General features: G+C 37.7%; 2 long non-coding RNA genes across 2 annotated transcripts; one reads left to right on the forward strand and one right to left on the reverse strand.

Moving 5' to 3' along the window:
• Positions 1-1,985: 1,985 nt before the first annotated feature.
• On the reverse strand, positions 1,986-55,057 carry LOC118519615 (uncharacterized). The gene is made up of 7 exons (XR_013441220.1): positions 54,971-55,057; positions 36,188-36,226; positions 34,936-34,967; positions 33,751-33,832; positions 33,608-33,668; positions 32,320-32,425; positions 1,986-3,151 (listed from the first exon to the last, which is right to left on the reverse strand). It is a non-coding gene; the product is annotated as an uncharacterized LOC118519615 (long non-coding RNA).
• On the forward strand, positions 53,732-57,414 carry LOC118519616 (uncharacterized). Its single transcript, XR_004909259.2, has 2 exons — positions 53,732-53,826; positions 57,024-57,414. It is a non-coding gene; the product is annotated as an uncharacterized LOC118519616 (long non-coding RNA).
• Positions 57,415-72,089: the final 14,675 nt, after the last annotated feature.

Below are 72,089 nucleotides of genomic sequence, written 5' to 3' on the forward strand. Positions count from 1 at the left end.
TACTCTTTAATTATTGTGTTAGATTAAAATTATCTTTGGAATTATAATCTTTCAACTATGAAATGCACATCTGGAGAATTTGATTTTGAAACATTTATTCTTTTTCATATACTTTCAGTAGCTTTCATGGCCATGTCAGATATATAGTTTTCTTTTTCTAATTTTCATTCTACTCTCCTACCGCAGTAAATCTGTATTTTGCTTAAAATAAGTTCTGACAGTCAGACATTGAATAAGAAATTAGGAAATTTGCACACTGTTTGTTCATGGGAAGAAAAATCTTCAGCTGTATTGTGAACCAATCATCTAACCTTTCTACACTTTAGCTTTAGTGGTTGGGCTGATTGTCTCGATTTCTTGTAACTTGTTCCTGAATCTCTGAGTAGTTAAAAAATTATCCTGAATTATTAGAAATTCCAAAAATGTAAGGCTAATTTTTAATAGCATAAATTCAATTTGTCAAAATGCGGTTTACTGAAATATAATTTTTTTTGTATAGAAAAGAATCTTTTCAGGTTGTTGGTACAAATTCAATGTGTGTGATATGCTAATAGCTAATTAAAACCAGCTTTAAAAACACTTTCAGTTTCCCACCTGAGATAACCCCAGGAGTGGTACTAGGAGAAGTTATGGTTATGTTTAGGGTTAGAAAACAAGCTCCTAGGGGCTGATGAGCAGTCCCATCCCCTGAATCTTGGATGTGGTAGCTCACTTTTCCTGAAGGAAATATAAAAATCCTAGGGGTGACTGATACTTAGCACTACTAATTATTTTTAAGTTAGGGAAGAATAGGGGAATACCTGTAAAGACAGAAAGATTTTTTCTTATGAAGAATGGTTAATCTGTATCTTAAATTAAGATAGTACATGAGGGCCACAGTGCGTAAATGCTCGCTCCACTGCCCCTCTTTTGCATCCTCTTCTGAAAGAGGTCTTTATGATTCGGCTCATGGCCCATCTTCTGCTGTCCTGGGCTTTTCAAGCTGAAGCCACATTGCCTTTCAGTTCTGCAAACAACCTTGCTCTAATCCTTTGCATTCTGAGCCTTTGCCTTAGCTATTCCCTCTGCATAGATGGAATACTCTTATCTGACCCAGCTCTACCCCGAAACACATACAGCCATGCACACATGTACGCATGTACACTCATACTTTAGGTATCATACTTTATGTCATTTCTTCAGGGGAAGTCTTACTCCTTTCTCTTCAGGCTATGGGCTCCTTCTTTCTCCTGAGCTAGGAATCACAAGAAGCAGTTCATCATGTGAAACTCTGGTGGGGGGAGGTATTTCAAGCAGAGGGAACAGCAGGTGCAGAGGAGCAGAGGTTGGATCAGGCAAAAATTATAAAGTATTCTGGTTCAGAGTGAGCAAGATAGGGTCAGAGAAGTAAACAAGGGATGGGCATTGTAGGGCCTTATGGGTCACAGTGATGAGTTTGAATTTTACTGATAAGCATCACATTTTAGTACTTGTTATTGTGAAACGTTCTTTGAATTTTGGATTCAGTTTAATTAAATGATAGGACCTCAGTCATAGTGACTGCCCCTACCAGAATGTGGCTAATAGTTTTTTAAAGATGAGTAACAGCTCACTTCAATAAATATTGAATGCCTACTTGCATAAACAATAGTTGACTGTTAGGGGCTAAATGATACAAAGTTGAAAAAGACTTGATCCCTGTGATTGCTAATAAGGGTGGGATGAGATAATGCCATGTGGACCAGAAACCCAGGATTACCGAAATTCTACCCTTCCTGAAAAGATCTCAGGAAATACATGCTAAGGAAAGAAAAGGCAAACAGTAATATCACTAAGTAGAGCACCCTCTTCAGCCCCAGTAGGGAATACTAATGAAGCAGGCTGCACTAAGGAATCGTTTATTTCACATTCCTTTAGCTTATAGCCCCCATATTGGGCAGTTCTATTTATGAGAGATCTTGAAGAAGAGAGTGTGTCTGAGAAGGTGAAAGAGAAAAACAGGGACCTATCCCAGAGCATACCTTAACACTTATTCTTGGGAGGAAGAACAGCCACGAGAAAGTTTGTCCAAATGGGATAAAGCTAAGCACATGCCTTCATGAACCTTCAGCTCATCCCCCAAAAATGTCAGCAACATCCCCCACCACAGCAACAGCCCTCCTCTTTGTGTATGTATCTGAGGCAGGAGCAGGGGAGGAAGAGGGAAGGGGGCATGAAAGGGTGCTAATATGTACCCATACTCTCCCTAGATGCCAATAGTTGCCCTCAAACAATTCTTGTTTAGGTGGAGTTGGCGAATTATATGTGAAATAAGTAATAGTGGTGCATCGTGTCCTAAGTAGTGGTAATAATAGTGAAGTACTGGCTGATTCTAGATGTTCTAGATGATTTGTATTAACTCACAGTTTTGTTCTAGATGCTTTGTGTTAACTCACAGTTTAATCCTCACAATAGCCCTGTGAAACGGGTGCTATCATAATTTTACAGATAAAAAAACAAGCACAGAAAGGCTAAATGACTGGCTCAAGGTCACTCAGTAAGTGGCAGAGAACCTAAAATAAAAAATAAGAGATGCTGAAGGATTGTGGAAAGCATTTGAGCTATACTTTCCTCAAGCTGAGGACATGAAGTGTGGGGTGTGTTTGGAGAGAAATGTTTGAATGCGGGGAGTGTGCATGCCAGAAAGGTGCCTGGACTGGCCAGATTGCTGCCCCATTGGCCCCTGAACAGGTCATAGGGAACCTGGAAGCCATGCAGTCAGAAATTGTGCTGGAATATTGCGAAGGTTTGGAATATGTGGCACAAAAATATCTCTTTAAGCTTATGGCAAGCTACACTTTTAAATAGTGTTGAATTATAGGATAAAGTTATTATGCAGAAATGTTTTGTTTCCCTTGAAAGCTAGAAAACAAGGAATGGCTCTCCCTGCATCTGTAAATAGGCTGCTGTTTTTCTTTCTTTTTGTAGTTGTAAAGAATCATTCATGCCAACGTAGTTAATGAGCTTCCGCAGCTGTTAAATGAAATTATATATTCTGTTCAACTAGGGCCTTCTAATGCTTCCATTGTCTCCTGGCCGTCTTGGTGTCTTCCCTAGCACCAGGATACTTCCAAATCACAATGGCGTGAGTTGTTCTTAGTCCAGGAGATTCTGAGGTCTGGGTCAGATAAGCCTGCAGAAAGAGAGGTTATTTTAGTAAAGGTAGCCATAATGGGATGTTATTTTTCTATATCACAGCTGCCCTCTTCAGCAAGCACTGTGAAGAATGCTAGAGGGGAGCTATTTCACAATTGTCTAAAGAGATTTTTAAAGCAAAATTATTATCCGTCAAATTATACACAGACACTAACTTTCAATCTTCCAAGTAGGGCAGTTAAACCGACTACATAGACAGCTGTGGCTGAGGGACTCGACTCCGACTTGCTTCTCTTCCTTCATGATGGTTCTTTGTTCCACACCTGTCCGAACTGGGGCTTTCTGGTCAGATCTTTTAGTATATGTTTGAAGATTTTCCAATCTCCCAGTCTATTATTGCTCTAAATTCATATTTTCACACCTAGTCTTCCTCAACTGTTTCTCTGAAATGCTCACTTTCCTCTTGTGCACTCAAAAAAAAAAAAAAAAAAAAGTCGCTTCCCCATGGGCTACCAGGAAGTCATTTCTCATTCTGGTGCCACCAGGCTCCACTCTGGGTCTCTGATATGCAGGCTGCCGACCTTTCTCCCACACTGTGCTCTTGGTGGGGGTCTGCCCCCTGCTGTGGTAGTGGCACTGGTTACACCAGCCACTTTTTGGTAGAAAGGAAAGTCCAGATTGGGACTAACTCTGCAAGTCATTGCACAGGAGTTACAAAACTCTGTTGCTTCTTCATATATGCCCCTTTTGCCAAACACCTAATTCTCTCTCCTCCTCCATTGAAAGAATATTTAGATTTCTTTCCACAAACATTTCTATCATATATTTACCATAGGAAAAAATTATTTGCGAGGCAGTATGTGATAATCTGCTACATGAAAGACCAAGTCTACGGCCTCTGGGTTACCAAGAGTTAATCTTGGTGAAGTATTAATTTAACCAATTAAATGATATTTAAGAGTCAAAAGAACCAGTGAATAAGCATAGGAAACAAAGATATTTGTATGAGTAGATGTATGCAGACATGTGGTAGCTACATATATTTTCCATTTCTTTGCATTCCTGACTCCCATGTGTCCCTTCCATAGGTGGCCAGTTGTTTGTTATTTATACATTTGGGCTGTTTGCATAATGGGTGTCGTTAATCTAATTGTGTTAGGCTGATCATCAGTTACATCTTTCTGTTCTTATTACTATAGCAATATATACATTCTCTTATAAGCTCTTCACTTTTGCATCTCTTCACCTTTGAAGAGGAAATTAATTTCAATTAAAAGTGATGCAGAAAATATTTTTGAAGAGGAAAACCATTGCTAAATAGAGAAGAGAAAACCAAGAGAGCTTTTCATGTCTTGGTCTCTGTTTATATTACTAAGGAGATGTTAAAAATATGGTCTGGAGCCTATCATATATTCTGTTACTAGAGCATGGCTATCTGCTGCCACATAGGCCACTTCTGAAATATTGCTTAATAACACATTTTCAAATAATCTGATGCCATCTCTGCCAAATTAATCTCTGAACTAATGAGAGTCCTTTCTGGGCTTTACAGATCTGCTCAGAGATGTGTAATAAAAGCTTTATATTCAAGGACTACTGCAGTGATGGTATTTATGCAGCTTGGCTAGAAATACTCGCTCTCTCAACATGGTGGGTGTTTAAGATGAAGACTGTCCCCAGCATTGTGCAGCACAGTAGGAACGTTGGCCTGCTGACTAAACAAATATGATTGCCAAAGTGAATTATTAAATTCCAACTGTCCTCACTTGCTAGAGAATTTCACTCCTTTCTCTCCCACACAGCTTCTTACTTTTTATTAGATGAATAGTTTTCAGCCCTTGCAAATAATTGCTTTATTTTGCTAGTCATTACTACAGCAGTTTCCCACTGTTTATATTTTGAAACTAGCACTTGGAAGAGTCCCGTTGAAGCAGAACAAATAAATATGTGTGTGCATCTGTGCAAATATTTATCTAAAATTTCATTATTAAAAGTCCCAGTGAACTTTCCGTCTAACCGCTGTGCCTTGTATCACTTCTGAAACAATCACATCATCAGGCTACTGTTACTTTACTAAACATGGGTGACTTCATTCCAGTGTTTCCTTTAGAGGACTATTTGGGAGACTCCCTTCCAATAGAGGAAGTGGGTTGATGAGGGCCAGTGTTCTCATTCCAGATCCTTCACATCTCTGAAAAGCTGCATCCTTTGTAGAAAATAGATCTGTATGTGTGCCAAAGTGTAACCCTGATGTTCATCAGGGGAGGGAGAGGAGGTCACATATTCCTTGTCTGTTTCAGCAGTAATCCTCCCATTTGGCAGGAGTTTGAGAGGAAGTATTTAACAATGGGATTTTATAAAATTCAATGTAGTAAAGAATGTTTTTATATTTGAATGGATCTAAGGAAGTTTTCTTTTTCTCCCCCCTGATAAGTGGAGGGTATTTAAGGGTAATGGTATCTGTGGATTTGTTGGGAGGATTTGGCTCTTTTATTGAACTTTGTGGAATAATTATTTTTCCATTTTATCATTTCCATGAAAGGTAATCCTCAGAATAAAAAGCTGTAGCCTCTTCATACTGATCTTAAATATTTTGCTTAAGGGGAATTAGTGAGGAAATAACAGTCTCTCAGGAAGGTTTAAAACTGTGATTTTATTCAGCAACCAGAGCTCTTTTAATGTCTCCAACCATGCCAGAAACCATGAAGTTATTTTCTTTTGCATACTCACCATAAGACCGGGTATTTTAAAAAGCTTTAAACCCAAGTAGCTTTATTGTTAAAAAATTTTTTTGAATGCATGAAGCAGAGGAAAAGATGTTCTTGTCATCATCCCCTGTTTGCTTCCAACCATGTGAGGTCTCCAAGGGCTAAAGACAAGTTTTCTAGGTCTAGGGTACCTATCGGATAGGGTCAAGTGGCTAGTTAGCAGTTATAGTAGAAAGAGGTCTTCTGCTGAGGAACAAAGATAGATCCCTTTCCTCTAGGACCTGCTGGGTTTACAAGTCTAGGATACAAAAATGGTTTAGGTCTTCATTAGCCAGTAACCCATGCCACCATAACAGAGCAGTAGTTACCCAAAAGTGTTTCAGTCAGTGTCTGCTACCAACAAAAAAAAAAAAGAAGGGCAAAATAATCACTGATGTACCTTTCAATTCATTGTACAGTCTATTTAGACTTTGTTAATATCTAGTCTTTTTTTAAAAAGTAACTTTAAGTAGATTTACTTGGTACAGAATCGTCAGAACATCATAAACTCTTCCTCTCATCAGGGATATTAAGTCACTTGGCCCACATCCCTGTCAAATGGCAGCCCCACCAGTTGGTCATCCAGACAGTATTTCGTTATCTCCTGATCTCCAGCATCACATTTTGCACATACAAAATTCATCCATTCATTTGATAGGTGTTTATTGACCCCTTCACACAGAGATTGGCAAAAAACAGTGCTGCCTCATTTCAAGGAGTTGGCAACTTAAAAGTTGATAAAAACATGAGAATCATTGATTGCATGAGAGAACCCATGGTAGAAGTCCTGTTGAGAGTTTTAGGAGAAGGGGTGTACAGAGAAGAATCAGGAAACAGTTCAAAAAACTTTTTGAACATATTGAGGGACAAGCAGACCCTGAGCAATTGGATCAGTTGAGCAGATACACTGGAAAGATAAAGAGCATGTACAGAGGATGGAGGTGTGCAGAGCAGAGCATCCTCAGGAAGAGCAACTGGTGGGTTATACTGCCCAAGTAAATGTGAGAGGAGGGCCGTGAACCTAACTGAGGAACATGACATTGAAAACTGAGCAGAGGAAGATGCCAGAAAAGGAGCCAGGAGAGGAGGAGGGAAATGAGGCTACAAGTGTAAAGGGAGTAGAGAATTCAAGGAAGGAGAAGTCAACAGTATCAACAGCTCCACAGAGATGAAGGAATTTTAGTCTTAAACAGGAGAGGCATCTTCCTGTGAATAAGAAATGATAGATGGACATAGAACAGATTTGAGCTGGGACACAGTAATGTACTTTATGACAGAATGGTACCACATGAAATAGGGAATGAGTTAGGTAGGTCACACCTGAGAGGGATGAAAATAGGGAAGAGGAGGAGGTTGGAGAAGCTGCTGTGAGCATAGAAAAGAAAGCTGTCTGTGAAAGCTATTCTGTTTCCCTGAGAGCCAGCTGAGATTAGAGGCCATACATGTAGAGGCATGTATCCACTTGCTGGTGGCACTTTTTTCCAGCCTTAAATTCAAAGTCCAAATATAGGCACAAAGGAGGGAGGGCCTTGTGCCCTGGAAATCCCACCTGAGAAGGAAATGTGCCATGGGTTTGGTGTGTAGTGTACCATCACTGTAAAGAGAACATGATGTTGTGTGCAACTTTTGGCTATTTTGGTAAATTATATGTTGGACTTATGTGGAAGCAGCTGTTTTTCCCCCCGTCCTCTTGTCAGCACCCAGAGTCTCTGGTTGTGCCACAACCTCAAACTGCTGAGAGCCCACAGATCTGGCTCGGCTCAATAGAGTTTGGGGTGGAATGCTTCATTTCTGTGACTTCTCATGCTTATTTCCCTCTTTTCTCAAGCATTACAGATCGACCTGTATACTTCAGTGCTTCACTGTGTGCAGTAGTACCTGATTTATTGACCCCATTCAGGAATGAGCTGATCCTCATAACTGAATTTTCTAGATAAGTGAATTTATCCCATTTAAAACTAAAACAACTAAACAAACAAAAAAGGCAGTTTCTAAGATGTATTTCTATCAGTCTCTATACAGAGAGTAATGGACCTTATGTATAGCAGGTTCTTGATGACATTGGGCCATGGTTATAAATATCAATTAATGGACTATGTATGCCTGTCAAGTGTATTCAAGTCTCTGGGCTTTTTTTGTTTTCAGTTTTGGTTTTGGGTGTTTAGGAGTTTTGAGGGGTCATTTCCTTGATAATTAGTCTCTCATATCACATTATCTTACATTGTTTTCTGACTGCCAATCTTTTGACTAGAATGTGCCTTAAGAGCAAGGATTTCATGCCTGATACTTCTCTATCCCACATAGCACCTAGGACAATGCAAATAGAAGCTCCATAAATACTTGGTTGATTTCTAAAGATAGCACAATTCTCTTAATGTTGGCTAAAATCACATTAGCTTTTTGGGGGGCAGTCATCAGTATTATTACCAAGTTGAGCTTAATGTCAGTTAAAACTCATTCCTTTTTCACATGAATTGCTCTTTTGCCCCAGTTGGTACTTGTTTGGCTCATTACCTGAATTTAAAATAGGTGTTTACATTTATCCATAAGACATCCCAAGAGCTGCAGTTACATCACCTTCACTCCATAAGAAATTTCTTAGAAATGCTTCCTAATTGTTAGTTAGAATCAGCCCATTGCACGAATCTGTCAAAGTCCTTTTGGATCCTGACTTAGTTATCTAACAAAATTTTACGTCAGAAAGCCTTTATTATCTAGTTTAGCTGAAGATAATCGATAAAGATTAAAATCGTTGCATAGGAAATGTCCAGGCAAAGACAGCACTATAACCCTGGCTCTCAGTGCTCTCCTCCAGGTTGATCTCTATCCAATCCTCAGTTCCTCTGGGGCACCGTTGTTCAGCAGTTGTGAATCTTCCTGATTATATTAGGATCCAGACTACATTTCTCCACAAGGACATGAGAGACTTGGTCAAATACACTTTGCCCAATACATTTTCTCCGTATGCCTGTTCAGTAATCCTATCGAAAGGGGAGGAACTAAAAATCAACAACCATATTGTACTAATAATACCTGCCCGCCTTCTCTCCCAGGTCCTTCTCAGAAAAGATAAAAGATCATCGTGGATCTCAGACAGAGGACTGCAGATATTGGTTTATTCATTTAATAAATATTTATTAAGGAGCTATTCTAAACTGGACCCTGTGCTAAGAGTTTAGGATACAGCTGTGAACGAGTCAGACATGGTCCCTGCCCTCCCCAGAAATGTCCGTTACTGCCTGGCTGCTCTGAGAGAGGCTGAAGGGTGGGGCTTGAGTGTAAAGCAGCTGTTCTAAGTAGGAGACAGACCAAAGCTGGGACATAGCATGAGCAGAGGCAGAAGCTTTTCTAGTTACTGAAATTATAACAAAATATGGTGTCAAGGTCTAGAGAGATTGGGAACCTGGCTGAACTATGTAACAAACCCTAAAAAGTTGAAATTAGGAGCAGCTTGTTTTCTAAAACATTTCATGTTAATAGAGTTCACTCCAGTAATTCAAGTGCATACTAGCGATAACTTTTCACACACACTGGTTAACATGCTATAAAAATGGCACTGTCATCTGAAGTCAATGTCTTTGAACTTAGAACTACCATGTAAGAATTTCGATTCTTTTGCCACAGGGAGAAATAAGACCTAGCAGAACAATGAATCAATTTTTTACTACATTGCCTAAGTCTAATGTTCTTCGGAGAGTTTTCAGAGAATTGCTTACGCAACATCCATCTCTCCCACTATTTCTCCAAAGGGCTGTATTAATCATTTTCTGAAAGTCCTTCTTTGTTTAGGTGTGGGTTACACCTGGACTGACACTTTTTTTTTTTTAATGTTTTATTTATTTATTCATGAGAGTCAGAGAGAAAGAGAGAGAGAGAGGCAGAGGCAGAGGGAGAAGCAGGCTCCCCGCCTAGCAGGGAGCCCGATGCGGGACTTGATCCCAGGACCCTGGGATCATGACCTGAGCTGAAGGCAGACGCTTAACCATCTGAGCCACCCAGGCGCACCACACCTGGACTGACTCTTATACAGAGTTCAAAGTTAATCATACCCTTTGCACAGATCTCAAAAAGACCGTAGGTGTAGGTGGAGAAACATAAGATAATCGGCCTAAGACCCCTTGTTTTACCCTAGCTCTGTTCCTTTTCCCATGTGCCAGTGCAGCTTATTCCTGGGTCTAAAGTTTAGTAGACCCACTAGAAAAGACTGTATAAAAGTGATACTCACTCTTCCTTTGGAGCCTTTCAGGAACCTAGGTGTCTAGATTTCCTTCACCTCTTTAGATATCCTATAAGCCAGGGTGTTTGTGCTCAAACCAAGAAGCTACATGTCAGACAGAGGGGAAAGTGATGTTTTCTTTACTCCCTATTGCTGTTTTCTTCCCCTCTTCCTTTATATATGTTCCTGCCAGTCTGTACTTCCCAAGCCTTTCAAATCCCTGTTTCTCTATGTAGTAGCTTCTGGTACAAATGTGTGTAACACTCAGTTATTACACATGAAATTCAACAGACATGTGATGCCAGATATACACATGACCCACTCCCTTGCTTCATTTAGGCTTGCTTCATTTAGTTTCAGTAAGAAAGGCCTGACCCCCACCTTCATTTAAATCGCACTCCCTGCCAACTGATCACTTAACCAGCCATACTTTCCCTTGAAGTGTTTATCACACCTGTCAGATTGTATGTTAATTTCTTAATTGATTTTGTCTCTTCATGGGTACCATGAGATGAGGGACTTACAGCTAGCTACATCCCTAGAGTCTAGAACAGTGCCTGGTACACAGCCCTTAAATTTTTTTAAAGGAAGAAGTCCCTATTAAATTTTGACAATTAAGAACCTTGAGGTTCATCTTAATGAGGAAGTCGCTGTTATCATCAAGTTTTAAAGCTTATTATATTGAAGTTAAGAGCTTGCCCAAGGTCACAGAAGTGGTAAGTGGAACCAACATCCAAGCTCAGACCTGCGGACTCTGTGTATTCATATGACTCTATAAAATGTCTCAAGTAGAGATAATTTTATAAATATTTATTGGTATGTCTTTATACAAAAAACATAGTGAACATAAGGGCAGTGCATTAAACTTTATCACAAGCAACTGCTTTTCATACGTCAACTTCTTATCAGAATGAATAAGGCCAGAATATCAATTATAATTAACCTGAAGGTTGCATATCAATCAAGTGCTCCAGTTTTTCTCCAGGAACTCTTAACATGGAATATTTATGAAAAAAAATTGCCAATTCAATTTTATTTTTCATTCCTTTTGTCTAATTCTAAGGTAACTTTTCATTCAACGTTTAACTCGTGTTGTTATTTTCCTCCCCTTTGGAGACAGGGGTGAGATAGTGGGGAAATACATTTTTCATGTTTATAAATTATTCTCCTTCCAAACCCACAGATGTCTCTTGCTTCCCTAGAGACACTTGGGCACTGGTGGTTAAGCAACTGGATTTGGAACCAGTCAGATTTTTTTTTTTTTTAAAGCATCTGAACTTTTTCTTGCTTCCCTTGCAAACTCCCCAGCCTTTAGATGAGTTGGAAAGGTTATGTATAGTTCTCAGATGAATTTTCAGATGATAGAATTTCATTTCTTTTTCAAAGATTTTCTCAGTGGGGAGGAGACAGAGTGGACTGGGCCAAAAGTTTTGATTTTGCAAAGGTAACAAGATTACATATTCCTTTATTGTAAGATTTTTTTTTTTTTTTACTGAATTACAACTGACATACAATATTATATTAGTTTCAGGGGTACAAGATAGTGATATGATATTTTTATGCATTATGAAATGATCACCATGATAGGTCTAGTTACCATCTGTCACCATACAAAGTTATTATAATATTATTAACTATATTCCCTATATTGTACATTACACCCCCATGACTTTCATAAGACTTTTTATCATATTTTTTTCTGAAACATACTTTTAATTTTAATATAATGGAAAAGATGGATATCTGTGATTAATCTGTCTGTATAAACCTAATTAGAAAGACATGGAGATTAAGTACTACCGTAACAAAGTCCCGAAATATTTTACTACAGTTTGCTTTTAAAAATTCAGCACATTTTCTACTTTGCTTGAGTCTGCTGGGTTCTGTTTTGTATCACAAGAAAACATTCTGTCATGTCAATATACAATAGCAGCAAAAAACTGCGCAAGAATACCACCCTCAGTGCTGCTGAAAAGAAATCATTTTCAAAAGTTTTCTTAAAATATATGGAGTCACCTATTCAGGTTTCACTAAATATAATCAGCCACCTGAGAACTTTTTTCATATTTTTGCTACTATTTTAAAAGCACAGTCAGTCAATTGCTGTGTGGTGAGCAAACATCTTTTATTTGAACGACCTAAAAAGAACATTACATCATTTGTCTAAATTTCATCATTGTGAGGCTAGGTGCTCTCATGTCTTTCTTTGTCTTCTTAAAAATTGTTGAAACATTGAGAAAATAGTAACCAAAAAGTTCCCAAAGAAAAATGATTCATTTCATAATCTTATTATTCACACCCAAATACTTTAGTTTTTGCCTGTTAATGTACATTGTCTCCCGTTTTTAAAAAGTTTTTAATTTAAATTCAAATTAGTTAACATATAGTGTATTATTAGTTTCAGGGGTAGAATTTAGTGATTCACCAGTTGCATAAAACACCCAGTGCTCATTACATCAAGTGCCCTCCTTAATGCCTGTCACACAGTTACCCCATCCCCCCACCTACCTCCCCTCCAGCAACCCTCAGTTTGTTTCCATGAGAGTCTCTTATGGTTTGCTTCCCTCTTAGTTTTTATCTTATCTTATTTTTCTTTCCATTCGCCTATGTTCATCTGTTTTGTTTCTTAAATTCCACATATGAGTGAAATCATATGGTATTTGTCTTTCTCTGACTGACTTATTTCACTTAGCATAATACCTTCTAGTTTCATCCACATCATTGCAAATGGCAAGATTTCATTCTTTTGATGGCTGAGTAATATTCCTGTGTGTGTGTGTGTGTGTGTGTGTGTGTGTGTGTGTGTGTATACCACATCTTTATCCATTCACCTCTCGATGGACATCTGGGCTCTTTCCATATTTTGGCTATTGTGGAGTGTCTCCCATTTTTGTACTGATGCAGTCAGGTGGTACATTGAAAGTAGTGGTATGCCTTTTAAAAATATTACATTATACTTAAATATATTAATCACTTAAATGACTATATCATGTTGATATACCACATTGTACCAAATTACTGTACTGTTAAAATTGTTTTCATTTTGATGACAAATATTTCCATCTATTTTTTTATTCTATCCCTTTATTTTATAACTAAATTAAGCAATATCACCAAGTCAGAAGCAGATTTTTTAGCTACACATAAATGTAACAGATTTGCTGCAGCCATGCCCATGCAGTGTGTATGTTTGAATGTTGCTAATTTAGTAGTTGCAACATGCTGATGCCAAAAATTCATTTATTTGAATTTTTTAATTACAAAAAAAAAAATTAGTGATCTCTATATGTTAATATGTGTATTTATTCTCTTGGGAGTTACATACTCATATCTGTGGAAGCAAGCATTTCTTGACTTCATTATTGCATATCAAAACATTGATAGTCAAGGAAAAATACAGATATTGCATGATCCCCAGAGAATTAACTTGAAATTGTAAACAGTACCTCATGAAGTTATATAAGAGCCTATAAAGTGTCCAGATACATCTGATCCTCTTGTACTTTTCTAGTATCAATAGATCTTGATACAAAGCTTTTAGAACCAGAATATACTTCCATTCTTTCATACTTTTCTCTGTATAGGGTGTGTATGTTTACATTGATGCTGAGAGAAGTAAACCTGAGTTTAGATATTAACTCTTCTGCGATTTTGAGCAAGTTTAAGCCTCAATTCCCTCATTCGGGTGGGTTTATTTACAACACTATGGTAATTAGCATTTGGCATGGGGCTTGGAACATGAAAAGCATTCAAAAACGTTAGCTATTATTATTAAAGTCTGATCAGTCATAATAACCCAGAACTGTTAAGTGCTTTATTCAGGTAATTCAGTGGAATTAATTTTAATCAATGCATTTTCTTTTTCTGTTTGGGGAATTTATAATATTCAATGTTAACAGTAATTGATGGCATTAGAGTTTCAAACATACTGTACCAGATGTGTTTCCTGAAGCAAAATGAAAGCATGCTCTCATCATCGTGAAGTGCATCTAATGCCTCTGCCTATCCACATGGAGGGATTGTGCAGCAGTTAGTATAAGGTAGTAAACATGAGGGTTGCCCATTATGACTTTATAACCTAAAAGGCAACACCATGACAGAAATAGAGACAGTTGCTTTGTCTTTCATAAGTTGACAATAAACAAATCGTAACAGATTTCATTTAATAAGAAACAAACTATTATAATGGGAAATAAGTTGAAGAGATTAAAGTTTAAACCAAAGGAAATATAGGAGCCATAGTGGACCACAAGACAGCAGCAATCAAGAATTCAGGCATCCTGCTGTATAGTAGGAGTATGAGCTGTAACATCAGGCAGACCTAAATCTGAACTTGTCCATCATTTACTAGCCCTGTGACTCTGGATAACCTCACTGAATCTCAGAAGTAGAAGGAAAAAAAGCTTTTTCATTTAAGTACACCATTTGTTGCCCAGTAGGCACATAGTAAATATCTCTTTGCTTCTTATCTTCCTCTATTATTCACAGAGGTAATATGAAATACATCCCAACCAAAAAATTTTTGAAAACTGGCAGAGACTCCTTCAACATCTTCATCTAGCAGAATATAAGAGAACTGGAGTTATTAAATTTGGAAGCCCAGTTAAGAGAAATGAATTTTCTTCTTTTCTAATATAGATATTTCTAATATAAGCATATACATTTCCTTCTAAGTATGTCTTAACTGCATCCCATAAATTTTGATGTTGTGTTTTCATTTTCATTCAGTTCAAAATACTTTATTTCCCTTGTAATTTCTTTTATGACTCATGGATTATTCACACATATGTTATTTAATGTCCAAATATTTGGGGATTATATAGCCATCTTTTTATTATTTTAACTTATTTGTAGTCAGAGAACATCTTCTGTATAAATGCAGTCCTTTTAACTGTATTGAGATTTGTTTTATGGTTCAACACATAGTCTATTTTGATTAATGTTCTGTGTGAACTTGAACAGAATATGTGTTCTGCTGTTGTTTGGTGGAGTGCTCTATAAATATCAATGCAGCCAATCTGTTTCATAGTGTTGTATAGCTCTGTCATTACTGATTTTCTGTCTATGTGTTCTACCCATTACTGAAAGAAACATATTTAAGTCATCAACTTAACTATAATAGTAACTGTTTATTTCTCCTTTGAAGTCTGATAGGTTTTTTTGCTTTATGTATTTTTGAGCTCTATTATTGGATACATATATACTTATAATTTTTATAAATCCCTGCTGTATTGACTCTTTTATCAATATGAAATGTCTTTGACTCTCATAATATTTCTTGAAGTCTATTTTACATGTTTCTGATATAGCCACTGAAGTTTACTTATGCATACTGTATATCTTCCCAAATTTTTACTTTCAACCTATTTGTTTTTTATATTTAAAGTGTATCTCTTACAGATAGCATATAGTTGAGTCTGGCTTTTTTTACAGCTTGGCCCAATAATGTATACCTTTGATTAGATATTTAGTCCATTTACATTTAATGTAACTAGTGATATAGTTGAATTTAGGTCTACCCCTTTGCTATTTGTTTTCCATTTGTGTCATGTATTTCTTGTTCCTTTCCTGCCTTCTTTCATGTTAAACAAACATTTTCTAGTGTATCTTTTTAATTCTGTTGACTTGTATAGCTATAGTTCTTTGCATTATTCTTCTAATGGTTACTTATAGGGATTACAATATGCTTCTTTATCATGATCAACTTAAAATTATTATTGAATTAACTTTGGAGATATATACATATATATCTCCTACAACTGTATAGTTTCATTTACCTCCCCTCCATCCTTTGTGCTATTATTGCCATATATATTACATCTATATATTTTAAAACCCAAAATATAGTGTTATACATTATGCTTTAAGCAGTCCTATATCTTCAAGAAATTAAGGGCTGGAAAGAATAAAAGTGATGTTAAAATCCCCGGGGAGTTATTAAAATGAATTATGTCTCTAAAATAAATCTTACAACTCATTATCATTTATGAGAATTTCCAACTGTTATTTTTTGTTACTTTAAGATGTATACCAAATATCCAGTAAAGAACAAGAAAAGTGCTGAGCAGTCAACTAGACTCACTTGTTATCTCATAAAATCTTAGTTAAATGATACATCATTATTATCATGGACTTCAAGTTTGCCTCCTAAAAGACAAAACTGAAAATATGAAATCCTTGATCTCCAGAAATCTACTTACTGCATTTTAAATCGTTTAGCATTCATTGTCATTAATTATAAGTTTTTTCTTAAAATGAAGGCTGTGGTGATCCATCTATTTAGAATTTAGTAACTATAGTTTAGTAACTGTGATAATATAAATTAACGACATGGAAAGCCTTGTAAGATAATATTTGTTTGCTTGTAATGTACATTTCTTTCTAGCTGAATAGAGGAACAGCCAACGTTGCTTTAGGTTACAGTGACACCTGGTGGTACTGTTTTTTAAGAATATTTTCTGATTTGATCTGTTCTGTCTGGAATTTTTTTAAAGTAATCATTTTATCAGCTAAGATGTGCCTAAGAGGGCTCTGCCGTCCCAGCCCTACATTATTTTCTGTGGCAGGAATACTTGAGCCAGAAGCCCTACTGACAAGAGCAGCCAGTATCCCTTACATTTCCACCTTGGGCTGAAGAAAGAGATCCATGCCCTTATACAGGAGAAAACTAACTAAGGCAGAAAGAATAGACATTGTTACATGCTAAACATGAAGTATTAAGACTAATATTAAGACTAACAACATGTTATGAAGTGTTTCTACAGATAATGTATTTATTGAGAGTGAACTTGGCATACCCTATGAGATACATCTGTATTACTTTATCATTTTATAGATGGAAAAGCTGAGGCTCAGAGAGAGTTCTAGAGAGTACCCAAAGTCGCAGTTAACCAATTTGATTAAATCTGTAAAGAGGCCAGAACCCAGTTGAACCCTATGTCTAATTTTGTTAGAGAATTTTCACTTTAATTTAAAATTAAATCTGTATATATACATGTTTATACAGATAGATACAGATATAATTTCATATATGTGTATAACATATATTATTTAGATAGAAGTATGAGTACATTCTCTTTTTTAAAAAAAAATTTATTGCCAATAAAGTTGAAATTTTCTTTGACACCCATCCCTAGTTCCCTCCTCCTTTCCCCAGAGGTCATTGCTGCTGTCGTTTTGTGTGTAGCTTTCCAGAAACACCCCACACACACATACATACATGCACTTTGTTTTAAAAATAAGGATGGGTTGTGTGTTGTTTACATAAAAGATAGTATCTGGCCAAAGTAACTTTATGTTGGTAAAACCTCTTCAGTGGAGAGATTAACCTCATCAAAATATGAACTCGTGCCACTAAGTAATATAATATTTTGATACTCCATAGCACTGACAGTTATTTCTAAAGTTAATTCAGATGTCTGTAGTAAATACTTAAGATTTAACTAAAATATTGGCAGGCCCACCATGTGAGTTTCCTAATGAACGTTAGTGTGGCAACACTGCCAGATTACCTTCTCTTTTGTCAGTGTGACACTCCCCTCACTATGGGTGGTGCCAAAATTAGCAGACTGTTAAACACAGGAGCCATAATTATTTATTAACATGGCCGAAGTTGTCAGAATAACATGTAGTTTATAACATTGCTCACAGAATATATGGGGAGAGGACTCCCAAAATTGCCTTTTAAAAAATGTTTTGAACCCAGTTTTTCTACCACTTTCATTGAAAATCCATATATGTTTTCATTTAAAACTTTAGCCCCCATAATATTAAAAAAAAAACCTTGAAATTGCATACTTAATAGGAAACTATATTGATAGGCAGTAAAAAATATTAATTCATCCACATTTTCTTTTCTGGGTACAGTAAATGAAATGGTAAGTGTAAAGGAAAAAATAACCAGAGAAATTAAGAGCCCAAAGAATTTTTAAGGAAGGTGTAATTGAATAGGTTACATCACACTGACTGTGAATCTACTCACAGCATTCTACACAAAGATTACATGAACTTTTGGCTCTTCCCTCACAACTATAGAATTTTTTAGATTTTAGATTTAAGCCACAGTGAGAACTTGAGAACAGAATCACTTCAGGCACAGATTCAAAGGACAGCACTTTGGGGATCGGGGAGAAGAGCTTTTTTCTCTAGGATAAACATGAAAGGTTAATTAAAGAAGGAGTGGACTTTCTCAGAGCAAATGATTTGGAAATAAAACCATGGAATTTTTGAGTTGGATAAATCTCTTAATTTTATGAAGATATTCTGCACTTCTATTTTAAAGTCACCTTATCATTGATTATTCATGTATTATGACATAGTGATAGTGATGCAGTCAATACTTGCAGTTTTCCTTTAGGATCTCAGATAAATACAAACTCCAGAGTAAGTTAGAGTAAAGTTACTATACATGAAGGAGGCTCAAAATAGAGTGCATGTCACCACATTTTAATTGTGATTTTCTCATAGTTTCCTGGAAATTTCTATATAGTCCATTATTCATTGAGAATATGTTTGTCACACTTGGATTTAGTTTCCAACTGAAAGGGATGATGGTTTCCTATTAAATTTTCATCTCACAAAATGGGCAAAATGAAAGTGGCATGGGAGGTGAAATGGCAAGTGTATGGCCTGGGCGAGAGAAGAGAGCAGGTGGCAAAGTGGCTTATGGAGATATGCCCATAGAATAAGATGCAAGCAGGCATCCTCACCAGGGAATGTGCAACAGCTTAAAATGCAACAATGGTAGGAGACCTGGTGCCTAAGAATTAGTAACACCCATGATAGGGCAAGGCATGAGCAGCAGGAAAATCCTGAGTACACAAGATACATCAAGCTTCAAAAGTGGTAACAGTGGTTTTTCTCCAGTCATTCATGGTACTGTGAAGCTGCTACATTTCAACCTAAAAGCTGAGATATGGAGAAGGCTACTGTGTATCCTGAGAGCTGATGGGTACTAGTGCAGAATATTTTTAAATCAGATAATAGATAAAAAGATTTTTTAATACAAAATGTACCAAATGTAATCATATATAATATACACTTGAAATAAATATCTCTTTATTTAGCCCTCAAAATGACCAAATTACTGGTTTATCAGAGATTGGTTTTATGTAACTAAAATGCCTATGAAATCTCAGAAGCCCTACTTGAAAAGAGTAGATTTCTTGTTACAACAGGAACTTCTCTGATTTGTCTTAGAGTGGTTAAAATAATCATTTTATGTAACTAAAATTATTTTAATGACTGTATTTAGTTAGGGTGTGGTTCTTCCCAGTGAGAACATTTTAAACTCTTAAATGATTATTCAATAGTCAGAACCAACTATTAGGGTCATTTCCTTTCTTTCTTGTCCATTTATAAACTGTTTACATGCACTTCTCCTCTGCACTGTTTGTACCCTGATTTTTCTTCATTTGGAGTCCATCACAAAAAAATTAAAACAAACTGCCGTCATGCAAAGTTAACTTTCCAAAAGGTTTTGCTGTCATTTAAGGAAAGATTGCTTATGATGCAGTAATTTATCTTCTTAGCCACAAGTTCCTTGGAAAAGTAAAGCAGCCTAACGTTGAATTATTTGGAATTTTAAAAACACATGTTCAGGAACTGGTTAAATACTCATTATTTAAATATTTAAAACGCAAATAATCATCTTCAAAGTGTTAACAAATTGCCAGGTGGCACATGGCATCATACATTTACTCATCATTCATTCATCAAACATTTACTGGGAACCTCCTGTAGTGCTAAACAAACTTGGCTACAGGTTGTAAAAATGTTGTAATTAAATGAAATGAAGGAAAATGAAACATGGTGTTTTATAGATAGGTAAGCAGCAAATTGCAATAAAGTGTAAGTGCTGTGATAGAGGAATATGCAGAGCACCCTGATGGTCAAAGTGGGGAATGAACAGTTCCTCCCCAGGCTGGGGGAAGGGCACCGATATAGGGATGGAGATGGCCAGAGGAGGCTTCCGAAGACAAAATACTGGATTTGGGGTTTGAAGAATGTGTGGGCATTTACCACCAGGAGGGCGGGGGGGGCGGGGGGGGGGAGACAAGTGGAGGTACAGAAGCAGAATAAAGAACAGGCTTATCTGATTTAGTCCTCCAGAATGTCTTCATCCCTTCAGTTATGACAGAATTAAATATGCCTTGAATGTGAATTCGTAAACTTTCCAGCCCAGATCCACTAAGTATTGTTGGTATTCTGAGCTCTTTCCTTCACCACCCCTCTCCATATTAATTCTCTCCTATGTGAAAGGCCTTGTCACCCCAGCAAGACTTAGGAATTATCCAGACTTCTCCATCCCCTCAAGCAGTCACTCACTGAGTTCTGTTCTTTTTCTAATTTCTCATATTTATTTTCTGTGGGTCCTTACTGCTACTTCCCTAATTAAGACTCTCATGTTCTCCTCTGTACCATTAATCCTTTTCTTATTTTCCTTACCTGCAGCCTTACGTGTGGAGTAAACTCTAAAGGACACTCATGGTCATGCCACTTGCCTGCTTATAATCCTTCACTGGCCTACATGGTTTGGAGATAATGCCCAAATTTCTTAGGCTGGCATATAAGGACACTCATCATCTCCCACTCTGATCTACCCCTAACCTCACCTCCCCTACACCCACATGCATCTTTGGCTCTAACTCTACTGAACTTTTGAAGATCTCAGCATACATTATCTTTGTCTTCCTTTCTCCAACTTTGTGACTTTTCTTTCTGGTACATCTAAAACTACACTATCCCCTTTCCTGCCCACCCCTTCCAAACCCATATTAGCACCATCTCGACTTAGTCAACCTTATTCAACCTTCAAGACTCAGCCTAGGTTATCAGCCAATTCAGAAGTGTCCTTTTGACCCACCACAGCACTTGTCACTCTTATAACAATGGCTTATGTGTCTGTCTGAAAGATTAGGCCATGTTTTTCTTCAGGGAAAGGATGATACCATCCATTTCTCATCACTCAGAATTTAACACATGGTTGATATATGACAGGCACTAACAAATGTTTGATGAATGAATGAACAATGTACAGTAATAGTTTGAAATTAGGTGCCACTTTGGTTTACAATGTGGCATGGAAGGTGGTTTTGTGATATACAGTATTGATATTTTTCATTTTCACCCAAGTTAGTTTAGTGCATCACAGATCAGTAATAACAAATGAAGTCCAGGAACCACTGAATAAATCATTTTTGGAAAAGAACTTTAGGTTTGACTAACTCCATTCATGTATATGCCTCTAATTACAGATTTACTTCCTTCCAAATATATTTGATCTTTTAGAATTTTAGCATTTTGTTAGCAATTTACAATACACCATTTTATGCATACAACCTGTGTCCTAGCATATTTACATTTTCACATTAGATCGAGCTTATGACTGTGTAACCCGTAATTAAAATAACTTTCAGTAATTACACTGATGGATGGTCTTCTTGTCTGCAAGCACAGTTCAGCCATTGTTCTCAGTTACATGCAGCAGTGAGCTGGAACAAAGTTGTATAACTCGGAGAGTGAGAGAGGCTGGATTTCACATCTTCCCACATACGGAAACGAAAGGGGTGCCATTTAAGAGGTGGGTGAATCTTTTGAGACCATTTTGGGAAATTATAAAATATTGAAAATCCAACATTAACAGAATCTGTGAGTGTGCAAGGCCAAAGTTGTAGACCCCAGGAAAATCCTAGAATGTGCAGAGCAGGAAGACAAAAACTTAGCAGGCGGCAAGAAATTAGTGTCATGTGGCCTCCTCACCCACCCTTCTAGCCCCAGTCCTAAAAGAGCCATAATTTACTTCCAAGTATACTTTTCGGATCTTTTCCTGTAACACATTATGGTATCTTGAAATGATGCTGGGTTTCCTGAGGCTTGTGCTGCTGACCGCCAACCCCACCCTGAGCGACAGATACTGTAAACATCCTACACTCTCAGCTGTGGAAAGTAAGAAAGCTGGGAGAAGGCTGTTTACTCTCTCTGCCTTGGAAATCAACTACAGAGAAACGGATTTGGAGTATTTTTGTATGTGTCTTGTAATTAATCCTATCCAGTATTTATTCATGAGGTCAACTCTAGAAGGAAAAAATAAATTGACTGAGTCATACTAACAAATATAAAATAATTTGTACGATCAGTTATCCTTGATCTGTCCAACACCGTTTAGAAAAAAAAGTTTTACCAACTACCCAAGAGATGAAAGTTCTGGGAACCTGTACAAGGCTGAGGCTACATTTTGTGAGTTGCTCTAGCTGGGTCTGTAAAAGCAACAATCCATTAAGTGCCTGCACATTAAGCTGAACAATTCTTCACTAACCTGCATAGCATTTCTACCCTGAGTTTAGCTTTTTATGAAGCAGAAGTTCTGGCGTCCTGGGACTTACTATTTTGTCAAGGATCAGATGCAGGCTAGAGACCCAGGCTTGGAGTGGTAATGATGAGCAATATGAATAACGCCCGCTATTTAAAGCCAGAATTTGGTTAGTTACACATCTTGAGAAAAGATAGGATTGTGGGGGAGATGCAAAAGAATGTTAAGAAAAATCCACACAGACCTTAGGTTAAGCCTTAACCAGAAAAACCATAACTCTTCATTTTTTTCTTCTATGTAAATAATTTAAATCAGAGATTTATTGGACTCGACTTAATTATTGAACTTGACAAAATCTGTTGGTTTTTTTCTAATCTATATTAAGTGAGTCTTCTTTTCATAGAACATATTTATATAATAAGGTATATTCTAATATAGCAAGCACTTAAAAAGGTTAAAAAACTAACTTAATGCTTGTTTTGAATATTAAACGAATCTGGACACAATTACTTGAATATATTGTCTTGGTAGATCAACATAGCCAGTCATTCAAACCAAAAGACACTCTACTGCTTTAAAAGTATTAGAGGAACTTTTAATTTCTTCTCCTTGCCAAGTGCAGGATCTAAGACAATAGAAGCAATTGTTTCTTGTGAGTCTAACAAAAAAAAAAATGTGTATAAATACAATCACCTTAGCATGTGATTTCAAGGAAGTATTTGCACAAGCTGGCCTTCTGCAGTGGCAGACACTGCTGAAGGGCTTGCTGAGCAACTCCAGCTTGGCTGAGTCATTAACCTTTTTAGATTTTGCCTGCAGGCTTGAGGAGGACCTCTTTGAGACAATGCTCTACAGTCATCTCAAAGAAATTGTTACTGTGGATGTTTAGAATTGTACTTTTGCTAGGAGGTGCAGATTATATGGGTAAATGCAAAGGCAGCTCAGAGTAGGAGAGGAATGACCCATGTAATTTTTCATAGCATTTTAGTTATTTTGCCTAAATGAAAAGTGGAAGCATTCACATATTCAGATGTAAGTTGATTTTGTCTTTTAGTCATGAATGTAGCTGTTTCAAGTTTATCGACATTTGTGCTGATAGTCATTCCATCAGCCAACACATATTCATTGATCACTTACTGTGTGCCAGTTTTAGCCATTGGGGATATAGCAGTGAACAGAAACAAAATCCTTGCTCTCATGAACCTACAGATAAATACATAAGGTGTCAGGATATAAACATCTTCTATATTCTATGTCTCTAAAATACCCAGTTTTATTCAATGGTATTGTCTTTTTCAGTCTTTCAAAACTAAATGAATTTAAGTATTCTGGAAAATTTATTTCATTGTCTACGAAAAACCTCTAGATATAAATCTTATATAATATTGTTAGCCTTTATACTTAGCATTATTCTTCCAAATACGTTCTCATTGTTACTAAGCTGTTTTGTGACATAGGTAAGTAGTATTAATAAACATGCTTGAGAGATCACTGTTATTTATATACGTTTACTGAGAAGATATTGCTAGCAATTATATAATAGAAGGTAATATAAGGGTTAAATGTATATGTGTTCTACGTGTGTGTGTGTATGTATATATCTATACAGAGTAAGGTCCAAGTTAATAAAATTTACTTGTCCTATAGATGGTGATAATTTGAATATATAGATATGTATATACAAATATTCCAATATAATGCAACATATTATATATTTTCAAATTATGGTATATTGTACAAGTGATTTTCTCAACTTAGACCTTACTTTGGTCAAATGTATAGTTCTCCAGATACTGATAAGGATGATTTATCTTTCCACTGTATTTGTATATTTGTTGTTCGCTAAGCAAATGCTGTAAATACTTTAAAAGAGCAAACTTACTTTAAATGTAAACTTCCATTTATATTTAAAAAACCCTAAGCTTTAACTGACAATTCTTTGCAAGCCTCATTGTGTCATTAAAAACTCAACAGAAATAAGTCTAATATATACTGTATTGGATTATGAATTCAGTCTCCTTGTCCTTGTTTGTTTAAATTAGTAAGTCTTTATAATATAAATATTTTTATGCCTAGTGGTGATCTATTTCTATAAAATTCTCTTGCTTAGATTTCTCTGGATCTAAATAAAGTTCCTTTCTCCCTTTTAAAACTGCTGAGAGCAAGTTATCAATCACAACAGTGGTTCTTGGGTGTTATTTTTGTTAACTCTATCATTGAAAAGTTATGTGGATAATATACAAAAATCAGTTTTATTTCTTAAATCAGCAACAGACAAATAAAAGTGAAATCTTAAAAATACTTTTTATAGTAGCAACAAAAACTCAAATACCCCAAGGGTAAATCTAACAAAAGACATGTAAGATCTCTACATTGGAAATTAAATAATAGTGGAAGAAATTAAAGAAGACTTGAGTAAAATGGAATGATATAACATGGCCATGGAGAACAGGACTCAAATTGTTAAGTGGCTAATTCTTTCCAGGTTGATCAAGTACATTCAATAAGGTCCCAAACAAAATTTGAGCAGGTGTGTGTGTGTGTGTGTGTGTGTGTGTGTGTTTGGAAATTGAGAAACTCGAAAACTTACAATTTAAATGGCAAAAGAGTAACTAAGGCAGTCTTGAAGAAAATGGAGAAATTACCCGACTGCATATCAAGATCTATTATAAAGTCATAGTAACTATAATAGTGCACTATTTGTGTAGCAACAAACATACAGACAATGAATGGAAAAACAGAATAGCGACACTATTATGAGAAAGATGATACTGAGTACATTAGGGAAAGGATGGTCTTTTCAATAAGCAGTGCTGGGTTAATTTAATACCCTTATTAAAAACAATTTTTAGCCTCTACCTCACACCATGCACACAAAAAAATTCCAGACGGATTGTAGATCTCAATATGAAAGGTAAAACAATTAAGCTTCTAAGAAAAAAAAGAACAGGGGCGCCTGGGTGGCTCAGTCATTGAGCGTCTGCCTTCAGCTCAGGTCGTGATCCCAGAGTGCTGGGATCGAGCCCCGCATCGGGCTCCCTGCTCGGCGGGAAGCCTGCTTCTCCCTCTCCCACTCCCCCTGCTTGTGTTCCCTCTCTCGCTGTGTCTCTCTCGTCAAATAAATAAATAAAATCTTAAAAAAAAAATAAAAAAAAAAAGAACATATTTATGACCTTGGAGTGGGCAAAATTCTTTTTAAAAAATCACAAGACAACACTAGTGGAAAGAAAAAAATACGACAATTTGGAAAATAATACCAAGAATTTCTCTTCATCGGGACATCTGGGTGGCTCAGTCGGTTAAGCGTCTGCCTTCAGCTCAGGCCATGATCCCAGGGTCCTGGGATCAAGTACCGCATCGGGTTCCTTGCACAGCTGGGAGTCTGCTTTTCCCTTTGCCTGCTGCTCCCCCAGCTTGTGTGTGCTCTCTCACTCTTTCTCTCTCAGTCTGACAAATAAATAAATCTTTAAAAAAAGAATTTCTCTTCATCAAAAATCATTAAGAAAATGGAAAGATAATATGAGAATATATTTACAACAAATATACTGAACAACTTGTACCGAGAATAAAGAATTCCTGCAAATTAATAAGACAGACAACCTACTAGAAAAATGAGCTAAGACTTGAACAAAAAGAGGATACGCAAATGACCAATTAACATAAAAAGTTGCTCAGCCTCATTAGTTACAAGTAAATGCAAATTGAAATCACAGCTCAGTGCCAAGTTGCAACTACTAAAATGGATAAAATTAAAAAGAAAAAAAAATGGCAAGGATATGGAGCAACACTGCAGATGGAAGCATTTGTTGGGACAACCACTTTAGAAAACTGTTTAGTGGTATCTACTAAAGCTGAATATATCCATATTCTATGTCCTAGCTCTTGTTTTCTACCCCACAGAAATTTGTAGAATGTTCTCCAAAAGAAATGACTAAGAATGTTCATAGCAGTATTATCTGTAACAGCCCCAGCTTGGGAACTACACAAATGCCCATTAAGAGTAGGATTTATAAGTTGTGGTATATTCATACAACTGAATACCACAGCACTGAGCATGAACAATTTACAGCTCACATGAAATTATCAGTGAATTTCACAAACATAAAGTTGAATGAAATAAGCCAGACACAAAAGAGGACATTTGTATTTCTGTTTATAATAATTTCAAACACAGGCAAATCTGATCTATATGTATGGTGATAGAAGTCAGAATATGGTTACCTTGCGGGGTGGGAAAACAATGACTGTCAGTGGGCATGAGGGACAGGACATCTGGGATGCTGGTATTATGTTGGTCTGAGTACGGGTTACGCAAGTGTGTCACTTCATGAAATGTCTTCAAGCCGAAATTTATTTTTGCACTTTTCTGATTGTGTATTATACTTTAATAAAAAGTTTTTTAAAATTAAATTTAAAAAATGAAATCATCTGATCTTGAATTAGACCAGTAGAACTCTTAATTCAAGCAGTCACTAAGAGAAATTCTTTCTCCCAGAGAATCTTTCTCTCAAAACATAGTAACAGCACACATCTTGAGGAACATTGTCTGAAACTGGCAAACTCTTCAACCATCCAGAGGTTCATGTAGCAAATGACTTTTAAGCAAACATCCTCTTTCCTTCAAGATACTGTCCTATTTCACAGAACCCCATTCTTCTCAAAATGTCACTGTACCAGTTCCAGCAAGTCACCAAATTACTGAAAGATCAGAGTGAAACAGCCGATGATGAGAGGCTTTCAGCCATTGCCATGCCGCTACACTGCTTCAGTTCCACGTTTCGGGGAAGGTCAAGGCATCAAAAGGTTAACTGACTTACACAGGATTACATAGGTGTCAGTAGCCACTCGAGAACTGAAAGAGACGCTACTAGCTTGACTCTGTGATGCCTTAAAGTATTTCCATAGCCAGGTAATCCAGGATTGGGTTAGAAACATACAAGCCCTCTACCAGTCAGGGTCAAATATACAAATAGACTGTAAATTTAGCATTCTTATTTTCAGCTTTAGAATGATTATTGTGATTGAATTTTTGTCTTTCTTTGAACAAAAGATTGTGGTTGTTAAAATTGTCTTTTAAAGTTTATTTTTTAAGAAAAGACTTCAACTTCAAACGCTAGTTTGAGGATACTTTTATATTCAGCCAAAACTAGGAAACCTTGACTCTTTCACACAGCAAGTCACATGTGCTAATGAGCTCCATTTAATGATTCTCATCTGGGAACAGGGCAGCCCCACGAGGGTGTTTGGAAATGGGTGTCGGCATTTTTGGTTGTCACAATAACTGGGAAAATGACAGTCTTATGAGGCTTGGAACAGCCCCAAACAAAAACTAATGTTGACTAAAGTAATAGTATGCCCATCCATCCAAAATAAATGTACACATTCTTAAAGATAATTTACTTTTGAATGTTAGGTTTGAATGATACACACTTTAGAGTCTTAGGTTTAACACACCTCTGTAGTGGACTACCTGGGAGCCTGCCGATCTGAAAGAGAGAAATATGATGATCTGAATCGTCTTAAAAATAATCATAATTAAAGCATAAAAATTGCCTCCAGACTGGCCAGAAAAATACCCTATGATCTTAGAGTGACTGCCAAACATTCTGTAATGTTGAGTTCATCAAAAGCTTTGCCACCAAAAAGCCAAGTATGGCCTTAAAGTGCTTCTTTTTTGACTCAAAGAGAAAAATGCATCCTGTTTTAACCTCCAAGTTTCATAGGGCAAAACAGTTATTTCTGAAGTTTGGTAATGCCCATTACTTGAGAATCTGCCAACTTCCAGGACTTCACTGTATAATTCAGTCACTTGGAAAGCTTTGAATTTCTAGATGAACTAAAATGCTTTAAACACCTGGACTTAGACATTCCAAAAAAAAAAAAAAAGGCAACATGTCTTAAAACTACCTTTGAATTTTAAAATAGTCTGGTTTTAGTGTTGCTGCTAGCCCAGTCATGTGAGTGTGCTAGAGGCCAAGTCTCCACCTTCCTTCCTGTGCGCTCTGATTAGACATTGTTAGTACAGTGCAGTCACTGCAGTTCAGCTGGGCCATTTCCATCTCATCCGACTCCACAAATATTCACTCATCTCCAGAATAAGCCAGCGCAGTGATGGCCCTGGACAACAGTGGCAAACAACTTAAGATGTCTCCACTAGGTTTGTGGGGACTGCACCTGCTGCCCTTGCTACAGATTAATGCTTCAGTGAAACCTTTTAAGTTCTATATAATCCACTCCAGTTCAGTCAGTGGAATCTGATTAGATTTTTACTGACTTTTTTTATTTCACAAGTATCAGTAAGACCGTGCTGGGCAAGAGCAAGCGTGGCTTCAGTTCAGGTAATAATAATCATCATGATAACTACCAATCATCACTAAAGATTGTCTGTGTTCCAGAAGCCATGTTAGGGGCCAAAAGTAAATACCTAGTGTCATTATGCACCAGGCACTGTTTTAAACATTTTGCTTATATTAACTGATTTAATCCTCATAATAAAATAATAAGCAAGAATATTATTTTTCAAATGAGGACTCTGAAGTGACAGAAATTAAGAAAAGTATACCCAAAGTTGTGCTAACAAGCCTTAGAGCTGAGATTCCAACCTGGGCCGTGTGGCACCAGAGATCTGTTCCTACGTATTACATGATATGCACAAGTACCTTCTAAGTTAGATATTACTGTCTCAATTTTTCCAGGGGATGAAGCTGAAGTTGATTGATAAGAAGATGTGGGGTTGTTTACAAATTTTCAGCTCTCTCCTTCTGGTACCTGAGAAGTTTGCACTTCTCCGTATCTTCTGAGCTTAGGTGTGACTTGCTTTGGTCAGTGAAATGGGAACAGAAGCACCAGGGAAGCATTAAGGGCCTCTATACAATTTGCCATGTTTCTTTCCCCCGTATTGGTGAAACACTTGTCAAATGGAGCCTTTGTCACCTGGATCCTTGAGTGACTACGCTAGACAGTGGCCCTCTGCTGGACCAGTGTTGGACATAAAAAGGAAATTTTTCTTCTGGTAAGCTCCTGAGATTCAGGTTGAGGATGGAAAAGGAGATTATTTGTAACCATAACATAATCTAGCCTAAACTTAATAATTTGCCTAAATAACTTTCTCAAACTCCTATAGCCTGCTAGATATATGTCTCAAATCCAGGACTCTCTGACCCAATAGGTCATTTATTTTCATTTATTATCTCTCTTGATATTGCATGACCTGCAGGAAACTAAACTTAGTTTCTTTGTTTGCCTTTTAGTTTTATGATAGTAATAAAAGTGCGTAAAATGTACAATCTATGTTTATGGTTAACCCAAGATTAATAGTATGTAGAAGAAAAGTTCCTGTCATTCTCTGGTCCATGTGTTTCGTCTGGAACTTAAATATCATGATCTGGTGGCCTCTTTTCTGCCTTCCTTAATTCTAAGATTCACACTGTGGCAACGGACTGTTAACAATAATGTTAGATAAAGAAGGTTAATTTGTCCTGAGTCTTACCCAAATTCCTGACAGTGCTTATAGTTTTTATGGTGCAAGTCAGTATATGACTTCACCTTTTTTTTAGGTAAATTGTCCCTAAGACACTATGACTCTGTAAAGTCACCCCATCATCCATGTATACATTGCTTTCTCTGTGTATGCAATCACCAAATTATCCAGGTTCTCATGTTTAAATTCAGTTGTGGAGATTTCCAAATCCACCTGCTGAATACACTAAACAACTTGGCTGTGTAGCACTGACTACCGTGACAAAGAATATGAGAGGTTCTGAACCTCTTTCCTGAGGATTATGCTCCTGCAACCTAAGTAAACAGAAGACCCTAAGGACCCTACCTTTTGCATTTTTTGAATTATTGAATGACTAATGCCATGCTGGTAGTAGGTGTTCGTGCAGGATGAAAAAGACAAAGAGGAAGCTTTATCCTCTAAACTAGCAGTTACCTTTTTAAAGACTTGTGGTTTTCTCTATTACTTGCTGAAAATTGACCATTAGGCTACTTCAGCTCTGTAAGTTTACTTTATTCATTTAATCACAAAATTCCTAACCCTTCATTCAATAACTTTTTTGAACTATTTTAAGTTTGTTTATAATCCTGCCTCCATACAGAAAAGATTAGAGGCAATTACTGTGTGTATGTTTCACCTCGGTGAATAGCTGTTGAGTGATACTGAGCTAACTTGTAGAATGAGCTATATGATGGATAGATTGTATAGTTCTCTAACTTTTTATTTTGAAATAATTGTAGATTTTTAGGAAGCTACAAAAATAATATGATGGAGTGAGCCTATATACTTTTCACCCAATTTCCCCCAATAGTTAGATCTTACAAAGTTATGATACCCTATCAAAGCTAGAAAACAATGTGTGTAGTTCTCTACCATTTTATTACACGTATAAATTCATATCGCCACCACTACAGTTAATACATTGACTATTCCATCACTACAAAGATCTCAACTCTTTCCTCCACCATCCCTAATTCCTGACAAACACTAATTTGTTCATCCTTATAATTTTGTCATTTCAAAAACATTCTGTAAAGTATTTTTTAAAGACATGGACATTTTTAAAGTTATTTCTCATATGTTAACTAAAGCATTCAAAATCTGGAAGATCTCAAACATACCAAGATTTTTGTTCATATTAAACGATGGGTTAGTATACAGATTTGTTTTGGGATACCGTTTTCAATCATTTTTTATGTAATCTACTGATATATTAATTTTAATGTATTTTAGAGGATTAAGACTTTCTTGATAACTTGAACAGCATCAGCATTTTCTGTTGGTAATAGCAACTGGCAAATAAAGAGTAGATGAAATGACACTGCTGTGCAAAGTGTGGCTCTTCCAGTAGGCCCTGGGTTTTGTCTAACACCTATTTAATTATGGTAAGCCTTTGGGTTGTTTCATTCTGGAAGTGGGGATTTGATATAAATCCAAATGTGACAAACTTTCATTACAAAAAATTTTGACTTTCCATTTAGAACAACATGGTCATTCACTGTATTAAGTTTACATGGATGTGTACTATGTAGGAGAATTTTACAGAAGATAAATTCCTGTAAGATATATTCATTGCTGAATAGACATTTTTCCAAAGAAGACATACAGATGGCCAAAAGACACATGAAAAGATGCTCATCACTCTCCATCAAGGAAATGCAAATTAAAGCCACAATAAGATACCACTTTACACCTGTCAGAATGGCTAAAAAAAAAACACACACACAAGAAATGACAAGTGTTGGCAAGGGTGTGGAGAAAAAGGAACACTCATGCACTGTTGGTGGGAATGCAAACTGCTTCAGCCACTGTGGAAAACAGTATGGAGGTTCCTCAAAGAATTAAAAATAGTATTACTGTATGATCCAGTAATTCCACTACTGAGTATTTATACCCAGAGACAATGAAAACACTAATTCAAAAAGATAAATACACCCTTTTATTTATTGCAGCATTATTTACAATAACCAAATTATGGAAGCAACCCAAGTGTCCATCCATAGATGGGTGGATAAAAGAGATGTGGGATATATATACAATGGAATATTAGTCATAAATAAAGAATGAAATCTTGTCAATGGATGGACCTAGAGGGTATAATATTAAGTGAAATAAGGCAATCAGAAAAAGACAAATACCATATTATTTCACTCATGTGGAATTTAAGAAACAAAACAGATAAACAAATGAACAGACTTTTAAATTCAGAGAACAAACTGGTGGTTGCTAGAGGGAAGATAGGAGGAGGGGGATGGGTAAAATAAATAAAAAGGGATTAAGAGTATACTTACCTTGATGAGTGCTGAAAAATGTATAGAATTATTAAATCATTATATTGTAGACCTGAAACTAATATAACCCTATCTGTTGATTATACTTCGATAAAATATATATTCATTGCTATCTTAATTAGAAATAATCTTTTTATGCTTACCATATATAATAATTCCTCCATGTTCATTGAATAAACCTGTGATTAGGTCACAATCTATTGTAAGGAGCATAGAGGCAACCAGTTGGCCAACAGAATGCCATCCAGCCTAAAGAGGAGGAAAAAAACAGGTAAAATAAAAATGCCAATACATGCTGAGAAAGAGTTACTAGAAAGTGTGTAATGTTATCCACACTGGTGATACTAAAATGAAATAATGGTAACTATTAAAAAGAACATGTATAAATTTTGTTCTTTGATAACTACACTAGGGTAGGGGGTAGAAAGACAGCAAAAGAATGAAGACAACCTACTGAAAAAAATTATTTGACCCATTTATCTGAAGTCAAAATTAAAAATCCTAAGTTTTACAAGGTCTTCAAATGTTTAGCTACATTTTCAGGTAGGTGTGCATTAATATTAAACAGCTAAAGAAGATGGGTTATATTCTACCCATAACTTGTTACATATCTTAAAACATACCACCTTAAGAATCATTAATTTAGAGGTAAGATTTGAATGGCAACAGGACTCTGCTCCAGTCCTGCCCTACACCACATTTTTAAGTTTACTAAGACAAAGACATTGTTGGATTTATGATTAATTTTTTTAAAGAAAGCAAGAAGACAGTGTTAGAATAGATGAATCAAGCCCCCGGTAAAATCTCAGCAAGCCAAAAGGAAGGATAGGCTAGGTTGGAAATAATGAAACTGAATTGGTATAAATGTAGAAGTTCAGCCTTGGGGGTCAGACAGCTACATGTACAAGGACTGCATGGGAACATGTGACTTGTCATCAGCAAATGTGGAAAAAGACTTAGGGCTTGTCCTAACCACTACCTTTGCAACTCATAGAGTGACATGATGGTAAAACAAAACAAAACAAAAAAACACTATATATATAATGACATTTTATCAATATATGATATAATGTCCAGACTAGGAGAACAAATTGTCCTACTCTATTTTATGTTGGTCAGATTCCAAGTAGTTTTGTGTTCATTTCTGTAGAGGTATAAGTAAAGTAGGACATGTCCAAAACAATGTGGCCATTTGGTAAAGGAGACTCAAAAATGTATTGTTGAAGACCAGGATGCATTTCTGACTTCCAACAATAAAGCACTAGGACAAGGATAGAGGTATAGATTTGAACTTTGTTGACCCCAACCACAAAGTTGGCATAACCTGAACCAAAGTCAAAGACACACAGAAGTAGAATTCAACAGAACATAAGAAAAGGCTTTTTAGGCATTTTAGAGAATCCAAAGATTTGGAGGCAATGAGTTCCTTACCACTGGAGATATTCAGGCAGAAATTTCAGTAGCCACAGTGGGTGTGTGTTATAGCAGTGATCTAAGGAACAGAAATGTTACAGTCTCTTCAACCCTGAGAGTTTATTAAATGTGTATCAACAATTCCCAAGTGTCCCACTTACCAACTTCTTGGGTATCACTTAACTTTTCTGGGCCTCAGTTTCCTCCTATTCAAAGGACTGAGAGGTGATAGTACTCACGAAGCTGTTAGAGAGATTAAATGAGGTTGAAGAACAATAGCAGTAGCTTGATTCCAAATCTCCCCCATGACATTCCCAAAATAACCATACAATTATCAAGGAGAACAAATAAAACTACATGGGACCTCTGACTTAAACATTGTTAGGGTACAGAAAACACTGCAACTTTCAAGTCACTTATGAGGGCAAAAAAGAAAAGAAATTCTAACAAAGCTTCTAATACCTGCAAACCATCCCAGGAAACCTCTTGCATAGAGAGGTAGGGTTAGGGGCCAAGAGGAAGAGGTGAGACATACCAAAAAATGTCAAACATACATTGGGATTTGGTAATTCAGAGCCTTAGCTACAGGGAAGGGCCTTGAAAGAGTTCAGGGCTTGAAGTAGCAGCCTTAGAGATAGTGCTTCTGGGGGAAGATTATAGAGAGAAAAGAGATTGTACTCCTTGGATATGAGGTGGTGGAGCAGGGGAGGTGGGGGGGGGAGGAAAATATTAAAGATCTTGCTGAATAAGATTGGTTGATTGTATTAATGTCAATATTATGATTGTGATAATTGTGCTATAGGTTTCCAAGATGCTACCACTAAGGAAAACTGCAAAAAGAGTACATGGGATCTCTTTGGACTATCTTTTACAATTTCATGGTACTCTTCAATTATCTCAAAATTAAAAGTTTTATTTTAAAACTCATTTTATTTTCATAAGGTAAAAAAATGGGCAAGATGAAACTATATTGTTTAGAAATTTATATTTGGGTGGTAAAACTAAAGAAAAGAAACTAATTGTCATAAATGTCAGTAGACTGCTTTCCTCTACAATGGGAAGAAGAGGTTGTCACTGGAAAAAAGTGAGATAGATGTATCTCCTAACTTCATGATTGTTACACTCTGTGTATACTTTAAAAGAATTCATTAAGTTCTCCATTTATGTTTTTTAAAAAATTTACAAGGAAAGGTACAGACCCTCCAGGCCATAGTTTATAAACCACTGTTCTAAGATACAAAGAGAACTTTGATAGTTACCATAAAATGCGGTACTAAAACTGATCTGACCACAATGCCATAAAACTGGAAAATAAAAATAGAATCCAAAAATAAAAGGCATCTCACCTGGCAATTAAAAGATCTTGCATGAAATCATTCTTGGATGAAAAGAGAATAAAACAAAATTAATGTATTTATGAAAAAGTAACAATAGTAAAAACATTCTATACCAGAAATTTTGGAATACACTTAAAGCAATGTAAAGAATAATTTGTAACCCTATATATCAAGATCAATAAAAATGAAAGAATAAAAATAAGTGAATTAAATTTCCAACTCAAAACACTAAACAAAGAACAAAATAAGTAAGTCAAATGAAAGTAGAAGGAATTATTCAAGTTAAAATCAGAAATGAATGAAGTAGAGAAGAGAAAAACAGTAGGTCAAATTAATCACAATCCTATTTCCTTAGAAAAATAAACAAAATAGACAAACCACTAGCTAATTAAAAAAGGAGGAGAAATCACAAATATACAAAAGTAGAAATTACAATTTGGAAATAATTATGATCCAAAAGAAAAATTTTTTAAGTCATTAACATCTACTTTTGCATGCCCTTATGCAAATACAGTTGAAAACCTAGAAGAAATGGATAATTTCTTAAGCAAGTATACTATACCAAAACTGATCCCAGTAGAGATAGAAAACTTAGACCAATTTTTACAAAAATGGGAAAAAATTTCTACCTATCCCACATGATAGCACCAGGCCCAGATGATCATACAGGAGAATTCTACCAAAACTTTCGAGACCAGACAATCCTAATGATACATAGATTACCTTAGACAATAAGAAGTCAAGAAGTCTTTTTATGAAGCCAAGTATAACATTGATATCTAAACCTGATAAAGATAGTACAAAAATTTGTAGACCAATATCATCTATGAGATTGATATAAAAATTTTTAATAAGTGAAATACTACTGAACTGACTGATAGCACATTAAAAAATTAACACACCCCATAATCAAATAAGGTTTATACTAAATGTAAAAATGCTTAATATTAGATAACAAATTAATATAATTCACCATTTTAATGTCTATGGGTAAAAATGATAAGAATTTATATGTGTTGAAGATTGACTTTGGCAAAATTAAACACCCATTCCTCATAAAAACTTTCAGGAAAATAGTAATGAATGGCTATTTCCTTACTTAATAGGGAAACACTAGAGGGATTCTTACTAAGGTCAGTAACAAAGTTAGCAAGCCCACTATCTCCACTGGTATCTAGCACTGTCTAAAAGCAATAGTCAATACAATTAGACTAGAGAAAACAACCAGAGGTACAGGAGTTATAATAAGAAATAAATCTACCTCTATTGGCAGATGATCTGATAGAATCCATGGAATAGCCTAGAGAATCAAAGATAAAATGAATTCAAACAATAAAATATTAAGTAAGGTAGCAGGATATAAAGCTAACATGTAAAAATTGGTAACATTCATATACACAAATCGTAACCAGCTAGAAAATATAATGAATGCACAAAACCATTTACAATGGTAACAAAAAATATAAAATATATTGGAGCAAATTTCACAAGAAATGCTCAAAATCTACATGAAGAAAACTATAAAATGCTTCTGTAAGACACAAAAATAGGCTTGAAAAAATGGAAAGACATCTCTTATTCTTTATTAGCACATCTCAACATCATCAAGATGTCAATTCTTTCTAAGTTAAATTACAAGTGTAATCTGATCCCAATAAAAATTCCAATGGGCTTTTTTATAGAGCTAGATAATTTTTATGAAATCAGAGCAGAGAACCAGCCAAGCCAACCCAACATCTCATCTATAGAAACATGCAAATACTATACACAGATTGAAATGCAGCAAACAACTAAGTCTGTCAGTGAACATGAAATGAATAAATGTGGTATGTTCTGGACAAAAAAAGAATTATTACATTATATGAAAGTTCATCTATTTTTAAAACAGGTGAGAATAGTCAAGAAAATTTTGAAATAGTATACTGGGAGAGACTTGCTTTGCCCAGATATTAAAATTGTTTCAAAGGTACAATACTTAAAATGGAATAGTACTGTCTCAGGAATAGACAAATACATTAATAAAGCAGAAAAGTACTAGGACAATTGGTTATCAGGAAAAAGAGATCTTCACCTCATATTGCATGACAAAATAAATTGCAACTGGATTAAAAATTAAACATTTTGGGGGGGCACCTGGGTGGCTCAGTAGGTTGAGTATCTGCCTTCAGCTCAGGTCATGATCCGAGGGTCATGAGATTGAGCCCCAGGTCTGGCTCTGCATTCAGTGGGGAGTCTGCATGAGATTCTCTCTCTCTCCCCTTGTCCCTCCACACCCCTGCTGCACTCTCTCTCTCAAATAAATAAATAAATCTTTTTTTTTAAGTTACTTTTTAAAAGTTGAATAGGTGAATATTTATATGATCTGAAGATGGCAGAAAATCTTCCAAGCATTACAGGAATTTTCAAAAATCCACAATACAAAGGACCAGTATAAATAAAGATAATTAAAACCTTATGTACGAAAATATGCCAAACCAAATATGAAAACAACAATTTGGGGGAAATATCTGCAAAACTTATGAGAGTGAGAGGATTAATAGACATAATATTCGAGAGACTCTTAAATAATTAAGACAGAGAATTTAATAGAAAAAAATGGGAAAACACATCAAATGATCATTCACAAAAGACACTAAGCTGACTGATAAAAATGCTTAAAAGTCTCAATAGCAAGAATAATCACAAAGTTTTCTAAAATGAAAGTTCTCTAACCTTGAAGGCAATCTCTTCTGATTGAAAAGTTAAGCCTTCGTGAAATGGTCCATTGGCTTATCACTGGCACGTAAAATTGAGTACCTAAGTTGGTGTGACACATCTTTTGAGCTGCTTTTTCATTTTTTTATTTTTATTTTCTTAATTTTTTTATTAAGTTCAGTTAGCCAACATATAGTACATCATTAGTTTTTGATGTATTGTTCAATGATTCATTAGTTGCATATAATACCCAGTGCTCATCAGATCACGTGCCCTCCTTAAAGCCCATCACCGAGTTACCCCATCCCCCCACCTACCTCCCTTTTGCAACCTTCAGTTTGTTTCCCGGAGTCCAGAGTCTCCCTGATTTGTCTCCTTCTCTGATTTTGAGCTGTATTTTTTAAAAACCTTGGACTATCTCAATGGATTATAATAGTCTATTGATCAACTATGATATGTGGTTTGAACTTGAGATTCCAAATTTTTTCCAGAATTAACGGGAAGAATGGCTGTTTTTGATGAAACTTGATGGGGAATACAATTTTTTCAAATACTATTTTATGCCAAAAAACAAAAGAAAATGTACTATGACAATAAACGTAAGTTCCATGGAATCCGAATTTTTAAGACATAATAGATCTCCGTGGACCCCTGCAGTCAGCAGATATGATTTCTTGAATCAAGATTTGAAGCAGGTGAAATTGACTGTAGTTTTGCTTACTCTAATTTAAACTAGTATGTTTTACCATGATGGAATCAGGGCTAGTTTGATCTTCTCTGGCTTCTGTAGGAGCACATCAGTATAGACACAATCCCAAAGCAGAAGGAGTGGACTACAATCATCTCGAGTTAGTTTTAGGAACATAAATACATACAATGGAGGGTTCTATTAATTCAAAGAGTGATGAGATAAAAGATTGTTTTCAACTGTAAATTCCAGAAGGAGGAGCTACCAGAACATGGTGATAGCATGGTTTTCTTTCCCCCTTGGTGGGATGGGTTATTGGTGACATATAAAAAGTAAGAAGAACGAGAAGATATTAGGAATAAGGCAATAACATTAATTTTTTTTCAAGGTTGTATTGAACTGAAATAATTTTCTTCTATACTCAACTCGAAAAGAGAAGGAATAAGTATTTTTCACAGTCAGGAATAAAATGCCTATCATTCTTCTCTGTTTACAAAAGCAGTTCCCATAATCCAGGTTTAGTATGATTTATTAATAATGATACAGTGAAAGCCACCTTTGTGTTGATTAAAATTTTAGTTTTATTAAAAACTAAAAATGAAAAAAAACACAAGGATAGCTAGGAAATTACTGAATATGAAGATCTGTAGGGTGATGGGTGGTGGTGGGGCTTGGGGGACAAGAGGAAGAACTGTTATCAGGTATAAAAATGTGCTACCTTTTTCATTAAACAGTATAGTATCGGCACAAGAAGGAGCCGTAAGACCGATGGAATGAGTAAACCTCCTGAAATAGATCCAAATACATATACAAATCTAGTTTATGATAAAAGAGGTATCTCGAATCACTGGGGCAAAGATGCTCTGTTCAACATATAGCATAGGGATGACTGGATAGCCACTTGGAAAAAGGTAAAAGTGGATCCATTCTTTTCATCACACCCAAGAATAAACTTCAGATGGATCAGAGATCTAAATATAAAAAGTAAAACTATACAAGCACCAGAAGAAAACATAAGCGAATTCTTCTAAAACCCATGTATAAGATGAGGCTTTCTAGCTATGATCTAAAGTCCCAGATACAAATAAAAGAAAAGGTTAGTAAATATGACTATTTACTAATAAAAAACTAATAAAATATTGTGCCTGGCAAAAGCATTAACAAAGTCAAAGACATCTGACAAACTAGGAAAAAATATTCACAGCATGTGTCACAGATAAAGGGTTAAATCCCCAATTGATTAATAATGCTTTTGAATTGAGGAAAAATTCCTGTGTAAATCTATTTTCACCAGACAGAATGACAAAACTGAAAAACTTAACAATATACTCTGTTGATGAGATGGTGGAAAAACAGGCACTGATCAGCACTGATATTCCTGATCAATATGAAAAACGGTGTGACTCCTAAGAAGGGGAATTTAACAATATCTAACCAACTATATATAACCGAACCAAACTGCAACACAGAATTCCCTCTATGAACGTATCCTGACCATCTATCTCCAACAATATGAAAACACAAATGCACAAAGTTATTTACAGAGTATTACTTGTCATTGTCAAGCATAAGAGATTGGTTGAATAGATGATGGTACATACACACAATGGAGTACTATGCAGCTGTGAAACATAATCAGGAGGAGTGCTATGTGCTGATATGGAATGATTTCCAGGAAATATTATTAGTGAAAAAAGCAAAATACAAAAAAAAAAGTGTTTAGTGTGCTAATTTTTGTATAAAAATAAGGGGGAAACCTTAAAGTACATGGCTTAACATTACAGAAAGTAACACAGGAAGCACAAACCAGAAAACAGTGAAATCGGTTGTCTACAAGAGGTTGGGGAAATTGGGTAGAAGGAATACAGGAAGCAATGACACATTTCTCATTATATCTTTTGTATTGTTTGACCTTTGAAGTCATGTTAGTATTCTACGTATTCAAAAATAAAATTAAATCAGTAAGAATACAAAGAAAGTGTTAAAACTGAAAGCAAGCTGAAACACATGAACCTAATTGTATTTCAAATGAATACTATAGCCACACTTACAGAAGGAAGGGAGACAGGCAGAGAGGGTGGGGAAAGAATAACCAATCTAAATAATTTATAAACACAGTATTTCACTATATACCCTCAGTCTTGGGGTAGATGGGGAGAGAGACTACAAACAAATCCCAAACTCTTCTTAGTACATTGTTTATTGTAATGTCATGGGCTAAGCAACTTTGAAACTCTTTTAGATGTACTAAAGGGTTTAGATGTACAAATGAGTAAATGTGTTGATGTTGTTGGAAACTAGAGTTCTCACTATGGAAGAAGGAAATACAAATATGAAATGCTGGAAGGCAAGAAAGAACCCTCTGGGAGTGTATTGCAACTGGAGGAATTGGAGTAAACTCATGACTTTTAAAATATTTATACGAATGTTTATGTGCGCATACATATGCACGCATATATGTGTGTGTCTGTACACTGATACGCAGGCACATGCATACACGTACGTACGCATCGTAGGTCTCTTCACTGAAAAGGTCACAGAGAAAAGACCAGAGTAGCAACAAGCAAACCTAGCTCCCAAACCTTGGTCCCACTGAAACGAATCAAGGCTTCTAGGAGAAATGGCTGATTCCAGGGCTGGGACAGGGTAGCTTAGTTCCCAAGAAGATAGGCTGCCTCTGGCATCCAACACTTGTTCTCCTCTTCAAGTCCTGTGAAGCTGTACACAGGTTCTTCTACCTACTATTGACATGACTTCCAGTCAATCTCTCTGGGCTGCCATAAAGTTTATAATGATCCTCAGGACTTTAAAGAACTTCCACCAATCCCAAATTGTTGCTTATTTTTATCCTGCGTTCCTGCAAACATTCCTTGAAAGTCCATATAAAACTCAATTTTTATTTGCATCATGGTAAGCTTCTCTTATTTGCAATTGGTTCCACATGTCTACTTCCATACATTTGTCTGACATTATAGTTCTAAAGGTTTGCCAGAACACAAATGTCAGAAAAATTGGCCACAACTAATTAAACAGCACACATTGTAGAAGCACGCATTCAGGACAGCCTGGTGAAAAACGAGAACAAAAACAAACATAAACTTCAGCTGCTGAGAGGATCTGCAGTGTGTCTGTGCTAAAGCTCCTTGGCCAGGACTGTACCCTACAGTTCACTGGCTGACAATACAACCGGTCTCGGAGCACAGGGGAAAATACATCCGGGACAATCTGTATCATCATAAATTGACCCTTTATCAGCTTCCAAGTATCCACCTAACATTTTTATTACGAGTAGCATTGGATTGGAGACGACCGCTTACGTCAGCATGTCCATGATAGCGTGCCCTAGCCCGTGGGGCAACCTCCCCGAGGAAGGGCCACTAGGCACAAGAGGCCCTCTCACCTAGAACTGCTACTGCAGAGACTGGCCTTCCATCTACCTTGAGATGGTCCGAGTTCAGATCTGGACCTGCTGACCTTTGGGAATCAGGGGCAGAACAGTCACCAACCCCAGGCCATGCCTCTTCCCTTGGGGTAAGGGTCGGTGAGGGTGAGGAAGAGAACCTGAAAGCTATTCTTCCCAGGGCTTCAGAAAAGGTGGGAGTGCCAAATTGGCGGGCCCACGAAGAACCTGTGTGTTACGGCAAATGTCTAGTTCTATAGTTTGTAAAGTGTGAGTTCACTACTCTGGCAGGACCCGCTTGCTTCGGCTCCATGCTGCTAAGCCATTTTCCCTTTTTTGTATGTGCCTTCACGGCTGCTTCCGCTGACTAATTCTGGCACCCAGGAGAAGCTCAAATGACTGTGTTACAAGTTTGAGGCTCATCCAGTATTAATCTTAGTTATATGCACCACATTGTACCCAGTTTGAATGTTTGCTTAATTTACTTTTCTCTGGATGAAGAGAGAAGGGAGACTCAAACATTATGGAGGGAACCTAGATTTTCTTCTTTTCCCTTTCTCTCCCTAAACCGGCTAGTACAGGACTTTCAAGTGGATTATGGAAAGGACTAAAAGTGAAGGGTTAAAAGACAAATAGAAGTGGTTTCTATTGTCAGCCTCTGAAATTCCATGAACAGACTGAAAGTTCAATTGAGGTCTATGAAAATATTAGCAGATGCCAAAAGGCCAGCAGCCAGGATTTGTGTCTTTGTGCAAGAACTGAATAGCTACCAACAGCTAGAAAAAATTTTTAAACCATGGCAGTGATAGAACAGTCCTATGAAAAGACAGTGAGAGAGAAATACTTCTGAGGTGATGAGATTTATGAACTCGTAAAAAGAACGTGCTCCACAGGGCCTAAGCCTCTCAGAACGTAGATAACTGGAATATTAGGACTTGGAGATAACATTTATTTATTCTTTAATGATGCCATTAGTAACAGCAGTTAAAATGAATCTGACCTAACGAGGTCTTTTAGTGAAGGGAACTCATATACATAATTATTAGTCAAAATTTAAGTTTGCAACAAGCTTAAGAAGGTCTACTTTTAAGTTATTTAGAATATTAATCACATGACATCTTAACAAGATGGAGATTTTTTTTCTTGGTAGTAAGTTTAGTTAATTACATTAATAAAATCAGGATTGACCCTCCTTAGTTATTTTGTGCTTCTGAACATTTAAACTGGAATTCATCTATTTAAAAAAAGGTGTTAGTCAACATAATAAAAAATTTTGGCTATCTAAAGTGAATTAAAACCAATGCCAAAAGTTGAAAGTGTTCTTTATAAAGTAGAATTTGCATTTTTAAGATTAAAATGTAAGTGACAAAAACATGATTAAGGCAAATATTTGGGATTTTCTTTGCAGATCAAATTAAAAATGTGTAAGTGTTTCAAAATGCTCAATGACAATTTCCTTTTTTATAATTAGAATCCATAGTTTTAATTTAGTTTTATCAAAATGAATTTATTGCTTTTATTTCTATTAAGGACAACTTTTCTATTAAATCTTAACTGATATTTGACTGTAATGACAGAAAAAAAACAGGAGAGGGCACTTTAGTTCTCTAACAAAATAAAACCACTCCTTTTATAAATCAGTAAAACAGACAATGAGAAGATTTGAAATATCTAATAAAGGTTAAACAAAAATGTAAAGCAAGTTCCTCTGCTTCCCATAGCCTAATAAAAGATATCTCAGGCAAATGGCAGTTTCTTTCTTTAATCATTCCATAAATCAACTGAGTAACATGAAAAACAGAAGTGTTCTCAGATCTGCAAATCCGTGATTCCATCATTTCAAGAGTATTTCATTTAAAAAACCTCACATTTACTTGGAAATTGCCTGATCTATTGAATGTACTTGATTTAAATAAATAAATTCTCATTATCCAGGATTTTTAAGTGGTAGACTGTTCTAAATATGTAAGAAGTAGCAATATGTCACACTATATTGCTTATACCTTGGTTTGATGCTTGCTAACGATTAGCCTGTGCCCTTAGTTGTGTTATTTAATCAGTTTCCTCCAAAATTATCTTTATCATCATCATCATCACCTCAAGGCAAGGCTCCTACTTTCAAGTAGCTTCCATTCTACTGTAGTTGTAAAAAGTAACATTAATATATGAAACGGCAAACAATAGAGAAGATAATGCACAGTTAAATCTAAATTCTGTTATTCGGTGTGTAAATAATCCCAGGCAAGTTATTTAATTCCCTGGGCTTCCGTGTTTACATCTCATGAGGTTCTGTACTTGAGGATCTGACTAAAACACTGTCATCCATTCTTATTTTGTATATTATTCTATCAAATTTGACTATCGAGTGCCCAGGCTCTCAATAGATTTACCATGGTTCTTAACCATGAGATTGTAAAGACCCACTCAAAAATCTTATAGAAGATGTGGAGCTTATCCTCCTGAAAAAAATGCTCTAACATATTTCTTACTCAAAATGAGTAAGATTCATTTCAGGAGGTTTAGGGACATTCAGAAATCGATCTATAGGCTCCCTAGTGGGTTGTTTAGCATAACAAACTCCCAACTGCATCCAGAATGCCTGAGAGAGGCACAAATTATACAGTCCCTACATATGTTGGGGGTTATTCCTAGAACTTTTATATGTTGTTTTTGAGTCAAGATGGGTGATGAGGTTGGAGAGAGAGGTAGGCCATACCAAGAGATTTTGGACTTTATCCCGTAAGCAACAAGTATACTGGAATGTTTAAATATAGAAGTGGAAGATACGCATTTTAAACAGCAAAATCAGACAGTAGAATGTAAAATAAACAGAAGAAGAAGAAGGACAGGAAGCAAGGAGATCGTTAGTCAGTTTACAGAACAATAATCTGGGTGAGGCATAGTGAGATCCTGTTTAAAAATCTTTCCAAAATTAGGGATGTTCCCTTTTCTAAGATAGGCCTACTTTGATTCTGTATAATAAATAATGAGACAGACATTTTGGTGTTTTCAAACACCAAGGGACATTTTGAAACTGGACGAAGAATTGTTCTGCAGTTCCACTTATTTTCTACTCAGGGCAATAGTGGATACCAGCAGCCTTGTGTTTGCATTCTTCTGCCTATGTGGACTACTGCAAAAGCCTGAGCAGCCTGGGATCCACCAAGGACGTATGGCATACTCCTCCTGAAAAAGCAGAACTAGAGTGCTCTGTTCCCCATTCACATCAGGTTCAGGGGCAGGTGTTCTATCCTTTTCATTATATCCCTTAGGGCAGAAATGAGTGGCAGAAATCATGGGCCACTCAATGTTTTTTGAGGCTAGACCAATGAGGAAATATCTCTCCATTCTGTAGTAGCCAAAAATAATAGGCAAGCAAAATTTCTGGATAGGGACATTTCTCACAAAACTGTAGTGAAAATTTAATGAAAAATATGTGTGTGGGGGGGGTGGGTGTGCAGATTGTCTTCTAGGAAATTTGCACAGAGATCCTGATATTGCCATATATTGCCAAATCCCATTTTTTTTCTGTAAGAAAAGATAATTAAATACTGAGGATTGGATATGGAAATGTTCTCCTTCTTATAAAGGGGAATTTGGCCAAGAGCCCCCAAGAATAAGGGCAGAAATAAGAAAGAGTCAGTGACATGGGAGAAAATAGATCAGATTCACACATCAGTTTATTGATTCTACTCAGAATTTGGTATTTGGTTAGATGTGGGAAGTGAAAGCAATGGTTCCAAAGTGTCTATAGAACAAAACCCACAAACCTCGTTCGAGGCACTTCACAGTGCAGCCCAACTCTCCATCAGTCTCCTGCCCCCATGGCCCACCCCAGTCTGCATTCAGTGACAACAGACTGCTAAACATACCACACGCCTTGATGTCTCTGTGAGTTTGTGCACATTGTTACCTTGGCCCAGAATGCCCTTCCTCATGACTCTCCATCTGGTGAAATCCTAGCCTTCCTCACATTTCAGCCCCAAAGCCACCTTTTCTGTTAAGCCCTTTCTTAAGGCCCTCTGCCCACTTCCTGAAAAAAAAAAATCACCCCTCTCTCTGGGCCACCTACACACAATTCATGTGTGCTGTGCTCATCAGAGTATGTGGAAGTGAGTATCATTCACATCCTTCTTTCCCACTGCTTTGTGAGCTCCTCATGGAGGGAGGCTGCTCTAACTGCTTTTGTTTCCCAAGCTTCCAGCACAATGTTTGCACAGTATAAGGACTTGATCGGTATTTCTTAAAGAAAGAAGGGGAGAGAGAGAAAGGGATTCCAGTTAAAAGGCTATTATAATAAGCCAGACAGAAAGTCTCATATAAGTCTAATTATGGAAAGTGGCATTGGGAATGGAAATTCACAATTATGAAAGTAAAATAGATTCAAGTAGCCGAGTGATTAAATGTAGGGAATGAGAGAGAAGAAGGACCCAAAGATGATCTGACCAAGTTTTCTGGCCCAAGAGACAGAGAGAACAAAAAGAGATGATCCTGAATATATTGGGAGACTAGGAAGGGGGGAGAAAATGAATTACTGTTTCAGACTTTAAACTTGACGTGCAGAGGAACACCCATTTTAAGGTACTTAGCAGGTGGTTGTATATTCAGAGTCAGAGCTGGGCTTTAAGAAAAGTTCTTACAGCACAGCAGTGGAAGCTATGGAGTGGATGACATTGATGAGAAGGTCACTGATGACTGGATCTGGGGGTTCTGCCTCCATCTAAGAAATGAGGAAAAGAAGGAAGGCAGTGAAGGAATCTGTGAGAAGCCAAATGAAGTGATCCAAGGAAACTGAGTGTCCCAGGAGCCAAGAAAGGAGCCATTCTCAGAGCAGGGGAGGTCAAAGGCTCAGAACGTTGACGATGAGCCAGAGATGGACTGATGGAGCCACTGCCATCGTGAAGGAGAGCAGCCTCACCAAATGGCGGGACGAAGATGGCACCAGGATGGAGATGGCGAGGGACTGAAGACAGGAGTATAACCTGCTCTTGAGAATGTAGGTCATAACAGGGACGAGGGATGTTTCTATACATTCTGTAAATGATTTCTGGTTGTGACCTACATTGTCTTTTAATTGAATGTTGGCTTAATCAAGTTTCATTAAAGTCAACCGCCCACAGCTACTAAGATAATTTTTGTTTCTTTAAGAAGTTAGAAATAGAATCTATGTATGGGCCTGGAGTTGGGGTGAGGAAGTAGTTTAATGATTCATTCATATTGTCTTTTAAAGTGTGTCATTTAATTCCAAATATGAATCCATGGAAAAACCATGTTTTGGTTTTTCCCTAAAGATGAACCCAGAAGACCTTAAATAGTCCCTTCCACAAAGAAAGAGAGAGAGAGAGACAAAGAGAGAGAGAGAAAGAAAGGAAAGAAAGAAAAGGAAAAAAGAAAGAAAAGAAAGTAAGAAAGAAAGAAAAGCAAAGAAAGAGAAAAAAGAAAAAAGACTTCCATTAAATCCAGCTGGAATTGTGTATGCTCTACGGATCTAGGGGTGGGCCTTGAAATAGGGTCAGGGTTTACTTGTGAGTCCTACACACTTGAAGTCATTATTTCTCACTTGGATCTCTCCTCCTGTCTCTCTAGATTGCAGGCTGTATTGTTTAATGTAGCAAAGGGAGAATCGAAATGTCTGCCTTCCTCGCGGTTGAGTACTTTTTATTGTCCCATTCCCTATTTATTACTGAGGAGATCTGTGGATTTTAGATCATAATCAGTGAGACTTGTGGCGCCTTCATCCCCTGCCATGCCGGCCTTCAGTGGGTTAATGCCATTGGTTTTAGAACTGAAGACCTGTGTGTTTTTATTTGGTTTTAACCAATTATGTTTTCGATACATTTTCTGAACTGGTTTTGGGAAATGTATTAAGATCTAGTTAAAAAGCAGACTTTGCAGAGATCCAAAATATTCACTAAATAATACACCCAGGGTCATTTTACTCTATCAGTGACTATCTGGAAGTTATATTTCATGAACTTCTGCAAAGGAAGTATTTCCTTCCCTGGGGAAGAAACAGGAAGCCAAGATGAAAGAAACTAAAAGGGGCAAAGAAAACAGAAGGAAGAGACTTCTGCCTCTGGTAATAACAGATGAGGGAATTGCGGCCGAAAAGCAATTTTAAGAAAAGCTGTGCTTTATAGAAGTATATTTATTTAGATATAATTTATTTATGTATTTTGTTCATGTACATATTAAAGTCTCCCTGCTAGAATGTAAGCTACCAAAGGGCAGGGGTTTTTATTTTGTTCACTTATATGTCCCAAGCACCTGGAACAGTGTCTGAAACAAAGTAACTACCCCATGACTCTTTGTTTGGTGAGTGAATGCATTATCATGAGCTCCCATGTCCTGGGAGCATTTCCCGTTCCTACCACAGAGGAGCTCTCTTTAGCATTGCTCACCACGCTGTCCCTGTCTCTTTGCTCTCTTCTCCCACCCAGCCCACGTCTAATATAGCTCAATCCCCTGGAGAATGAAGGAGAGTAGCCTGGCTCTGCTCTACATGTTAGGGAAGGGAATCCTCCATTTTGTAGACGTGAAAGAAAGGGGCCGAGAGGCCACAGGGTTGGTGGGGGGAGGGAGGTAAAAAAACCAAACTGGACACCACTCTTTGGACTTAATCCCACTGAGACCACAAAGAGAGACACTGGATATTAGCATGGCTTCTGTCAAACTTTGGTGAGTATTCCAGGCTCTACACTTAAACAGCAATTTTAATTCTATAGTCCCTTCCTATTTAACAGGAATGTTGTCGCTGAGTGCCCCGGGACAGAAGGTGAAGGTTGTGGTAAAAAGCTGATGTATTTAACCTCTGTGGATAATGATCTTGCCATCCTAACCCCTTACTGAACAATTCACGTGGCTACGGTATTATAGGGAGGCAAAAACCAAGTCACAAAATTACGATACCATATTACCTATCCCTGTGTACACTTTGGCTGGCAGAGTCAGACTGGCCAAAGAGTAGCAGCTATCAAAACGTAAGGAAGTGGGAGAAAAAAGAAGAACTTGCTCTTTTGTACCTACAAAGACCCTCTTTCTCCTAAGCGGTGGCCATGAAGACCACTGCTTAGACCCCCTTTCAAGAGGTCTCGCGTGGGGACCATGTTTGCCCGACGGCCTCCACGTGCTGCATCTCTGAGTCTGCCACAGCATTCATGCCCCGGCCACGCTTCCCCCACGTTTCTCCCAGGCAAAACTGGGGCAGGCCAGCCTGCCCAACGCGCAACTCCTCTAATGTACGAACTTCGCGCAGGGACTCCCAGTTGGCCTGGCGGAGACTTTTTAGAACAGCACTGTGGTCTGAGATTCTTCCCAGGTGTCAGATCAGTTTCCAGGCCGGTAGGGTCACCTACCAACTCCTGCTCCCTCCTCTTTTATCCTTCACTGGCATTTTTTCCCAATGAATCTTTTGCACATCTCATCCTGCCTTGACACTAGCTTTTTGGAGGACTTAAACTAATATATCTCCAATAGCCAGTAGGTCTTAACTCACAAAATTCTTGAGTATCAATATTATAAAAAGATACTATGGATGAAGATGTGATTTTTTTTAAAGATTTTATTTATTTATTTCGGCGAGAGAGAGAGTGCACAAGCAAGGGGGGAGGGCAGAGGGAGAAGCAGACTTCCCGATAAGCAGGGATCCCGATGTGGGACTCGGTCCCAGGACCCTGGGATCATGACCTGAGCCAAAGGCAGATGCTTAACTGACTGAACCACCCAGGTGCCCATCTTTTAAAAGCCTTATTGGGGAGACTATACCCCCAAATGTCGGTGGCAAATGTCATCTCTGATCAATGGAACCAATGAAGGAAGTTCTTGACCTCGGGTTCATGTGCAACTTTAGGAGTTCTTGAGCCCCTTAAATTTGTGTGTATTATGTTGAGCATGTATGCAATTCTCCCTGAAGAAAATCTATAGCTTTCATCACAGTCATCTACAAAATTCTCACCAGTGGCAACTCTCAGTTAACGCAACAGTTCAAAAGTCATATTAACATGAAATCTGTATTATAATGTAACTTATTTTATACAATAAACAGTCATGCCTCTATTTTCTACCCAAAACTAAATGTCATCTTTAAGGCCCTGCAAACTAAGACACTGGTACAAAGATAATCAGTACTACATTCTTCTTCTAATACTGAACTTTAAAAGAAGTCATGCTCTAATTTAAGATACTGGCATAAAAGAAATAAGTATTGAATAATCAATAGGCTAATTTGTCATAGTAGAGGACTGAATATCAGTAGTAGATGCTTCAACTCTTGGCCCAGACAATACTTAAATTTAATCCACTGGAAGATAGTGAAAAAGCACCTCTAGCATCTGTTCTCAAGGAGAAGGTTTATGTCAGCACCATTTACATCAACTATACGCAGAACATTTGTGTCAGCAGCATAAATGCTGACATGTCAGCAGCTCTATTTTATACCCCCCCAAATGTGTATAGTTTAATTAGACCAAAGACCGGGAATGGTTTGTTGATAGCTCAGCCTGGAAGTAAGAGCTTCCTAAGGGAGATATTCCTGCCCCACCCTGGGGAACAATCTAACGTGTGTCACCGGAACACCAGACCTGCATGGCAGTTCTCTGCAGGAAACTATTCTCAGAAAATGATCACTTTACCCCTGAATCTAGTGGAATGTTTATGGTAAATTGGGATAAATAATTTGCCTGGACACCCCCAGACCTCTGTGCTCTGCTACTAGCAACTTCAGCCAGGCACTCTGAATTCTTCCTTGTGTGGGCTTATCTTGTTTCTATGCTCATTTTAAATGTGAAAAAGAGGGGCACCTGGGTGGCTCAGTCAGTTAAACATCCGACTCTTGGTTTCTGCTCAGATCATGGTCTCAGAGTCATGAGCTCGAGCCCCATGTCCAGGCTCTGCGCTCAGCGTGGAGTGTGCTTGAGATTCTTTGTCTCCCTCTCCCTCTGCCCCCTCCTCTCTCTCTCTCTAATAAATAAATAAATCTTTAAATGGGGAAAGGAAAGCTTCTGCAGAGAGAACTAGAAGATCAACAGAACAGCCCTATAGTTCACTGTTAGGCTGGGACAAGCAAGTCCTTCAAGGGAAGAACAAGATCCCCTGAAGGAAGAGTAGATCCATGAGCAGCAAAAGGCTTAAGAAGGGACGGATACAGGACTCTCTCCCTCTTCCCTTAAATGTTCTTTGAATGTATTTGGCCCTTGCCTTGGCAGGAAATGTCTTGCTCAGTACTGTTGATTTCTCAGTTCCTGGTAGTATTGAATGATAATTTTAGGAAGCAACTTACGTTCCTTCTTGGAAAATTATGAGCAGAGATTTTGTCAGGGGTGGGGGTGGGGAAGGGCAACAGTTGTCGAGGCTGTAGTCTTTTCAGTCGCCAAGGGGAATGGGAGAATTAAACCCACGAAGCTTTAGAAAATACTGAATCATCTGAAGCCCTCTGTGTGGAGAGCCAGGTAGTGGGAATAAATGTCAGAGGAGCATTAAAAACTGCTCAGGCTCTTGAAAAGAAACCAGAGATGTCCCCGTGATGATGACAAGCAGACAGTAAGTCCTGACGAAACAGACTTGTTACCTCCAGCTAAGTTCCTTCCTGACCATTAGCTGACTTCCTTACTTCTATTTCTTTCTCTACTGGAAACTTGTCTTTTTTTAAAAAAAGTAGTCATCTACATTCTGAATTAAAACATCTGTTCTGAAACACACACACACACACACACACACACACACACACACATGCACTTTTAAAGCATTACTCTTCAGTGCAGAGATTTAATGGGGTAGTCAGCAAGTGTAAGATGATCATCATAATGATTTAGACCAAGTGCGTACTCTTGTCTGGGTGTTATATATTTGCTAAGAAATCTTTACACCAGGATCCTGACAGAGACCCAGAAAGGGTTATAGAATTTTCAGCTTGGGGCTGCCAATGTCCTCAGCCAATAGCCCTTAATGCTCCCCAGAACGCCCATCGGCATAACCCTGCTGGCTCTAAATTTTTTAAAAAGAAAGAGAAAAGGAAAAAAAAAACTTTGCTTCCAGTCTGACCAATGTCTATTGCACATTTTAAAAATATAACTTTCATAGACATAATTCTGGAAAAGCCAGAGTTATAGACATGGAAGATCAGAGTAAAACATATTAGGTGTCATATGTTACTTTGTTAACACAGAGTAATAATTCTAACTTGTACTGCATCTTTTTGAAGGATCACAAATTACTTTACTGCTGTCACTACAGAGCCACTGTTCAATCTTTCTGAGAAATTATAAAGGACACACAAAACATGTCTAAAGATGAAAGAAGGGAAATGCTTTCCCTATCTAATAAAAAGGAAAAGAGAGTGTCATGGGAAATTATAGACTGCTAGACTTATATGAGTACCAGAGCAAATGATCAAACAAGCCATTATAACATTGCATAAAATACGTAACAGGGAACACAACCTTTTGAAGAGCATCATACTAATGAAAATATGTAGGTTTTTTTTTTTTTTTTTGGCTTTTTTGTAGGAATGACATGAACAAAGCAGTTGTAATGACAATAAGGTTTCTAAGTCCACTGGTTGAACAAGCAACATACTTCCATACACCAAAAGTAAGAAGGCATGGATCTAGCCTTGTCTGTTCCATGGAGTCCCCAGGAATTCTGAGTAAATCATTCATCCTTTATTTCTTGGATTCTCCTCCAGTAAAATCAGATAATAATTCCCACTTGTCAATGTATTCTGGACTAGAACCCTGAAGGAACTTAGAAGAGGGGTCCAAAATCCCAAGGATATTGGCATCTTAAATACATGCTAACTAGGGTGACTGCTTAGCTCACAGGATCCCCACCTGCTGGAATTAGCCCCCTTGATGCAGAAAGTTTGGGATAGAAGATGATCATACCTGGACTACAGGATCCTATTCTCTTAGCAGCAATGTCCACAATAGCCAAACTATGGAAGGAGTCCAGATGTCCATCGACAGATGAATGGATAAAGAAGATGTGGTATATATATATACAATGGACTATCATGCAGCCATCAGAAAGGATGAAATCTTACCATATACATTGATGTGGTTGGAACTGGAGGGTATTATGCTGAGAGAAATAAGTCAATCAGAGAAAGACAATTATATGGTTTCACTCATATGTGGAATATAAGAAACTGTGCAGAGGATCATAGGGGAAGGGAGGGAAAACAGAATGGGAAGAAATCAGAAAGGGAGACAAACCATGAGAGACTCTTAACTATGGAAAAGAAACAGGGTTGCTGGAGGGCAGGTGGATGGGGGGATGGGGTAACTGGGTGATGGGCATTAAGGAGGGTGTGTGATGTGATGAGCACTGGGTGTTATAGGCAACTGATGAATTACTAAACTCTACATCTGAAACTAATGATGTACTATGTGTTGGCTAATTGAATTTAAATAAAATAAATAAATTTTTAAACAGGGATCCTATTCTCTTTGTCTACAGCTGATTAGTGCAGGCATAGACACTTCATTTAAACTGAGCTGATCATATTCTCTCTCCCAGGACACCAAATGGAGAGACAGAAAGGCAAAAAAGATTGGGAATTGTCAATCTAGAGAGTCATAAGACATTTAAAAAATTATGAAATAATAGATAGAATAGATCATAGGTCAGTACTCTTGGCCCTCCCCCCATGCATTGGAGTGGAATTACTCTTGCTGGCTGGCACAGCCTTTCTTTTGAGGAACTGTATGAGATTGGGCTAACAGGATGGCGCTGACGCACTGATTTGGGAACCCTACACACCACGGTGGTTCCTAAAAGTGGTCAGAAAGCATTACTAGTAGTAAGAATAAAGTTTGTTTTGTGAGACTCTTGTTTCATATATATATTTATATAACTTATATATATTATATACATAAGTAATATACATTAATAATATTTATATAATATCTAGAGATGTTTCTATAAATATTGTTTATATTATACAATTACATTTATATACATTGATATATTATAAATTTCTTTTTTTTAATATTTTATTTATTTATTCATGAGAGACAGAGAGAGGTAGAAGCAAAGGGAGATCCAGGACCCTGGGATCACAACCTGAGCCGAAGGCAAACGCTTAACCAACAGAGCCACCCAGGCATTCCTATAACTTATTGTGAGTAAAAAATATTGCCCTTGGTGAACTCCCACCTTCGCCTAAAAGTAGATTAGTACATGTAAAACTAGTGTTGGTAAATGGCAGTAGCAACACATAATATAATGTAAAGTTTATCTCGAAACAACTTAGAAAAGGTAGAAACAAGATGTTTATTTATAATTCCATTCACACCATTCCATTCCATTCCATTTCATTCCATTCATGACCCATTCATGAGTTTAGTAAACAGAATAGATACATTTTCCCTTTCTTTCTTTCTTTTTTTAAATTTAAATTCAATTAGCCCTTTTTAAACTGGGCAGAGCCAGAAACTCTTAAACTCCAAACTGGACACATTGTAAATGGAGAAAGGTCACACAAACTTCGGCTCATAATTGCATCTCTTAAACAAGGCCAAACAAATAATCACCTCAGGGCCCATTCAGACATCCGAGTCTAATCATTAATGCAAAGATCTGAAAGTTTGACTTTCATGTTTCATTACCTCTATCCTATCTACCATTTTACACTGGCTTTTTAAATTGTCATGTTATTGATCAATAATTGAATTGTAATCTTATAATTTAATCATTTAAATTAGATCTCTTAATTTCATATGGAAAATAAACTCATTACAATAAGTAAAAAGAAAAATCAAAATTTCAAACAATTTTACATTTACATGACTCTTAGAAATATCAAGTATATTTATAAATCTCCCTTAATCCATTCAATCAATTGTGTTGAGAGTCAACATGTGAACCCTGTCAGTACCTGGCCAACCCAGAAAGAATCAAACTCTATGACTCAGGGCTAAAAGGATAGTTTTTGATGTTTGAAAAGCTGTCAACTACCTCATGATTTCTTCCAGCTTATGGGTGTTCATTATAGTAGTATTCATCACTCTTAAAAATCCATCCATGACTTACCGTCAAATATACTTCCTTCAATTAAAGGGTATCCTCCCTGATAATGTTTCCAAAAGTATACTTTTTTTCTTTAAAAAGTGTGGAGTTATTAACAACTATGAGAAAATAGACTTGATCATCACATTCTTTGACAGATAGCATCTCTCTGCCTATTCTTTTCTTTGAGACGCCACAACTTTTTTATGTTCATGCTGTCTGTGCATGTTTATGACATCCACCACCATAAGCCATACCTGCTAAGGTAAAGACACGGCGCCATAGGGAGAGACATCGCTGGCCAAATCCCTCGTAGATTATGTCAGAATGAAAGATGATGCTGGAAGCCTGCAGAAGAACAGTAGAAACTGTGAGAGTCTAGGATACTTTACCTAGATTGGAATTTGTGCAAAGCTCCTACGTTGAGTATTTTCTTGAACATTTTTCATATTCAACCTAAGCCAAAATTTTATCTTTGAGGCCAAATCATTCCACATCCCAATTTACTCAACTAAGGGTATTTTTCAGTATTTGTTATCCAGTCTGATGGGTACACAATAATTCAATGCTTTTAGGAGAGCATCATAGCCTTATAAGAAAATGATATAAAAAATGGGAAAATAACAATATTGGCTTGTGATGGCCAATAGCTTTTTTCAGAGAGGGGAGCTATTGGGCTTTCTGTTACCTTTATTCCAAATTTATTAACATGGCTTCAAGGTCCTTAATGATTTCTCTCTTATCTTCCATTATTGCTATGTTAATGTGGTTCTTTAAAACATACCCTAAATCATCACATCCATGCCCAACAATTTTCAATTTGCAATCACCTTCATATACCATGCTTCAGGTGCATATGAGCCAGAAGGCATGCATGGAGGAGAGCCATGTGGCTATGGTGGAACATTTATAACCACTTCAAAGTTAGGCTTTTGCATTATCTCCAGATGATATTACACATAAAGTCACATATATACGCTGACAAGATATTCATCATTCAAATGTTCATCATACGAATTTTAATATGCCCCATCTAGGCCTATACTGCCTGGATGGCTTTTTAAAATAAATCCTGTGAGGGTGCCTGGGTGGCTCAGTTGGTTAAGCGACTGCCTTCGGCTCAGGTCATGATCCTGGAGTCCTAGGATCGAGTCCCGCATCGGGCTCCCTACTCAGCAGGGAGCCTGCTTCTCCCTCTGACCCTCCCCCACTCATTCTCTCTCGCTCTCATTCTCTCTCTCAAATAAATAAATAAAATTTAAAAAATAAATAAATCCTGTGATTTCTTTTGAATATCACTTTTTATGTGTGTTAATGGTTTTAATGCGTGAAAGGTAAACATTTAAAATTACCACAATTTTCATAAATTTGTTTTGGCATTTCTCCAGTTCGAATACTCCGAGGCCCTCAGTAGTTAGACATGGTCACAAGCTCTGCCTTGTTCTTTCACGTCTCACTGCCTTGGTGCTTGCCATGTCCTTTCTCCCCTTTGCTGTTCTTAAAGATGCAGCTCCAACCGACTGACACTCAAGCAGAAATAGTGACTCCTCTTTGCTCTCATAGTATCCATCTTTATTAGATCCATCACATTCTACATTCTGTGTTTTTACGTGTGCATGTCTGTCCCTCCATACACTGTGAGGACTGAAAGGCAGAGAGTTTGCCTTTGTTAAACCCAAATCACCCTAGCAACAGATGTTCTTCCTTCCCCTCCTAACAAGACCAGTCAGCAGAGGGCACATTAAACAGTGGCGAGTTGGCATCTCTTTGAATGTCTGCATACTTCAATTGCCCCTTTGGAGCTGTATACTAATCAAGAGTCACTTGCATTTATTCCCACACCTACATGCCGGTTTTGATAGTTATTATAAGTATGTAACTTCATTAGATATTAAACAAACAATAAATGAATGCAACTGAAATGAAAGCTTTATTTTTGTCAAATGTATCCCAAAAGTTTTGGGAAAAATAGAGACAAATTACACACACACACACACACACACACACACACACGTCAAATAAATCATAGGGAAAAGCACTATACACAATCGAGGGGGGAATCTTAAACATTTAGAGGATTAAGTCTTTTCTCCATTTTAAGGAAATCACAGTTGAAAAGCTGCATGAAGATCTGTTGTTTTTTTTTAAGAAGAGCAGGGTAGAGCTCCAAACAATAGTCTCAGAGTTAAAAAAAAAAAAAAAAAAAAGTATTGGCTTTACATCAAAAGATTGGCAAATTAATTCATTAAAATAAAATATTTAAGAAATAGCCTTTTAAAGCTTTCCCGTCTTTAATCTGCTTTTCAACAGGAACTAACAAATCTGTGATGAAAGACCTTCTGCTGAACCCTGCCCGGCCCTTAACCTTTGCAACAAACACTGGGTAAAAAAACTGGAGCCGGACAAACTAGGGAAGAAGGTGGTTCCCTTCTGAAGGGAAAACTGAAATGTGAACCCGGGTGCTACATGTGGCCACGAGTCACCTTGTAGAGGATGCTGGAACGAATCAAGGATGCCAAATGGAGCCAGAAAGATGTGGGTCGCTGAGTACTACTCCTGAGGACAGGCACCCACCACCCATCTAGGAGTGCTTCCACAACGGCATCTTTTCTTTTTGCTTAAATTCGTGCAAGTTGGGTTTCTATCCCATGCAGGCAAAAAGAGTCCAGTAATATAAAAAATAAAAGACACCACTACTCTATATATCGTCATTATTGCGGAAGTTGTTAGTTGATTCAACAAATATTGTTGGACGTCTCCTCTGTGCCAGACCGTGAGGAGATGAACAGACCAGACCGAAGGCCAGGCTCTCATGGGACTGAAGGCATGGGTCCTGACGGCTGGAATGAATTGCAAATGTAAACGTTATGCTTATACCACACTAACACATACCATAATATAGTTGTTTTCATTATGCATGAATGGTTACTAGGTCCAACATGGACATTAAAGGAAGTTAGAATATGTTCAAGGGAGTAGCCTAACCCTGTCGAATGCCAGTGAGGCTAACAGCGCCTAACTCACAGCCCTGGGCCGTTGTCAAGCTTAGAATTCGGCGTTGGAAGAACTCTGACTTAGTAAGGCAGTGTCTTACGTGAGCATGACAGAAATATACAAAGAGGCCTCCTTTGGTTTGGTTGTTGCTCTAGGAGAGTGCTTTAAAATTTCAGAACTGGAAGGGGCCTACTTGGAGGGAAAATAAAGCTCAGAGATATTAAGCCGTTCGCTCACCATGGGCCAGACGGAGTGCCGCAGATCGCAGCCAGATGTCAAGGTACCTGGGAGGCCACAATCAGTTGGAAGTGTATCACAGTAGTTTGTTGCTACTAATAAAATAGTGACATTTGGAGAGTGGGAGAGAAGTGTGTCAGTCTATTCCCGGGGAAGTGAGTCAGGAATTGCACACTCCCAGGAAACCCCGTGGGGAAATCAATATTATGCAAATCAATAATATGAGTGTTTCCTGTCACTGGGGACAAAAAAGCCAGAAAATCAGGTCCGCTGGTAGAAAATTCAGGACTAGAACCTAGCATCCTGAGTCTTTTCAGAGCATTCTGTTTTTAAATCAACTTACAATAAAGGATCAGATCGACATCAAGGAGGGAGAAAATTTAACATGTGGTTATTAATGGCCCGAGGGAAATAAATAAACCTCTATCAAATGAAGCGCGGTCTGTGATATCTGCAGACCCCTTTCTTCCTCTGTTCCTCACAGAGTAATTGCACTGATCTGGAGGGAATTTTATTTTTAACCTTTCTAACTTAACTTCTGCTTGCTGTAGAGGAGGTTAATGTCTTGCCTAAACTTGAGCTTCGCAAAGTGGTATTAGTACCCACCAACTAATGTCTTATTCAAATACCTCAGATGAAACAAAACATCATTGACTTGGCCCTGCTCCTGTAAACCTCAATTTTCAAAAGCTTTCAGTGTCAGTTACCTCTCACAACAAAGCAGTCCACAAGCCTCTTGATAATGCTCAGAATGTCATCTCATCGATCCAGATCTGTTTACACTACACTGTCAAATCCAATTCCTTATAGTTAGCACTGAGAGGTAGGCTGCCTTAATCGTGGAATTCCTGAAGAAAATGAGCATCTCAGAAGGAAATCTGAACTTATTAAAACCAGCTTCCAATCAAAATGTCCAGTAGTGATGGATCTTCCTAATTCATCTCATGCAATACATGTTACTAAGCAGTTTCAAGGATGTATCTTCCAGACTATGGTAAGATCTAACCCTCATTAGAGGAAAAAAAAAAAAAAAAAAAACCACGAATAGAATGCAATTCATACAATATTAATAACTTGCTCTACTTTACAGCTTCGTAATAAAGTTATTTATGCTGCCAGAGGCGTCTCGTGACATTAGCAGTGGAAAGATAGCAGTAGACGGGCCGGCCAGGCCTGTGCCTTTTACAAATGGCAGAAAAGCAGCCCCTCCCTGCAAAGCTGCAGAGCGGGACTGTGGCCAAAGGGAATAACCTCGGGACAAAATCTCTTTACTACACACGGAAGGAGAGAGAGTCTAAATCAATCTCTGTCCTACCTTTTGGAACAAAAAAATAGCAAAAAATTATAATTTAGATTAACATAGCCTGGGCAAAGATCACCTGGTTGCCACACCACAAATCTCTTCCCTGGATGAAAAATATTTCCTCCCAGATTTAAATTATACATTGCACGTAGCTCCTCTTATGTCAGCACCAGTTAGGCTCTCAGCCACGCTAGCCCCCCACACATAGATGCACTTTTTAATCTTTGATTATGCACTGTTTTATATTCTATTATTTTATTTTGTATTATTTGTTTTGTATTATGTTTCCTATATTCAATTCTAAGCACCAGAAAGCAATCATCACATCTTATCCAGGGCCTCTCTAGCTCCCATAGCACCTGACACAGTAGTAAATTGAAGACCAATGCTGAATAAGTATTTGTAAATAAAGAAATATGATGCCAAAGTGTTGTCTGATAAATGGTTATAATATGGTCATTTCCTATGATTAGATCTAGGATGTGCAAACAGAAGAAAGTGAAGGCATAAATAATTCAAAATAGATCATTGGAAAGTCATTTAGATGTTACTTGGAAATGCATGAAGTCTGGCCACAATTTTACTGCCATTTATAGACTGACCAACGGATGGTGAGTTGTGTGCGGCAGTAAGAGAAACGATGCGCTGGGCAAGGAAAATATTTGTCCTATTTTGTCGGCCCAACATTCATCCCCTGTTTTTTTCCAGCATCCTAATATCCTCCTAGGTAATTATCTCCCTTATTATGTGCAACCCTGTTGGGAAAGTGAATCGAGGCATCACTGGAGGCTCCTTCAACTAATTTCCTTGTGAAAATTGCCTGGTGTAGCTAAGGGCGGGTACGTCAATTACATTCAGCCAATCAGCCCCTCTTTTCAAGGGCCTTGAATTTCAGGCCATGTTATACAAACGCAGAAAAGAAAAAGAACGTTTCAGGGCTGGCACATTCGTGGGCGTTCTTCAGAATCTACTTCTGAGAACTTACACATTGCACATAGTGTACTTCTTAGGTCGCATAAGTCCCAAACAGGGGTCTTGTGATCTACCCATAGTTTCTAATGAATTCGCTTTCCAAAGAACTTAATAGAGTTATTTTCCAACACACTCTAAAAACTATCTTAGGCCAATGCTTCCCTGAGAAATGTAGAAATAGCAAACCAGGACACAGACATTGTATACCACAGGGTAGAGTTGGAGCTAGAATGCTATGAGTTAGCAGAGAGGCCAGAGAAGAGATGGAAAGTGAGCAGAGACTGTTATTATTCATTAGTTAGAGATAAGAGGGAGGAAAGGTGGTTGACTCACAGAGTGGAAAAAAAAAAAAAGGATAGGAATCATAGGAAAAAGCAGGTATGCCATGAAGGTACACAACTCTGAAACCTCTGGGTTGGTCTGGCTTCCAGTGGTGGTCCAATTCCCAACCCTGTTTCCCAGGAGAGTCCCCTGTATATTTCCCTGGAATTTCATCACTTTAATAAGACCCTCTGACTCATCCAGAGATTTCAAAAGGAAAGTACAGTGGTTAAGGCATGAGCTTTAGGGTCTGACTTCCTACATGAAAACCTAGTTCCATTCAGTTTTCCCTCCCTTCCCCTATTGTCCTCCACACTATTCCTTATGTTCCACATATGAGTGAAACCATATGATAATTGTCTTTCTCTGCTGAGGGAGAGAAACCATGAGATTCCAGGAAACAAACTGAAGGTTACAGAAGGGAGGGGGTCGGAGGATGGGGTAGCCTGGTGATGAGTATTAAGCCTGTGATGAGCACTGGGTGTTATACACAACTAATGAATCGTTAAACACTACATTAAAAACTAATGATGTACTACATGTTGGCTAACTGAACATAATAAAAATTAAAAAAAAAAAAAAAAGAAAACCTAGTTCCAGCACTTATTATTTAAATTTGCCTAACTATAATTAAGGCACATAACAGCTACCTTATAGGGTTTTGATGAGGTTTCAGTAAGATAATCCAAGTATGGTGCTCAGCCTACTGACATTCAGATATATCAGATTACTCACATCTTCAAATTCTCCCGACCTCCCACCTCCCAGACAGCCCACGTTGCTGGGAGAGCTAGGTCCTCCCCTCTGGATGCCCCAGCAGCTGCACCAAACTTCCTGAGTGGTCACTGAAGGTCCCTTATGATGCAACCTGCAAGGGAGAGGGATTCAGACCCCCAGGAACAAACTGATCAATGGGATGAGAGGGAGCCGGGCAGATCCCCTCCTCCTTCCCACATCCCTGGACGGCTCTAAAGCACAGTTTCTCCATGGGACCTGTCTGGAGAAGTCCCTAGAAGACATGCTGTGTCTTGTCACAGCTCCCACGAAGCAGCAGCCAAGGTGGGAATGCATCACATCCCATGATTCATCTTTCTTTGCAGTTTCCCTTCTTCCATACCCTGGCTTCCCTGGGTTTGCCTCTCCCAAATTGACTTCAGATTTTAACATTCCTGCTTGCTTCAATCTCTACTTTCTAGAAAACCCAGTCTAAGATAACTATTATTCACATTATTATTATTCTTGAACTAGCTTGATCAGGTCTCTATTACCTGAAACCACAGGATCCAGAATAAAACAATGAGGCAGAGTACGTTCTGGATACTAAGGAATAGGTGAACTGCTCTACCACTCAGAGCTGAGACCTAAAGATTTTTTTTGAAGTTTGAAGGTAATTCTGAAGAATAAAACTAAATAATTCTTAAAACAGTTCACAAATAATGTGCAAAGAGATGTTTTTTGTAAAATATAGATTTTTTCATATATATAAATATTTGAGTGAAAATCTTAGGGAAATAAATATTTAATCAGAGAAACAAAACACTTATTTGTTCTTTATTCTCTCGTTGAGGAAAGTTTCTTAGGCCATTTACCTATCTCCTCCCCACACCTTGATATTCAAAGTCATTCTCTTGAAAAGAAACATTTGAAGGATGATGGTTTACATAGAACATGATGTTATGAAGAGTGTATAGTAATACTTTAATATAATAGTTGCTATGAAAGAACATTTATAAATTATATGTTGCAGATCTGTTTTAAAATACGAAAATTCATCTTAAACCTGAAAAAAAATGTTGACAATGATAGTTGTTGGCTGGTAACTAAAAGGTAATCTTAGAGTGGTGACTAGGGTATGGACCTTGAATTCAGTTAGAATGGGCTCAAATTCCTGCTCACAACTTTCTAATTGCATATCCAGGGCCAAATCACCCTACAGTCCTAAGGTTTAATTTTCCTCTCTTTTATGATAGATACAGGAATAATACAGGATAGATACACATTAGATATATGGAGATATAGGATAGGATAAATAAATATAGGGATCATATAGGATAGATGGGATAATAGAACTACCTCAAAGGGCCATTGTGAGGAATAATTGAGGTCTTTCTTATCTCTATAAATATTACTGTTACTCACCTAGTTGCTCATCCTTGATTTCACTCTTTCATATCTTTCCCTCGTCTCCTCCACCCAATGCATCACAATTCCTATCAGCTTTCCCTCCAAAACGTATCTTTCATCCACTCTCCTCTCCTCTACCTCCACTGATAACATCAAAGCCACCATCATCCCCTGCCTGTAATATACAAATAACGTCCTAATTGTTCCACTCTTCTTCCCATAAAATCCATTATCTACACCACAACCAAGTGATCTTTTACAGCACAATTTGCATTATGTCACTCCCTACTTAAACTCTCCAAAGGCTTTCCATTGCACTTTCCATTGCGCTTAAAAACTGGCGCTCATTACCATCACCTACAAGTTCTCATGACCTTGCTTTTGCCTGCCCTCCTATCTCCTCTGCTGATCTTCATCCCTGGGTTCATGTCACTGAACTCGAGCACATACACTGAACTCGAGCACATACATTAGCAGTGGAAAGATAACAGTAGATGGACGGGCCAGGCCTGTGCCTTTTACAAATGGCAGAAAAGCAGCACCTCCCTGCAAAATACATCAAGTCCATTCCTGCCCCAGGATCTTCATGTCTGCTCTTCCGTCTGCTGGAATGCTCTTCTCCAGGTCTTTGCATGGCTCACCCCTTCTTATCATTTGGGTTGTAAAAATGCTGCCTTCTCAGACTTAACCACCTTTTCTTTTGTAGACCCCACACCATCATGCTTTATTCCTCTTTGCTGTATTATTTCCTCAAATGACTTAATTGCCTCACACATAGTCAAGGAATCAGATTCTCTGGCTAAGAGAATAAGGCTAGTGGGAAATCTTCATTAGTTCTCTAAGTAATTGAAATAGCTTTCCAACCCAAGGCTGAGTGATCTGAAAAAGTCCATGAAAGTCCCTGAAGGAAAGAAAAAAAGCTAGTCATCTGCCTGGAAACAGTAAGCCTCCCCACCAGACACCACCCGTGCCATCCACAGCCGCCCCCTGCTGTAGTGAATGCTGGTTTCCACTGGTGCAAACTCCAACATGGTCCAGATCCTGCCAAAGTAATTAACTTACACCAAAGAAGTGGACTCAATATCAAACAAAGGGATTTTGAAAGTTAAACCACAAGTTAAAAAGTGCATAGCTGCTGACACTAAGTGGGCAGACTGCTTTGAAATTGGTGTTGAATTGGCACTGGGTTCATAATGGGGCTTGATTATTTCCACATGGTATTTAACAGGCACATAAAATCCCACTAATATGAAAGAAATGTATTTTAAATGTTGGTTGACAGGGAGAAGAATACTTTAAATTACTAAAAAATGCAAAAAGGAATTTTATGGCAACTGAAGTATATTATCTCAGAATATTGATTAAAAACTCTTCAAATAAGAGAGAATAGCTTAAATGACTACTTGATATTAATATGCATCCAGCTGATTAGGATGGAGCCTTTTCTTGTTTGTATAGAAACTATTTTAGACTTTTAAATAAGCTTGAATTATGTTTGAAACCTTCCAGCAATACATTTACCAGAGATTTCCAAGCCTCCTTGACTAGACATCATTTGTTGTCTGGATTAATCTCTAACATCTGAGCGCTTCTGCCTTTGCATTGTGGCCAGCCCCTCCTGCTCTGTCCTGCTGGAGTTGGGGACAGAAGCATGAGCAAGTACCAAGTACTCAGCATAGTTTGATTGCTAACATCTTAGCCTTGGGAGTCAGATCCTCAGGATTCAGATCCTGGTTGGGCCCCTTAATAGCTGTGTGACATTGAGCAAATTACTAAATCTTTCTGTGACTTTGTTTTCTCCTCTGTGAAATACTACCTACTTCAAAGGGTGGGAACCAAAACAGACAAACGAAACAACAACAAAAAAAGAAAGACCCCCATCAACAGGGTCAGCCAACTAAAAAAAAAAAGAAAAAGAAAAAGTTCATCTATATTTTACATTGATATACAATCTCCACACACCTCAAGCCTCCTTCCAGGCCACTGGCTCGAGTAGTGTGTACCAGCTTCTCCCCTCTCTCCAATCAGCTCTGCTTCGAACAGTGCCTGGCACAAAGAGAATAAATGTTGAGCGACACTAGCTCTCATCTAGATTCCTTAAAAGCAAGCTTATTTCCACATGGGGGCCCCAAGACACACCGGGACTAGCATCCAGTCTAAGCTTTCAGGTACAGGTGAGCAACAGCATTCAGGCTATAGGAGACATGCTGTCTGCTGAATGTGTGCCTCTCTGCTTGGACCACATAGTTACAGCATGAGAAATAAAGACAGCTCCCCTTACGGACTCTACTGTGGGAAGGCACTGTGCTTGTCACTTATAATATGATCTCATTTAATCTTTGCTTTCATCTTTGCATTACTGTGGGAGAAACAAAAATGTCAGACAACCTCTGATGTTGATTATCTTTAAGAGAAGATAATTTCATTTCCCAAGTTTCTCAACTAATTATATTTTTCAGTTCTTTGTGTCAGGATTTGATAGATACAAAATGGTTCATTATTCAATTCTGTGCCTACTCAATAGTTTTATGAGAGAACTAGTCTTACCAAAGAGCCAGGATGTAAAGTGTGCCCAAATTTAAATGCATTTTTTTTGGTTTCATTTCTTATTGACGTTTGAGAAACATAACTAAAAGTGCACACATACTAACTGTACTGCTTGTCGTGTTTCCACAAACTGAACACACCCATGTAAACAGTACCCGGATTCAAAAAAGAGAGAGAACATTATCAATACCCCATAAGCTGCCTTTGTACCGCCTTCCTGTCACCAACGCTTCCACAATTGTAACCACCATCCTGTCTTGTAACCCAGTGATATCGCTTCGCCTATATTTGCAGAGTATGAACTCTGCTGCATTTGACTTCTTTCATTCAACATTCTGTTTGTGAGAATCACCCCTATTGCCATGTATAGTTAAAAATGATCTGTACAGAATTCCATTCTTGAATATATTACAGTTTGTTTGTAAATTCTAATGTCAGTTGGATGGGCAGTTTGAGGCTATTATGAATAGCATATGTCTTTTGGTGCACATATAGATGTACTTCCGCTGGGCATCCACCCAGGAGTTTGTTGGTCATAGGGTATATATATGTTCTTTATAGGGTATATATACTACTGCTGAACAGTTTTCCAAAATGGTTATGTCAATTTTTAAGCTACTCTCAATGAAGGGACATTCCGGTTCTTCCACATCCTAACCAACACTTGGCATTTTCCTTTTTTTTTTCTTTTAATTTTAGCCATTCTCATAAGGGTATATCAGTTCATCTTTGACTTATTCTTAATGCATATCCTTGATCCTATCTTTTCTGTCCATGGCTGTGAGGTACCGCACACTCCCTGGTGACGATGCAGAATAACCATGTGCCCAACTACACTTGACCACCTGGAAGATAATCTCAGTATGGTGACATGCCGAAAAAATAATAAATCTCACCCCCCAAAAAGCCTGGAAAAGCAATGAGATCTTCACTTAGTCTCTTGAGGAGAAAGCGGTGGAAGAATTACAGCACACAATACACAGCAGGACTTCTGAAGACAGCTCTCTCTCTAACATCCCACGGTCATGGCAACCACCCCACTTCTTCCTCAGGAGTCCCCTTTCTGTTCTCCTCTCTGCCTTATACCCCCCTTCCTTTCTTTTATCCTTTGTGTTGACTTCTGGGCTCTCCCCACCCCATTCCTCATCCTGGACAGTACTTCTCAAGTCTGAGACATATTCTCTAGCCAAAGAACTGGTCCTTCCTCCCTAGAGGTGGGAGGAGCAGCAATTCATAAATGTTATAACTTAATATTTCCCCTTCATACTTGTGTGGTGGGTGATTTTGAGTATTAGGGTGCCTACCGTACTCTTGGTTTTCACCCGTCTCCTGTTCCAAGCTAGTAACAAGGCCCTAGTGATTCCTTGCCATGAATATCTTGGCCTTGGAAAGCCAGACCACCTGTAGCCACAGGCCTTTTCACTCTTGCAGACTCCTAAATCCTCAAAAGAGATGGTGCTGGGAGTCATGGAAGAGAACAGGAGAAGAATAGTGCCCTTGAGAATCATCCATGTTGAGAGAAGTGATTCCTTCTCATGTAACCGGAAGAGGATGAGCAATCTGAGGCTCTGCGAGGGGCAGCACCCTGTGTTGTGCTCTGCGGCAATTCTAGAAGGAGGGGAGTGCCACGGCTGGTCTATACATGAGGCCTTCGTGCCGACGGAAAGATGCACCCCTCTGAGCAGATGTAAGCCAAAAGGAACCCAGCTTTCGAACAAATGGTGCCTTTGTCCAGAGTACAATGAATCAGCCCCCTATCAGGGCACAGGGCCTGGTGAGCAGGGTGCAGCCTGGTTCTAAGCCCCTCTACCCCCTTAATCTTGACCTTTGTCCAGGGCACAAAGTGCACCACCATGCACAGTGTCCCTGCAAAAATGTAGCAAGACCTCAACAACATGGCTCCATGGTGTGCCTAGACTGGAGAAGGGGTTGGCAGCCTTGGCCTCACCACAGAACAGAGAGCCATGAAACTCCAAAGAAGCATACCTTTTGAATTTTCGCTTTGATATGTCAGCTGGGACCATGATGGCCTAGCAAGTAGACGCCCTTTTCCTTACCCCACACCCTGTGAACCTCCCAGATGCTATGATCATAAGAGAATCAGGGACCCAAACACTGATTGAGATTGGGCTTCCTGGAAGTCTGGTGAGGCTGGACTCAGTCTGTTTAATCTCATTTAAAGGCAGTAAGAACTGAGCTGTTTCTTATACACTTGAGTTTATTTTCTATACCTGTCACACCTAAATTACAGTTTCTTTAAAAAATAAACCTACTTTTGATTAGTAAAACTATAAAATCCAACTTGGAGAATGACAGTGAAATTACTCTTGTGTAGGTCTAAATAAGTAGATTTTTATTTAGTCCATGTGAATATTAGAATACAATCTTAAATACGAATGTAATCCCATACAATTTTATATGACATGGTACCTAACAAGAGGCTAGAATGTTTATCATGTAAAACATGGGGAGTTCAAGATTATAATGAGTAAAGATCTGACATTTCCAAGTATTCACATGGGTTTTTAAGCAGATTACTTTTCAATATTTTCCCTTTGTTCTATTGCTTTTTAGATTGCTTTTTTTACAGAGGGGAGACGAACCATGAGAGACTATGGACTCTGAAAAACAAACTGAGGGTTCTAGAGGGGAGGGGGGTGGGGGGATGGGTTAGCCTGGTGATGGGTATTAAAGAGGGCATGTTCTGCGTGGAGCACTGGGTGTTATATGCAAACAATGAATCATGGAACACTATATCAAAAACTAATGATGTAATGTATGGTGATTAACATAACATAATAATAATAAAAAAATAGATTGCTTTTTTTAAACCTGAGAACCAGAATATCTGAAATGTTAGAGATGTCATATTAACACATACTCTGAACTGTTTGCAAGTGTCTGCAATTAAAATGTTTATTTTCGAACACACAGTGTTGATTTGTTTTCATGACACCAAACAATGGTACTTGAATAACATATAGCCTGATTTTGAACCAGCCAAATTAATAATGATTGAAATTTAAAATTAACTTTATAAGTTATTGTGAGGTATTATAATCATAGAAACATTAAAAGACACGTAAGAAAAATTAAGCTAATGTTTTTCTCATTTAACCTAAAATAAGTACGATTTTCTAAAAGCTTTTGCTTGTGAATAAAATTCTAGATGACAAAATAAATAGTAGTGAATAAAATCATAATAGATCGTAAGAGTGGCAAAAATCTGGGGCGCCTGGGTGGCTCAGTCATCAAGCATCTGCCTTTGGCTCAGGTCATGATCCCAGGGTCCTGGGATCAAGCCCCGCATTGGGCTCCCTGCTCTGCGGGAAGCCTGCTTCTCCCTCTCCCACTCCCCCTGCTTATGTTCCCTCTCTCGCTGTGTCTCTCTCTGTCAAATAAATAAATAAAATCTTAAAAAAAAAAAGAGTGGCAAAAATCTGACACCTCAATTATGCTGTAGATTTTTAGGTATCTTTCCTTTGAAGAGTTCAAAGTACTTGAAAAGGGATTATATTAACACATTCCATTTTCAGAATGGTAAAAAGGCAAATATGACTCTCCCCAGTGCATAAACAAGGAAAGTGGAGCACAAAATTTTAATAGATTCTTCAGGACCACAGTCATCCATTAAGTTATTCATATACATGGATACTTTAAACCTCCATGTTTTTCTTTTATCATTGGATTCTTTTTCCTCATTTGCTCTTCTTCAAACTTCTATTTGTACTCTAAGTCCTAACTGAAATATTACCTCTTCCTTCAAACATTCCCTGATCCTCAGGCAGAAACAACTGACCACGCCTGCTGTTATTCACCAGATCCATTTGCTTTAATTACTGAAACTTACCCTTTCAGATTTTGAAGAGGTTTCTTAAATTATGCCTAAATACAAGCCAAGAAGGAATCAAAAATGCACCAGAATTGTTAGCTATGATTATGTGTGGGGGCTGTACTGTCTATAACTTTTTAACTTTATATTTTCAAATTTTCTCTAAATGTCATGTAATTTATAATTGGAAAAAGCAAAACAAAACAAAATGAATGGGGAAAAAAGACATATGAAGTTTTTTGAACTGTCGCTTTAATTTACAGCTAGGAAAAAGCAATGCTCCGAGACTAGCTGCAGATACAGAAGAGACATCTAAGGAGAGGAAAGAGAACTTTGAGTAGAGGAGGGACCAAAAAGCTCCCCCCAACACAAAATGTTACCTCCTTCACATATTATATCTAGATATGACTCTGCTCCCCAGGCAGCTTGGCAGACCACAGAAGACCCTGGGAATACCTGTGTTGGTTTCAAGAAAGTATAAGACAATATGCCAAATAGACAGATGTCTACTGGGAAAACCAATCTTTCTTCCTTAATAAAATGGACAGAGAGGAAAAAGCCTTCTTGGGAGAAGAAGTAAAACATAGTGAGGAATCCATCTAAAATGGCTAGTGCCCAACTAAAGGTCCTGCTTTCAAATGGGAAATTGAGTCTGAAGAAGATCAACAATGCCTGCTTATGCGTCCTGGTTAGGAGGGAAAGCCAAAGTGTTGACCAAAGAGGCCCAAGAACACAGCAGCTTCAAGAAAATGAAGTGTATTTCTCCCTCATAACTGGGGTGAGCAGCCTGGGCTGGTGGGCAGCTACAGAGACTCTGTTAGGCCTCTCTTCATCTACATAGTCTCTTCACCGTAGGGCAAAAGTTAGGAAACTGCAGGCCTGTGAGCCAAATCAACCTGTTAACTATTTTTATAAATAACATTTTATTGGAAACAACCATGCCCATTTGTTTATGTGTCATCTTTGGATGATTTTGTGCCGTAAGGGAACAACTGTAGTCACAAAACTGAACGCAGATACTACTTGGCCCTTCACAGAAAAAGTGTGGCCTCCTGTGCTCTAGGGTATTGACCTTACCGCATGGTGGAAGCTGGATTGTGGGCATATTTAAGTCCCTAACTTGTGCAAGAAAAGGAATGCACACCCATGTTATAAGGCCCTCACCCAGGAGCAGGACATGTCGTTTCTCTCGCATTCTACTGCAAGAACCCAGGTACAACTCCTCAAGAGTGGGAAGGAGGCTGGGAAGTGGGTCTCTGGCTGAACAACCATGTGTCCACCTACAATTTTATCCCAATGAAACAAAGAGGATGAATTTTGGAGGACAGCCAACAGTCTCCACTACGTGGTGTGTCTGTTTTGCCCCGGTGCCTCAACTTTGATCATGTAAAGTAGCATATATCCACCTGTGTGCATGTCAAAGGCAAATGATCACATTTGTATCCACACAGAAATGTATTTTTGCTACAACCAAGCCAACATACATTCTAGTATTGCTTGTCAGAGCATTGAGGTACAATTTGGTGCAAGGTTTATGAGCTATAGTGAATGTCAAGCCAAACCAAAGAAAACTTGTGTTTTCCTTGGAACATGCAATGACATAAGCAAGCTGGCCAAGATGGCATATGATTCTTCTCAAACAGCATCATGGTGTTAAAGGATGGCCTACGAAGTGTGCCATGACAAAGGCAGGTGCAAGCTAGTGCCATCGAATACCATATGATTTCACTCATATGTGAAATTTAAGAAACAAATCAAATGAACAAACAAAAAAAAGAGACAAACAAAAACCAGACTCTTAAATACAAGAGAACAAACCAGAGGTTGCTAGAGGGGAAGTGGGCAGGAGGATGGGTGAAATAAAGGGGATTAAGAGTACACTTATCCTGATGAGCACTGAGAAATGTATAGAATTGGGGGTTTTTTGAAGATTTTATTTATTTATTTGAGACAGAGAGAGAGTGAGAGAGAGCACAAGGTGGGGGGCAGAGGAAGAAGCAGACTCCTGACTGAGCAGGAAGCCAGACGTGGGGCTCGATCCTAGGACCCTGAGATCATGACCTGAGCTGAAGGCAGATGCTTAACTGACTGAGCCACCCAGGTGCTCCATTGTATAGAATTGTTGAATCATTATACTGTACACCTGAAATTAATATAACACTCTAAGTTAATTGTACTTCAAGAAAAAATAATAAAGAGAAAAAGGTACCATCCAAAATTCTGTTTTGTGAAAGCATTCCTCAAACACAAAAATGTTTGAGACCCATTCATAAAGTATTGACCACATACAAATTATGTTATAAGCCTCCAATCAGGTTCCATTTAAAAAGAAAAGAAAGTGCATATGAAAAGATCTAATGAATAGTCACAATGTCCATAGGGGATTTTACAGTCCATTTGCTCTATTACCATATGAGATTAGAAATAGAAAAGGCATCTAAGCTAATATTTCTGGTAGGATGATTCCCTGCAGCAAATTTTACTACCTTCTTGGATTCAATTTTAAATGTCTAGAGCAATGTGCTCTCCTCATCCTTCTCCTGGAGGCAATTCAAAGTCCTGTGGGAAATTTTCCCAACACTAGCGGTGTAAAAAAAGTAATAGAGTGAGGAATAGGGAGGGAGATAGAAGTTCTAGTTCTCGCTCTTCTGCTTTTCAACCACAAGAACTTGCATGATTCATTCTTTATATTCATTCAATTAGTGTATTTTTCCTACTAGATTCAAAGCCACTGCTATGGGAGAGACAAAGATGTCAGAGACTGAGCTCCAGCCTTCTGAGTTTATGATCTAATATAGGAGCAAGTGCAAGAAAAAGGAAAAATGCTTAAGTTGGTAGAATCACATCAGTTGTGAGTGATGGTAAAGAGGGGTCATGCAAACTAGTTTCAAAGACTGGTGAGATCTAGAAAGGCAAAGTTGGAGGGGGAAGCATCGCAAGTGGAAAGAAGGCATAAGCCAAGGGTGGGGGTAACAGAGGTACTCAAGGAATGACTGGTGGTCAATGTTAGTTAGAACATGTCTCACTCACAGGGGAATAATTAGGA

The sequence above is a fragment of the Halichoerus grypus genome, chromosome 9 (assembly GCF_964656455.1).
Source record: "Halichoerus grypus chromosome 9, mHalGry1.hap1.1, whole genome shotgun sequence".
Classification (NCBI taxonomy): domain Eukaryota; kingdom Metazoa; phylum Chordata; class Mammalia; order Carnivora; family Phocidae; genus Halichoerus; species Halichoerus grypus.